General features: G+C 44.4%; 1 protein-coding gene across 1 annotated transcript; it reads right to left on the bottom strand.

Annotated features, from left to right (window-relative positions):
* Nucleotides 1-276: 276 nt before the first annotated feature.
* Nucleotides 277-55027, bottom strand: CEP170B (centrosomal protein 170B). The gene is given in 24 exon segments (XM_085225733.1): nt 277-4407; nt 5134-5185; nt 6188-6281; nt 6811-6899; nt 7791-7934; nt 8495-8533; nt 11645-11804; nt 14142-14391; nt 17567-17851; nt 17854-19273; nt 19275-19333; nt 20775-20883; nt 21067-21255; nt 23203-23966; nt 24797-24859; nt 27023-27499; nt 28004-28102; nt 35462-35600; nt 36914-36972; nt 39203-39281; nt 42181-42270; nt 53657-53792; nt 54419-54519; nt 54985-55027. Coding segments are annotated over 22 exon segments (5001 nt in total). The 5' UTR covers nt 53762-53792; nt 54419-54519; nt 54985-55027; the 3' UTR covers nt 277-4171.
* Between the last annotated feature and the right edge of the window lie 438 nt (nt 55028-55465).

The raw sequence follows: 55465 nt of genomic DNA, 5'->3' as shown, positions 1-55465 counted from the left end.
CTCAGCAGTAAGACCACCCTACAGCAATGGGACATGCAGACTTTGCTCTCGTACCTCTGGGGGCAGAGGTGAGGGGACCCTCCACGTACCATAGACCTCAATGTATCTGTGCCAGCCAGGTGTCAGCAGAAGGGATCCAGGTGCACTGCCAGCCCCCAGCTGCTCACAGTCCTTTCCCTAACCTGTACTTACTGACACCAATATAAACAGGTAGTTGAAAAATTTTGTATGAACATACACTGCCCTCCCGCAAATTAACCACACAAAAATCCAGAATTGTAGTGTCACATGATAAAAGAATGATTTATTAGAGCAACTTTATGATAAAATTATATAAAATAACAATTTATTATTTTTTTTCTTAAAGACGTCCACAATATCACCTTGGAACAAAATGTACAGATACTGCCTATAATCCAAACAAAAATAAATTACCATTCAAAAAAAGAAAGCAAAAAAAAAAAATCGGGGTAGGATAAACAAATCAAAATTGTACACAGCATTTCAAGAGGGTGTGGGAAAGAGAAAGTCATTAATCAGTTCAAGTTATACCGACGTGTTTCAGCTTTACTCTCAGACAGCTCAGCTTGCATTTGTGCTGCATGCAAATGGAATGATCCAGTGAACAGTTCAGAAGAGCAGAATCAGCAGCATAACGACAGCAGATAGTGAAATAGGCACGATTTAGCACGGGGCACATCGACGTGAACAGGTAGCTCTGTCTGGTCTTTGCAAAAGTTATACACATTTACCCATCTTCAAAAATAGCTACTGTGATCCGCAACACAAGAAAAACTAGTAGAATCTTGCACTTATTTACATTTTTTTTTTTCACCCTTTTTTTTTTTTTCTTCCCAGTAGTCTGGATGTAAACATTCCACTAGTTTTACCCTTACTGAAGTACTCGAAGATGATGCAGATTTCTTTTTCTCCTGGAGCACAACCACAACAGGACATGGCTGTAGTTAAGGTCCTCCCTAGCAAAGCTCCCACACATTCTTGCAGAAATTTACATTCATTCCATCAGAACAAAAGAACAGGTTTTTACATTTGAAAGCGTTGAACTGAGAACACGGTTTTCAAGTATAGCAGAACGGAGGATTGGGATTTTGAAAGGTGCTCATGACATCAGGCACCCGAAATCCCTTGGGAGCCCAAAAGGGTCTGAGCACTTGCTTCCCTGCGGCTTTGAAAAATCCCACCCTTTGTTACATTTCTTTAGTCAAATACAAAACATACGAAAGCAAAATGGTATGAGAACTGCCCATGGGTCAGGGTTGCTCCATCAGACTCCACACACAGCCTGCCAAAGCCATCAGGTTTCCTACACACTGAGCCTGGGCAGCAGGATACACCTGGAGAGTTACACTGCAGTCACACACAGGCGTGTTTTCATGGCCATGCACTGTGAGAATGACCAAAGGATAAAGGAGCTGGAGTTGTGTGGCTCACTCTTTGGCTTATCGGAGCAGACAAGTGCAAATGGAGTGTATGTAGTTCAGAAGCAGCGAATACAAGAAAAGATAGGTTGCATTCCATCACTAACAAGAGTGTTTTGAATGCAAAGATCCAAGCATGAACGCTGTGTCAGCACACAAGCATTGTGTATTTTGGCTGAGTCACAAATAAGTCAAGCTGTGCATCTCCCCCCAGCCCTACACAAACACGTCCAGATGTAAGACATGGACTGCTGCATCCTGTACTTGAAGAGGTCCCATGTTTGGTGGTTGATGGCAGGTGGCTGCAGGCTCTCTCTCAAATTCAGAGCAAAGCAATCAAGGATGAAAATCCATTCCTGATGTGTTCACCAAAGAAGAAAGAATCAAGTAATTTTCAAGTGAAAGTAAACAGAAGTCACATCAAGGACGTGTTGCAGAGAAACAAAAACCACCAGAGCGTAGCCAGGAAGATGCGGAAACATAGTGAACAATAAAAGTCAGATGTCTGAGTAATCCGTGTGTTTCTATAGCAAAACTGAAACAGCAACACCTTATCTGTGAAGGTCCTTCAACTCCTAATGAGTTGGGGTAGCACCTGGACATACTAAGCCCTAACAAAGAAGGGCCTGAACACACGTGTCATATGTCAGGAACAATACCACCACGTAGGATATTCATCACAGACACAGTCAGGCACCTCAAGGAAAGACAGATCAGAATAAACAACCAAGTGAACACAGTCAGTATATTACAGGCAGAAGAAGGTACAGTGCGTATATTACAGGCAGAAGAACATGAAGGGCAATTTTTTTTTTCTCTTTTCTTTTATTCTGCTTTCATTTATGTGAAATTCAGCAGATTTCTTCATGGAAGAGCATTTCCACACAAGCAGATGAGTCTTATAACCTGCTGGAGATCTTGGAAGGGTATCTGAACTTACTGTTTGCCAGCCAGCATCTTGCAGAGTCAAGAGAAGCTAATGGCCTGCTGGCATTCTCCCATCACAGGACTGGTCCTGTTTCTGCTGAAACTGGCTGAAGTTTCCCAGTGGCTTCACCAGGAAAGCCCTCATGCTCTTTGCTAGTAAGATTAAACTCTTTGTGAGCATCCCTACTTATTGAAATTATTTTAGCTGGCTCCCACTTTCACGACGTTCTAGCAGAAAAGCTCAGGTAACTACTGAAGCTAACTAAGGGATCCACTACCACCCCAAAATATAAAGTCAGCACACAAGAAGCAGCAGTCAAGCTTGGGGGTTCCATTTTCACTGGTTAAACTACACACTGTATGAGGGCAAAGTGGAACTCATCTGCTCACCTTTCCCAGCAAATGTTTCCTCCATGAATATGGAAGGATTTCTCTACCTGATTACTGCTTGTGGACCAGGAATTAATGACAAAGGAATTACTACAAGATGGAGAAAACTGGGAGCAAACGCATCTGGAAGAGGTTCCCTCAAAAACAAACCTTTTGCTCTTAAAGTAAGAAAAATTGCTTTGGGTTTTGTATGTAACCGAAAGGGTGAATACAAAACACAATGCTTTTTCAGCAGGAAACTGCTTAGTGCAACTGCACGTAATACTCATTAATGCCTAGGAGACAGACAAAAAAAAGACAAAATCCAGACAAAAATCCCAAATATACCAAGTGCTTGACACTGGCAGGTAGTTCCTAAGGAATAGCACAGCATGGTGGTTTTCAAGCACTTTTGCATTGAATAAGAAATTCATAGCAGAACCAACCATAAACGAGGAGCTACATTTCTGCCATTCTTTTCTGAGTGCCGTCAAGTGAACACTAGTTCACAGCAGCTATGCAATTAAGTTTATTACGTGAGCCACTGGAACAGATGTTTCTCTTAACAATTAGCTAAATCACAACCATCTCAGTCTTTGGCCCAGACTGGAGCATTTGTAGCCCACTGTGAAAGATTGTACAGCAAATCTTCTGAATCTGTAAAGACAGCCACTGTACCAAAAATTTGGCAAGGTAAACCATAATTTGAGTTTTTGTACCTACAAATAATTTTGGGACCGAAACATCAAAAACAGCAGCTGCATTAGTAGTCGTTACATTCACACAATTAACAACTCTTACACTTGACCAAGAGGGAAGAAAAAAAAAGAAACTGTTATATCTTGTTTTAGTTTTGGGGCTGAAAAAAGAACATAAAAACATACAACTTCAGTAGGGTTGCCTTTTTAAGACTGCTGAAAAGGACTTCTTAGAGAACTGTAGTGAGAGTTTCTCCTAGAAACCCACTATATTGCACCATCATTCTGTTGGATTTGCACTTGGATTCCAACAGAGCTGCAATGCTCGCTTACACAATTAAAACAAAACAGCAAAGCAAACAAAACCAAAACAAATCTGGTACCCAAAGAAGTGTTTCTTAAATTGCGCCTCGTTACAACCGAATCATTATGAACAGGCAGATGCAAGAGCACTGGGCAGTACTGAACAGAGGGTATGCAAAGCCTGTTTGCTTATGGCACACTGGAGGAGTGAGTAAATTGTTAAAAATCAGTTTGCCTCTATGCTGAACATGTGCTGATCCACAGTGCTAGTCTTGATTCGAAGGCATACGCAGACTTGCCATTCACCCTCACAGCATAGATTCCTTTCTTTTGTGCAATGTATTAGCAATCTAAACAACTGCTCCACACAAACTGTCCACAAACCACTCACACACAATACTACAGTAGATTACAATATGATAGCAATACAAAATATCAGATCACGTATTTCTCTCCATCTGGAATGAAATTTGAATCTTGCAAGCTAGAAGACCCACAGTTTGATTTCTGTGTGTAGTTTCTCATCTGTGCTGGGGACAAAGTCTCCAGTGTGGATCCAGAAGTGTTAGCAGTCCTGACTTTAGTGGCTGTTGACTGTTTAGCAGCAGAAGATGCTTTGTTACTGGCAACTACATCCAAGTTTCCAGTAGGGTCAATGATAGCATTTATCACTGGGGAAAAAAAGAGACAGACATATTAGCAGCACTCGGCAGTTCCCAAACAGAAATTTGCTTCCCTTCATTTTGAAGGCCATAGAACTGCTGGCAGTACCCGTGTTCATTTTAATTATGTTGTTTTCTTCCTCAGCCTAAGCAGCTTTAATAAACAAAACCTCTCCCAAACTGAAGTTACAAGGACACCCAACTTTCTGGTTGAATTGGAAAAGACAAACTACAGCAGTAAACTGCATATAGCAGGAGGCTGAAATGACTTCTCTGTGTTTTTGTACGTCTTTATTAAGCTTCCAGATGATGTAAGAGGCAGCTACTGAGATCACCTTGCCACCCCTATGTACAGAGCTCTACGTACAAGATTCAAGTCAGTGTGAATGCTTACACAGTCCAAAAGCAGAGCACAACTTACTGGTAGAAAGAGCTGCTAAATATTTCTTCCAGCAGAACAGACCTTTGCCAGTTCATCTCATGTGAATATCCTAATTACCACAAACAAAGCATTTCCACAGCAACAGTTTCCACATTCCAGAAGTCAACAATTTTTGAAAACTAAAAACTGGCAGCACAAAATAAATGTACTGTTTGTTCCATATCCACTCAAAGAGCACAGAGCAAACTATACTTGCAGCCCTTCCATGCTTTCACTGGCAAATCAAGGCACATTGTTTTATTCTGTAAAACTTACTAACATAGGAAAGAAAAAGTATATTTCAAATGACCAACCTTCAAGCTGTTTTTGAACTCTCCTGAGCTCCTTCAGGATAGAACTGATTTCCTAGAAACAAAAGCACGAGAAGAGAGTTAAGGAAGAAAAATTATTCAACTAATTTAAGAATCTAGTCCTACTCTTCCTGCCCTCTCCAATCAAGAATATTTAAAGTCAGTTCCAACACTGCTTATACAACAGAAAAGACAAATATAGCATTATGGTTGGACATGGTGATCTTGAAGGTTTTTTCTAGTCTAGATGATTCTGTGATCTGTATTTAGGTGTATTGAGTCAGTGCATGGGACCTCTGCTCTGCCTTATTTTCCCCAAGTGCTACTACACTCCCCAGTTCATAGCCTCAGTGGTTTATTAGATTTGAAATGTTAGCCAGATGAACTGTCCACGTAGCTGGACACTAACTGTGCTAAGGCTTGTTCACACTCCTTCACCACCACGTATACAAAGATGTTTGCAACCAAAGCAATTGGCCATGTGTATACTAGTGTAGCACTGAACCTTTAGACACAGGTCCTGCACACACTTATATGTACACCTGGCATTAGTCAGGCTTGCTGAGACCATTATTACACTGAAATCCATGCTGGCAGTCCCCATAAATAAGAGTAAGAAGTTATGAGAGCACAAACACCCTATGGATGAGGCACATTTTTATTGCCCTATTATAGAACTGTAACAGGTGGGGAAAAAAAAACACCAAAACACCAGCAGAAGCACCAATGTACAATTAAAGCTGTGGCAACCACATGGCAGGTGATGCTTTAGAAAATGTTTAAATGGAATCTAATGACCCAGAACATCTGCTAAGGGACTGGGTATCCAAAGATGAATTATGGCAGAAGGGAAGATTTTGGTGAAAGTGACTAGCAGAACAGCTGGAGGAACTCACCTTGTCATACTGAGAACACCACCAAGAAAAAGCAATTGAACACATGCAAATGTACTACCCATTTCAGAAATGGGTTTCAGAAGGGTCAGAACTTGTTCTTTTCATTTTTCACAAAGCTTTCGCGGACACAAGCCCTCAGCAGTGTACTTGTTCACATGTACCTTGTTTGATGTCTTCAGAATTGGCACTTCGTTTTCAGAGTTAATTTTGGCCTCCATCTCCTCCCAGGTCCTCTCTGAGTTTTGAAACAAAATCCTGCAGCACAAAAATGTGAAATGGGTCTTAAAATTGCCATCCAAAAGCTGATTGTTTAAAAGACTTAATTATCACAAGATGTGGCAACAAAGGAGATTAGTGGATTAGTGACAGGACAAAGCTCCTTTCAGCTGATTTAGGGAAGGACTTTGGATTGTTTGTAACTGATGGCTTCTGGAGCAACAAGAAGCTTTGTTGTTGCACAAGTCCTGGCTATCTGCAGGCTTTCTGAGAGCCTTGGGAGAAAAGAGGAGACAATCCACCAACAGGAATACATTTTTTTCCCCCTCTCTTTCCTCAGGCAACATTTCAAACTTAATGCAACAACAGGCATTACAAATTCAGCACTAGAATTCCAAAGATCACACGTCTGAAAAAAAGAGATGGCAAATAATCACACTACCTTTCCTTCACCACACACTCCATTTCCCACATAGACTCCCTGCACCTTGATAGTAAGTCTTTCAAAAATGACAATCTGTTATCTTCCACAAACAGCATTTCAGGCCAAGGACAAAAAGTTGCTTACTTCATTTTTTCAGCTAGGTTTTCTGTATTTTCACGGATTGTGTGTGATAACTGGGACACTGGGTTCAGCATCAGGTTGTCAAAGATGACCTAAAATAAAAGAAAAAAATCAAATAAAGCAATTTTAGCAGAACTCACACATTAAAAAACCTGGAAATTTTCAGAGTAAATGATCTTCAATGATGCATCTTTATCTACAGGGATGATATTCACGGCTCAAGAGAGATTAAATGATGTACAGCTTTGTTGCAGCACTTTGGCAGAAAGATTAACAGTTCAGACTTATCTAGAAGAACAGAGGAAGACAGAGCTGTTTGAAGACACAACTGCTTTCTATGAGACTTTAGAAGTGCCACAGAAAGATTCTCCCCCAAAAACAAGCAGGGAACCAAGTGTGCATACACACAAACACACACACAAAACAAAAAACAAACACTCACAAGCCAAGAACTCCCACAAGCAGTCTCAATAAAACCTTTGAAGTGATTTTATCAGATTTCAAGTCACTCTCATGGTCACATATCCTGGCATTCAGCCAGGCATATCCTGACTCTGGCACGGCTGTTTCAAGGGCAGCTCTGGCCAGCATGCCCTCTGCAGAAAAATAAGGTGCCATTACTGCTTATGGAAGAGTATTCATGACATGAAAACACTGACGTTGCACATTTCAGAGTGTAGACATTGCTGGTTTTCCTTTCTAAGAAAAAGTGAAAGAGCCAAAGGGGCACTGCCACAAACTGTCTCCTCATCAGTGATCCAGCCTCACATCTTAGTGGAGGAAAATTCCAGTTGATATCAGCTTTAAGGAGTGATTTTCTGTTCCTTTTATTCCGTTTTTAATATTATTTCTCAAGAACTCTCTTTTGTTGATATAGATGTGCATTTTTTTCAGTAGCTGCCTTTGGTAGCTTAGAAGAGCATATATGCATACTGCAAGTAATGTCTTAAGTAAGTTAGAAAGTAAAGAAAAAGTTGGCTTGCCTCCTCACGGTTTCGTGTCCTTGTTTTTTTGGATAGATCATCTTCTCTATTATCATTCATATTTTGGTCAAAATTCTTCAGTTCCACTGATCCCGGAGGCACTTTCTGGTAGTTCAGGCTTGCTTCTGGAATGTGCTGCACCAACTTGGAAATAATGAGTAACGAGTCATTAAAATTAGTAGGGAAGGAGGCACACAGCCACTCACTGCAGGTAACGCAGATTTTCAGGCAAGCCCCAGGGGAACACTGATTCATTCAAGTCTTGTTCAGACAGGTATGGGTTTCTAAGCACAATTCTAGACCCCAATCCTGCAAACTTCCAGCCACTGGAGTCGTTCTATGGAACTCAGTGAGGCTGTTCCACTTTATGCTTTTAAGACTTGAACAAGCAGTTGAAAAGAACACCTTTGCCTTTTAGGAATATAGGCTAAAATTGAAAAAGGCCCTGTTTTCCCACATCTTGTGTTTTAATATATCAATGCAACATTAAAGTGACACTAAACTTAATCAGAAACCATTCAGTAACACATGGTAGAGATGAAAAAGCAATACAAGACCACTGATAATACAGACAACACGAAGAACTGAAACAGCAAGACAGCTACCCATGTTTGGTTGACTGACGAACAAAAAACTCTGAAAGAAGATGAGAAAAACAAGAGCGACGAGACAGAAACACAAAAATAATGGGATGGAAAGTGCACCTGAGATGGATATGCCAGCCGAAAAGATCTACGAGCAATCTGTGTTAAAACAGAAACAAAGAGATCAATGCTACTGAATGACTATGACAGCAGGTATCATAGAACACGTCTTGTTATCTCGGGGTGACATTCCCAAAAGCGCATTCTGAAGAACCAGCACTCAATGCCCACCCCACCAGCATGCAATGAAGCCCACGGAGGTCCTGGGCACCAATCAGTTTTGCAGCTCCCACTTGTGGACAGTACTGAGAGAAATCTAACAGCCCTCTGAGCACCAAAAATGGGCTGGACACATAGCCCAGGAGGCTTTTTGGTTGACAACAGCACTCTGCTTATGAGGAAACCATCCAAGGCCCAGGTTCCACAAACCCTATGCAGTAGCACTGGAGTTATACTCAGGCAGAAAGCATAAGACATTATGCTATAGGTATACAGCAGCCAAAACGGTTAGCTAAATAAGCTTCCTTTAAGCATCTTTTTGTGAAGTGCAGCGAGTCAGGTTGGTTACAGCAGTGAAACAGCATCAGAAGGGAATGAGATACTCCAGTCTGGCAGGTCTCAGCACAAGCAGGTGAATACACTGTAGGAGCAGTACCAGCTCCACCACCACTAGGGGGTCTTTATTTGGGAGCTGGCCTGATCTCATGCTTTCTGTTCTGTCTCACATAATCTTAGAACTGTTTGGGCTGACAGGGACCTCAGAGTTTGTCTAGTTCTAATCTCTTTATCATGGGCAGTGCTGCCAACCACTAAATCAGGCATCAGCTCAGGCTGCCCAGGACCCCATCCAACCCGCCTTTGAACACTTCCAGGGATGGGGGCATCCACAACTGCAACTGCACATCTGCGAGCGTTTCCTCCCATCACAGCAACAGTCACACCGAGCAAGTTAAGCAACAGCTTATAACAAACATAAATGGGATCTTCAGTTTTCTGCTAAACCAATATCAACTTTGAAAAACACAATTGTGCAGGACTCTATCATGAAGAAGTGGTGGTGCTTTGGGCTGACCCACTTGACTACCCTTGCAGCAGCTAAGCTTTCAGCTTGGCTGCTCGGCTCTGCAGAAAGCTGGGTCTTGTGACACCTACTCACACACAGCCTAAGGCTTCAGAAGGCAGGAATAACAAAGGTTTCACTCTTGCTGAACACATTTTGGTTTGGGTTTGCTTAATTTATAGCAAGATTCAGCTCAATATTACTGGAATCTGGATTATTGTGTACTATACAGTTGACAGTTCTGAAAACAAAGCCACTGTAAACATGCAAGGGGGAACTGAAAACCTGTCTAACATCCAACTAAACACTGAACCTGACGGGACAGAATATGAAGAATAAGTTTTAAATCTAAAACTCTATCTTAAACTTTTAAGAGAATACACACAATTTAACTTTTAATCAAGCTCTGTAATAAAAGCAATTCTAAAAGCAATTTGTGTGAGGTTGAGAAATGTCACAGCACGCACAGGTCTAAAGTGAAGCTTCTGGTAAAGTACTAAACCCTCAGAAGTTATTCTAGTATCAGCACTTGTTTCTGAGTTTTCCCCCCAGCTTCTTAGAGCTGGTGCAAGAATTTAGTAGTAGAAAAATCAAGGGCTAGCAGAATGGCATACAACACTGCGAAAGCTGGAGCTACAAGAGGTGAGCACAACGTAAACACTGCATATTCACATATTTTCTGTTACCACATGTTTTGTACAATATTGCTATTATTACTAGAATAGCATAGTAACTTCTCATCACTGTGTCCTTCCCTAGAATATTCAATATGAAGTTGTTCACAGTGCTTAGTATCACACACTCCAATCTTCAGAGATTTCCTATTACCTTCCTTACATTAAGCTGAAGTAATTATTTGAGCACCAATTCGTCAGAACCTTTCAGAGGTAGATCTGGAAGGATGCCCACCGACTGTAGTCCAGTTCCAAAGATGTGATGCGTGTTTATTAAATTCCACATCAGTTTATATTACTCCCATTCATAATATGACCCTGAAAAGCACAGCCCAGGACCCCAAGCTATACAGCTCTTTGTCTCAGCATCAGCAGCAGAAAGTCGTGATGATTTAACCAGTTCCTGGCTATCACTAGCACTGGGCAGCTCCACCAGCGCACAGCAGCAGCTACTGAGCATTATCAACAGCACAGCACAGCTCTGCAAAGTCACATCACAGAGAAATCCTCAAGTAGCTTGCATCCCTTCAAACCTAGCAAGGCATTACTACCAGGGGCACTGAAGCCCAGCCATTTTGCACAGAGCAGAAGCACCCTCAGCCCGAGTTCTGCAGGTATCACCTGCTACCCAGCTGCAGGGAACCACCCTCTGTGTTATGTTGACTGAGGGCCGCACCCTTCAGTGGCACCTTGCAAAGATGTAGGCGAGCTGCTTTTGTGGAAGGAAGTGGGTGCTGGTCATTGCCAACCCACAGTAAAAGGTTTCATTTGCAAATCAGAAGTAAGGTAGATTTGTCACCTCGGCTGCTCAAAAAGAGCAACACAAAAGGCAGTTTTGCAGGTGTGGCATTTGCATGTAAACAAAGCAGTAAAACACTGTCTCAGAGCCTGAACTTACTGCAAAATGTTTGTGTATTCTGGCTCAAAGCTAAACAACACCTGGGGACAAAACCCTCCCTGGGAAGGCTGCAGCTGGCTGGGTTTAACAGGAGAACAGCCTTCCACAGATGATCCTGCAGGAATCTCCCCAGACTTCTGCTTTGCACCTTCAGCAGGGTCACGGGCCTCTAACTCCTCTCCTAGCAGGGTAACAAGTTTGGCCTCTGCTTTGAATCCTGTTTAGTCAGGCCTCTAATTCTCACAACAAAGACAACTGAGGACCAAGAGGCCCACCTGAATAGCAAGTAAAAAAAGACAAAGATTTTTAAACCCACACTGGTAATAGGCAGGAGGGAACTGGGGTTTATACAGCAGCAAAGGCAATCTTACTTTAGCAGCTGGAGCCTCCAGGACTTTACAGACGAATTTGAGCTGAATCCCTGAGCAGCTGCACTGATTGAGTCAAATTACGAAGTGGCCTCCATCCTCCCCCCCACATTAACCTCCTTCATCCTTGCTCACCCCACTGGCTGTTCACAGGTCCTGCACACTTGCTATGCATTCAGAAGCCAAGATTTCTGCCCTAGGGGATTTTACCTCTTCTCTTGCTGATATGGTGGAAGCAGGAGTGTTGGGCACAGAGCTGAGAGAGGTGCTTGGTCCTGTCCCCGACGAACTCTGCGAGTCCCCATCTCCAGCAACATCGTGAATCTCTCGAGCAAGGATGGCCACGTCCTTCACCAAGGTCTGGCTAAGCCTGAAGCACAGCATGCAGCACAGCAGTTAGGACCCATGATACAACAAGCCTCATATTCATAAAACGTCAGTAGAGCAGCCACAAAAGTCTTTTTTACTGGCAACCACAGAAAGTTTGCATGACTTGTAACCTCTGTAGAGCTTTGGGTGTCTTGGCACAGTACTGAGGAACATTGTCTGCATACATGAGTAACAAAATAAATCCTCTCCTGTATCCAAGTTTCAACACAGATTTGGAAAACAAACTCTAGTGACTACACATTAGCAAAAAGTGCTGGAGACGATCCATAAAGAAGTTCTACATTATTGTTTCCCACTCATTTCTTTTTTTAATAGAACAGGGTTACTACTTCTACTTGGGAGTTTGGTTCTCCCTTAAAAAGATCACAGAAGGAAAGCAGGAGCAACAAAGCCATTGGTGACCATTATATTAATGGCTTATTTCCATGCTTAAACTGTTAAAGCACTCAGTGACTGCAGCACTCTGCTCTAGACCTCAAAACCAGTTTTTAAGACTCTGGATTGCTACAAGCACAGACTGAAAAAAAAAAAAAAAAAAAAGATGCTCAGATGCAAAGTAGTCTGTAGTTATAAAACTAGTCTTCCAGCTAGCTAGCTTCAGCTGAGAGATGATTTCTCCTTTAATTGGAAAAAGAACAAGCAATGTCAGCCCATGGAAACATTTCCTTGGAATGAAAGTGTGTAATTGAAGTAAGAAAAAGCAGTCTGACCTCTGCCTGAAGTGCCCAGTCTGTGCTGGTTTCGGACAGAGCTGTCACTGATTGCATCCGCTCTGTGATTCGCTTTCTGTAAACAAGTGACATTTTCCCTTTTAACTCTCCCTGCCTCCTTTAAACCCCTCCCAGTTAATTTGGGAGCCGCAGCGGAAATCAGAACGGCAATTAGGAGGCAGACTGTGACCGAGTTCTGCAGTGTGCTGAGCCAGACGAGTCTGATGCAACTGCTTATTTATAGCTCCTGCAACCCGGAGCGCCCGCCCGCATCAGGAACGCTGCTACGAGGGAAGAACACATTTTGCACATGCACACTCCTACAGCACAGGTAGGGCAGCTTGTAACAGGCTGCCTGCAGCGTTCAGCAAAGGAAAAGCCTTCGGAGATCCATGCAGCATGCGCTACATCGAATGTGGAAAGGCTGACCCAAAGCAGACAGAAGACAGCTCCCTTCGTGCAAAGTATTTCAGCTATGGCAGCACAACGGAAGACGAGTATTTCTGGAAAGTTGGCACAACGCAGTCGCATATTAGAGATGTCAAACCTCAAACACCACTGTTTAAAAAAAGCATATATTTGCTTTGCTGCTCATGTCCTCCAGGCAACCACAGGACCACCAGGACACAATGGCTCCATATCCGCAGACATCAGGCTAAGCAACAACTCATTTAGATACAGACAGATTTTCTTGTCTGGATTCAATTGTGCCAACCAAAGAGGTCTCTGCCTTGCAGCGACTGCTTACTGCTCCCTCACTGGCTTCAGGCAAAGCAGCTTCAACAGTTTACATCCTCAGCCTCTGCTAATCCATCTGCAGAGAATTAGGGCAGTTCACATGAACTGGTCCATGCACACGGAAGCCTTCCAGCAGATAGCAGTGATAAGCAGATAACAGATAACGTGTTTTGACAGACTCAGAGCTAAAAGAGAATACCTGTCCACAGCTCAAATAAGCAATAAACTCAGAGACAACCCAGATTCCCTGCACCTTGGCATTTTCCAGGCAGAACACAAAGAACACTGCCAAGCACAGGCTGTAAAGCTCCATGAAAACGACCCAAGGGGTAGAACACCTCCCCTACAAGGGCAGGGCGAGAACCAGGGCTGTGCAGCCTGGAGAAGAGCAGGCTCTGGGGAGAGCTGAGAGCAGCCTTTCGGTATCTAAAGGGGGACTGCAAGAAAGAAGAGGACAGTCTCTGTAGTGGGGTCTGCTGTGACAGGACAAGAGGAAATGGTTTCAAACTAAAAGAGGAGAGATTTAGACCTGATATAAGGAAGAAGTTGTTTTACAATAAGGGTGGTGAGGCACTGGCACAGGCTGCCCAGAGAGGTGGTAGATGAGACACACAAGGTATGGCTGGACAGGGCTCTGAGCACCTGATTGAGCTGTAGGTGTCCCCTGTTCACTGCAGGGGATGTTGGACTAAATGGCCCTTACAGGTCCCTTTCTACTCCAGTGATTCTGTGATTTTATTCTGTGATAACATATCATCACCCAGATATAAAAAACAAACAGACTGAGTGTCTCTTCCTTACTCCTAGTTTGAACACTAATGCAAACCCAGACAACAGAAAGCATATGGCCTGACGTCCCACCTCCTCACCTGGCTATTTCTGCTATCTCTGCTGTCTGTGCCATGAAGTTGTAGGGGTCGGGATGGTCATCAAAGTCTTCGTCGTCATCTGTCTCTCTGCCGTTGTGTTTCTGCTTGCCCAGCCCAGAGCCACGTATCCTTGGTGTCTGTGTGGCTGTTGAAGTATGGGAGCGTTTGTGTTTAGGGGAGCTGTGATTTGAGCCATATTCTTCCTCCGAAGTAGAAGTGTAATCTGAACCCTGCGGTCTCCGCCTTGATGCTTATAAAAAATGAATTGGTTTCAGACCAAGGAAAGTGAAGAATCACTACAAAAGGGCACAAAGGTAACACAACACTAGCCCAGGGACACAAAGGGAGGAGAGCTTCTGTGCAGATTTTAAGCCAAACAGCACATTCTCAGAGCTTAATTCAAAGTCGAGCCCTTTGATGGCTCCCATCCACTATACAAATTTGGAGGGGGAAATTCGAGTGGATGTAGGATGTTAGCAGGATGACTGCTAACAGCTCAATGCATTTTATTAGTACCAAAGCCTTGGTTCTCCATGCACAGAAGCTCTCTACATAAGCAGCACACAGTTCAGACTCCTCACAATCCCACAGAAATCATCATCTGTAAGGAGCCCCATTTTCAAGCCTGTGGACACCTTACCAACACTGAGAACAAGCAAAAGGTGGTTTGCTTTTTTTTTTTTTTTTTTTTTTTTTTTTTTTTTTGAGTGAAGGAGAGATGCAACGTGTGGTTCTATTTGTCCGCACCCCACATTGGTCTCCTGCCTCGCCATCCCTGTTAATGACACCCTACAAAAAGCGCCCACATGGATGGGCAGGCAGGACTGGCTCCAAGCCCTGCAGCCAAGCAGAGCTCCCACTTGTCCCAGCCAGTTCTGAAATGATCTAGGTCCTCATTGCATGGTAAACATTGAGGTGCTCAGCAGTAAACTCCTTGCTTAAAAATGTGGCTCCCAGATTTTCCCCATCTCACTGCACTCCTCACAGATGGTGCTTCATTCCCTTCTGTCTTTCTCTGGAGAATGAAGACCCACCAGACACAAAGCCAGACAGGTTATTTAAAATTACAACACCTGAAAGCTTCACTGTGTTACAAAGATTATCGTAATGCTAAACCTTTGAAAGTGAATGAAGCCAGCATCATTAATCATGTAAACAAAGATAATGAATTTGGCATAAAAGATGGAGATAGAAACTGCAGACTGTTACCACACAGAGGAAAAAAAACAAAAACATGTTCTTAGACATTGTTATCTCAGCTATTTAAAGATCCTGGCTTGGGATTAAAAATACATGTACATACAAAAAAATAAATCAGCTCATATTCCACCAACAGAAAGATATTGTTTTTATATATATTAAAAAACAAGAATCAAGAGGTCACCTGTCACTGAACAGGGATTTCAAAAACTGAGGGCCTGATTTACCAACCCTATACACCAAGAGAAATCAGAATCAAGTCCCTTAGTACCATTCAAATTACCTTGAACAAACAAACCAGGTACACAGAGGAGCAGGGTGGGGAGGACCAATCCTTCTTCTCTTTCCAAATTGGTAACTTGGATTATTCTGTCATTATCTGTGCTTTTCACACAGTTACCTTGGACTGCTTGACAGCCTACTAACATCTCTTGTCCCCACAGCAGATACTTCATTCTGCTCCTCCGTTGGTGAGATTAATTTTCTCCCACTGGAACAGCTGCAAACCATAGTGGGTAGCTAAACGCTTTAAGAAACCCTTGAATCAATCAACCACATCTGCCTCCTCAATCCCAAGGCCAGAAATTTGGTATTTTCAAGGGTTATTGTGTCATGCTCAAAAACCTCTCGATAGAACAGTGCCACCTTTTGTTTTTGTCCCAGAAACGGGGCTCTGGGCATTCATTCACAGTGTCTGTAACATTAGTACAGGAACATGCACCACACACCCGCTACAGCACTACAAAGCACAAGGATGCCTATTTAGAGCTTGTGCAAGGTCCACAATCCTATCAAGGAATTAGGAGGTTAGTATTTTAAGAGCAACTAATTCAAAGAAAAGATTAGCGTCATCTGCTGCAACTATGCACAAGGTGTTAGGATGCTGCTACAAAGCTCCAGAAATCAAAAACCAATTCATTTAAAAAACAAAAACTGGCCAGCTCTTGTCATTTTTTCTCCAAATGATTTGAAGTATGTGGTCCAAAGGCAGGGAGATGTGAAGAGTACCTCCTGTTTGGAAAACTTGGACCACGTCATCTTGATTTGTTATTGATTAACACAAAGTCAACAGTAGAAACATTTCAGAAAAGGCAGGAGAGAGACTGTACGTACTCTTAGCTTACTCACGTTCTGATTTACATGCATATACAAATGTGTAAGAAAAAAATCATTAAAATAAAGGGAAGCTGGATGTGCTGAAACAATTCAAAATCAAAACAAGCAGCAAATAACATTTTTAGCATGCAATAAAAATGAGCAGTGCAAGAAGGATGCTTATTTCAAGTGTATGAAAGAAAATGAACAGAACACATCCTGTACTCTGAAGAAACTTTATAAAAACACAGATCTGCTCAAAATAGCAACCATTCAGCAGGCCTAAGAAACTCAACCAGTGGGATTCTTCCTGTCCCTGTAGCCATCCCTGTCATTCCTAAAAACCTGAGCACATCTGCTTCATCACCTCATGGTAGGTCAAGGAGTCTGGGCACAGAGCAGGGCTTAGACCAAAGGTGTAAGCAATATCTGGGTCAGTTACCAATTGCCAATTACCATGCCAGAGCTGTCTTTTGCCCTGCCCCTCCCACCCTTAATTAAAGGCTGATTTAAATATGACGAATGTTGATACTGTTCACAACACTGTGAGTGCACAGCTAGAGGGCAAGAGAGCCCCCCAAACATCATTCTTGTGGCTATCAACTGTGCATCTTTCTTACCTATGTCAAAGCTGCATGAAAGAACTCAGCAGAGGGAATCTCTTGGAGCAATCTAAGTGAAGTGCCCCGTTCCACATTAGCCTTTACAGGAAGAACATGGTAACAACCTTCAAAACCAATGGACGTTTATCTGTTTTGCTGTTTCAGATGCCCTTCAAACCTGCTACCTTGGACATTAACTGTCATCAACAACATTAGAAGCATTCTTGCAGCAAATTTCAAACATTAGAAGTCAAAGAAATGATTTGGAAAGGCATTAAACTCTATCTTTTTCAACAACAGCAAAAGGCTAATGTTCCTGCTAGATGGCAGCTGGTTGCTCAAGAAATGAAGTCAAGGGGAAAAAAAGCCAAACTACTGTTTGAAATATCCTCATGGACAACACCCCATTAACATCTCCCAGGGTACAAGAGCTGCTCTGTTGCCTCCAAAGCCCTTTGCCCAGGAAGCATTGCAAACACTGCACTGTCCAGCCTATACATCTGAAAGGCAATACAAAAAGGCACTTACTGGAGGTGGAGGAATACTTGACACTGCTTGAGCGGGTCCTACTGAACGGCTGCTTGGCAGAGGCAGCAGCTGCTGTTTTCCTTGCTGCAGCTCGGATCTCTGACACAGTCGCCTTCCGATAGGACTCCACACTCCGGCCAGAAAACCCTGTCCTTGACTGTGCTGTCTCAGAGTCACTGGGCACCGTAAATGAACCTGCCCGCTTCCTCGGCATGGCGAGGATGTCAAGCCGGGACAGCTTTTTTGTCTCTGTGGACTGCTTGGAGCCCGGAGCAACAGCTTCAGGTTAGAGGCTGTTTTCTCGGTATCAACACACTCGTTGTCCGAAGCATCTCCCAGCCGGGCACGACGCAGCTTTGAGGCCCTCGTGGGCCTTGGGGTGGATAAGCTGTTGGAGCGGGTGAGAACTTGCTGGATCTTCTGCACATTTGCCGTTGCTTTGCTGTGATCCTCCTTGGCAGCCTGAGTAAAAGGCTTCCTTCTGGGAGCAGGTCGGGGCACGGAGTGCTCGTGGTCAGACACCACAGCATCAGGGACTGGCAAATAGGGCAGACTCGAGCTCCTCTCATCATCTGTAAAGTCAAGTGACCCCCGAGTCCCAGCACTCCGCTTCATTTGAAAGCGCTTGGTGGCCTCCACAGACCTCGGAGCCTCCGGCACATTGGCCTTCCGCTTCTCCGTCAGCCTGTCCCGTGCACTGGGCTGCCCACACTGGTCCTGGATGGATGGTGAGGAGGAAGATTTCTCCTTCTGCAAGCTCGCCACTGCTTTGCGTTTTGGGGCGCTCGTGGGGACATTTTTGCCGCTCACCAGACTGACCGTGCTGGCTGTGTCCACGTCTGAGTCACCGGACAGGGAGTCCTCCAGCTGACCAGCAGTTTCTGAGGGCTCCAGCTTTTGGCTTTGACCAAGTAATTTGGCTTCCAGTGCCGCCAAGGCAGTTTCAGTGTCCTTAAGAAGAAGATGAGTGTCCTGTCCAAAGTCCATACGGTTTGACCGAACAGCCTCTAAATCTTTAAGCAGAGGGTGACTTGCAATATGAGGAAGCTTGTTTTGAGGAACAGCACTGCTTGATTTATCTTTGGTAAAACTTTCCTGCCTAACAAAAGATATTTCCTTTCCTGCTATGTTTTCCTGATCTTGAGGACTCTGATGAACGGAAATAACCATTTTTCCTGCTGCATTAATGTAAGCGCTGACATCTTTGCCCAAGGGCTTTCCAGGAACGGGTGTGCCTGTAGACTTGAAGGAAAATTCCTGATCCTTTCCCTCTTTGTCAGCTCGAGCATGGGCCACGCTCAGAGAGAGCTTGGAAGGAATCCCCACATCACTGCTGTCATCACCAATGTAGAACGAAGTAGAAACCGTCTCACTCACAGCTCTCACATTTGCAACCCGGGGGGCTCCTGGCTGCCGGCTCTCTGATTTTGTGTCTTCCCCCATCTGCTCTAGCATTTTATTGTTCTCTTTATACTTCCTGCCTTTTTCTGAGCTGAAGCCATCATCAGATCTGCTGGCATCGCTGAGGCTATCTGGATCTAAGTCCTCCTGAATGAGGAGGCGGTTGCTGTGATCGCTGTAGGCTTCCACACAGTGATCCTTCACAATGGTTCTCTTCGTTACCTCGGAATAGGACTCCTGGCAGACCAGAACTGTGGGTGTGGGGCTCTCTGATTTATCGCTCGGCGGAAGCTGGGGAAGAAGACGTCCTTGTTCTCAAGGGCACAGCATTTTCGGGTTCCCCAGATTTTGGGGCTACACCACTTTCTGAAGAGAGTTAAATGGACACAAGTCAACTGTTGTACAACTTTTTTTTTTTTTTCTTTAATTAAGAGGTTGATCCTACAAAGGCCACAAAAGCACTCACAAGTTGTGCTCAGAACTAAGGCTGTACAAAATGAACACCAATAGGGCCAGGCTTCTGCTCAGTCCCTGCAAGTTTATCAATAAAAAATACTCAAGGTAAAGGTATACTTCTTTGCTTGATCAGACTACCCAATACCTTCCCTCTCAGTCTGAAATCCTGTCTGGATATTTTCCCATCATCTACCTCTCAGTACAGCCACAAATGCTTAAAGTTCATCCTATGAGCATGCTGGCACTGATCTACCATAAGATCAGGCCACAGGAAGGACACGAAACACTATCAGCCAAAACACTGCAGTAGTGCTTTAAGTGCCATTTCACACAATGTAGCCCATAAGACTAAATAGGTGGTGTTTCTCTTATGATCTATCTCACAGCAAAGTCTCAGGAGAAAGATGCTAATAATGAAGAAATTCTGAATAAAAGCTTACTGCTCCAGCATAGGCGCTCCTGTCAGCAAAAAAGAACTTCATAGAAAGAGGACTCTTATTTTTCCCATGCTAGTCAGGACTTCCTATCTTAACCTGCTTTTAAATACCTGGATAACTGGTTAGATGGCTCTGGTAATATTGCAAATGCTCTGGTTCACACATAGGGTGAAAACAGTGACAGTAACCTTCAAAACAAAGGTCCCTTCTAAACTTTACTCAGTCTGTCTGTAGCTGTTGATGACATAAAGGTAAAACAAATATTTCTAACAACAACGAAAAAAAAGGTGAAAGCATTTACAGAAGCCAACAAAGCTCTGTTCTCATTTTCTCACACATCAACAGGACCTAGGGGTTTGTAGGCTGCCTTCCTACCTGCAATGAGAACCTGACCTCCTCTCATTTACCTTTCTCTCTCCATTCTGAGTTTTCTATGCTTATCTCCACATTTCAAACCTGCCACTTGACAAACCCCAGAACAACCTAAAATTCTCAGCATAGCCAGACATGGGAGAAACACACCCAAAAAAGAACCAGTCAGCAATTATGCTCCAGGACAACTTGCAAAGGTTTGTTTTTTTTTTTCCTGGCATCATAAGGCAGTCTAAAGAATTACCCAGGGCTAGTTAACACACCAAGGCCCTTACAACCTTTCTGTTTCCCATGTGCCTTTTAGCCATGCCAAATATAACACCTAAGAACTTACTGGATGACTCTGAAATGCAAACAAAAAGCACTTTCGATCTTCAGTCCACAGGGAACTATTCACTCTGTCCTTCCCACCCTCAAAAAGCGTAACATAAAACAGAAAATAAACCACAGCCAGACACACGGAAGGCCATAATTCCTGTTTTTCTTATCATCCTGATTTAGATTCAGCCACCTCCAAAATGTAACATCAGGATGAGACTTACCTGGAGCTCCGTCAGCTTGTCCTGAGACAGATCCAGAGTCAGAGTAGCTGTCAGCAAGACTTGCCCACCTTGACACCCACTTCTGACTTCCTTGAGATGCTGCAGACATCTACAACAAGGTGGGGATGTGGCATCAGAAAGACTGTCTGCAAAACACAGCCACCCAATCTCTCCTCTCGTACACACACCACCCAGTCTGCTCAAAATGGAAACCGATTCATGCATCACCTTTCCATCCATCCAGAAAAATCAATATTCACCAAGCCACCAGATCCATCTAGACTGCCCGTACCTGCATGTCAGCCTGAGACCCACTCACAGCTTTTGAGGCAAATGCCTGCAGCAAGGGTGACTTCTGACAAGTGCCGTTTTCACTGACTAAATGCTGATGAGAACCAGAGTCGTCTTTTTCACCTTTTATTACTGGTCTAAAAGCTGATGATATTCTGGAAAATTCAGGCGACTCAAGAACACCAAAAACCTGAAAAGATGAAAAGATGTTTACATAGGAAAGATTAAAAAGATAAAGAAATCTTAGCCCAAATTCCAATCCACAAAGCATTATTCACACACAAACCATGATCCCAAAAGGCCAGAAACACTTGCCAATCCTTCCATACAAATTGAGAAAACTACTCTCTACTCTGCAGCTTTAAATACATTTATTCATAGAATCCCACTCACACCTGCCGCATTATTTTGGTGCACTGCATTTAGTAGTAGTAGCTTTCACTGACAGCCCTGAGAAATTTAGGATGAGGGTTAGGAAAGCTATTTACCATCTAATTCATGGAGAATCAGGGAAAAATCCTGGAAAGCTCTATCTCTGGGGTCTTTCACAGATTGCAATGAAGATTGGGGTGAGAAAAAGTAGCCTTACACAGCCATGAAGGGACATGGGAATGAATGTATTGCTAGACAGGTAGTTAAGCTAGGTGGCCAGACTCTCTGGAGATAAACAGCTTTCCTACATGGGCAAACAAGATCTATGCCTCAGAAAGACTCCTTTCTCTCTTCTGACTATAGATTCAGAGGAAGATGCCACCATTGAGGGTATCCAGGTTTGGGCAGACTAAAATTCTCCTCTCAGTTCCATTTAAAAAATAAAAAAGCATGTGTGTGGGTCACCCCAGAATCTCAGCAAATCCAAAATCCTGATCATCTTTCTTCCTGGACAGAAATACAGAGGTCTGGCATGAGATATTTCACAAACAGCATATTAAGTCTATAGCAGTCACGAGCAGATTTTGGCCAGCTCACCTGCCCAAGGAGCAAGCTTGCCAAGCTACTACCCAGAAATAATTCTATTTTTGTGGTATTTTCTTTGTATTTCCTTTTTAAAGCAATTAACCATCGTGTCAGGACTAGAGCCTTCCTGCGGCTGAAATAACCTGCCCCAAAAACTTTCAATCACATTTCAAACAAGACGTAAGGAAGAAGCATAACAAACAAATGAGGGAGGCCAGATCTAGGCTCACAGAACACTATACAAAGACTCTAAACCTAGGTTCAAGGCTCCCTTTAAACCTCACTCCATCCTTCTGCCCACGCTTCACTAACTCTTCACAGCAACTTGCCAGTTTTGTTTTCATAATAGACCGCAGATGAAAGTTAAATCTGAAGCCAAACTTTGGCTTGCCCTGGGGTTGCTCAGTTGGGTGGGTTTCATTAAGCCTCACCCTCATTTATTTTCTGTAAGACTATCATTCACCTTGCACAATCTAAACAAGTATAGATCCATGTAGAGTTGCCTCTACCCTAGACCACACCCTTTGCTACCTCAACTAGCTGCCACTTGCCCTGCCAGCAAGCACCGTTTTCCTAACAAAGCCACACTAAATGCAGAATCACTTACCACCAAGGCTTGCAAATGATGAAGACAATCAGCCCATGCCTGCCTGCCTTTCCTCTGGCCTACAGACTGCAGTGGCAGCAATGGGCTGCAACTCCCGTAATCGTAACAGTGCTGATATAAGGCCAAGAAAGAAGCTTGTGAGAGTCCTCGAGAGCAGAGCTACTCCCTGCCAAGCACTCAGCAGGATCAGTCTGATCTCAATACTGCTGGTGCCTTTCCCTCTAAACATATGGCAAGCCCACTTGCAGTTTAGCATTCAAATCTCACTTTGGAAGCACGACAGCTCTGTGCTGATGGCTTACTTTGCTTTCTTGTATCTGGTGAGTTTTGGCAGTAACTTATTTTTTTTCTTTAAAGACTAGCCTCACAGTTCATTGACATCAATCCTTAACACGGGTCAGCTAAGATGATTTCCCACCCTCTTATAAAGTCCCTCTGCGCCCAAACAATAAAGGGAGCAGCCCTTCATGGCAACTGCTGCATCCAGTAAAGCTGGATCCATCAGCAACAGCTGCATAAGCCCAAACCTTCAGCCCTCAGCTCACAAACCAAGCACAGAAAAGCAATATTTACCTGATCAATCATTTTTCGTGCTTCCTCCACCTCTTTATCCTGTGACTCTGTCTCAATGGTGTACGTGCCAGTCTCACTCACACTGTCTTCCTCATCATTCCTCCTGCCCTGGGCAGCCTTTAGCTCTGGAGATGGAGCAGAGGCAGGCTCTGGCTCTGAAGATATGACCACACGTGGGGCCGCCGGCACAGGCTGAGGTGCTGGTTTCTCAGAGCCTGCCTTCCCAGATTGAGCTGTCTCCCTCAGGTACTCAGCCATAAAATCCTGAGCCATTTTAGACTTCCTCCCAACGCTCCCATAGGCTCTGCCTGATGCTCTGGAGGCAGAGGAGGATGAAGAGTTGATTCGCTCTTCTGTCTTCTCCCTCTTGAAGGAGCTAGCTCTTTGGGTCCCAGAGGAGCTGTTGGTGGCTTTGCCCCCTTGTGTCCCAACGTGGGACGGTGGCACCGCGCTGCCCTGCTTCTCCGTTGGCACCACGTTCTTGCGTTTCTCAACCTTGGTCTTGAGCCCAGGATCGGTGTCGCTCTGAGAGGAGTGAGCACTGTGTGTGAAGGACTGTGAGCGCTTCTTCCTTGGCGTGTCCTCAAAGAACTCAATGACAAACGCCTGCTTGTTGTGCAGCATCTCGTGGGGATCGCGCCTCATCTGGCGCTGCAGCTTGGCTTGCTCTGTCACCCGCTCACCACCCGTCGTCGGCTCCTTTTCAGCCTTGGGTGCCACAGGGTCTTCTGAGTCGCTCTGCGTCCCGTCCTCGTGCCGATTGCCTGGGAACAAGTGGTGCGTATTTGACTTTCATGCTCTCAGACTCTGGGACCCTGTCATTACCTTCCGATTGCAGTCAAAAGGAAAGAAATCCTATAGAAATAAACAACTCCAAAAGACACCACCTACTATGCTACAGGCTTTGTATTCTTCAGGGGGGGGGGGAAAAAAAAAAAAAAAAAAAAAAAAAAAAAGAGAGAGAAAGAAGGGTGCTGTCTCCCAATCAACTTTTCACTGGTTCGCTGTCAAACTTGCAAAATACTGCAAAAAATCATTGTAACAAGGGATTTGGATTTTGTAAAGCAGATCATTTTAGAAACATGTGTTGTTTCTTTTCTTTTTGCCATTTAAATAAAAGCAACGACGTTATTTTACAATTCCACCCATTACTGCAAAACAAAATGAGGTGATCTTGAACTCTTATGTTACAGAGCAGAAATCTCTACAGAATCAGTAAAGAAACCCTGTGCATTGCATCTCACAGAACCAAATCCCAATGATGACAAAGTCACCAGGTCAGCATGTTATGAGTGCATGCGCCTCTGAGCACCCATGTTATCCCATGTTACAAGGAGAAATAAAACAGCTAATAGAAAAGGGATCACACCATGACACCCCAGAAATCACCACATCCAATCACCAGCCACGCAAACGTTAAATCATTCTAAGCTTAAAGTAAGCTTATCCTTCTTTTTACATATGTTACTGACCAGCATCTTTACAATCTTCCTTTTGTATCAGTGATGCTTTGTACCTCAGCACCTTAGTTCAGGACCCTCACAGAGTATGTTAAAACAAAACAAACCAAAAAAAAAAAAGACCAAACACAAACCTTTTTTTGGAGAAGGAAACGGGTGTGAAGACACACAACTTGATTCAGTCAACGACCGGGAACCTGTCATCGGGAGAACGGGGAAAGAGGTCTCTGCGCTCTCGATTGTAACATGCAGCAAGATATACTGGCTAAAATACCACGTGTTTGAAAGGAAAACTGCTCAAACCTACTTTGCAAGTTCTCCAGGCACAGGATGAAGACCATTTATTATCTCAAGCTAACTGTGAAAGATTAAAATTTAATACAAGAACCATGCAACCCAGGAGTCAGTCCTCTGAGGATAGTTTCCTAACACCTTCCTGAAGAAACCCAGCAGACTTTGCATTGTGCCTTGAGGTTGATAAGCCTTGCCTTTGCAAGGGAAAGCTCCTAAATTAAAGGGTCTTGGCTAATACCCTGCTGAATGCAAAACTGTGAGGATGCAAGTAAAAACATCCAGTGTCTATAGACCCCTCAGCAGAACACCACACACATCCCCTCAAACCTGAACTCCCTACTCTCAGTACTAGGCTTTACATACATCACGTTGATAATAAATGGAACAAATGTTATTAAAGAACACCAAACAGAGTCTGTCTCTGATTCAAAAGGCGCAAACCTGGTAGGCAGCCAGCTGTAGCCTCCAAGACATCTTCAAAATTAGCCCCACAAGAAGAACATGCTACACAACTATCGCAGATAAATGACAGGCTGTCCTCTGCCAAAGCAGAGGTAGATAAACTCCTGAGGCCACCAACACTGTATTTTTTAATCAAATGTCCAAATAGTTGATTTTTTGAAATGCAAATTATGCATTAGGTTACCTCAGCTTCTTTCCACGCCTTATGGACTGTAAAGCATGGCCAGCCTGGTACCCTCTCATGTACTGCCCAGGACAATCATAAGAAGAGCTGCCTAACTCTCTAGTTTCTCCCAAGAGAGAAAGTAGAGTGACGGAAGCACATTTGAATCCCTGACAGACTATGTTCTTCAGCAAGTTAAGAAACAAACAGAACCCATACTTTCCTCAAACAGTCAAGACAACACTGAAAGCTCAGACACGCCACTTCAATATTGTCCTACATTAGAAAATAATGATAGCAAAACAATGCAATTCCCATGTCATGCCAAATCACATCTGGATAGTTGAGACCTTCCTAACCACATGAGCTTCTAAAAAAGCCATACACAAGAGCAATAAGTTGGAAGCACAATAGATGAAACTCTTCATATTAAAAGAGAGCATTTCTCCAACACTAAACAAATATTCCTTTCAGGGAAAACATGACTGTTCTCTATAAAACGACCTCAAGCACAGGTAGGTCTGGTAACTTTCAACATGGCTTCAACAGTCCAAGTCTGCAGATTGTAGTAATGCATTTGGCAAGGCTGGAAAAGTTGAGTACAGAGGCAGTGTGAATGCAGTAAACCATGGTCTTTTCTTCACTGCTCTATGCACAACTCAAGAGAAGCATCCAAGCAAACTCAGATCTCAACAAATACATTCACAGTCACCCGAGAATCATTTAACTCCCATCATCTGCACTAAGAACTACAAAGTTCAAAACTACATTTGAAAATCTCCAAAGAATTCCTCACAATACTACAATTAACAGGACCTAGGTCCACAAAACTTGGCATTTTTGAACAGAGTAGGGTTTCAGAGAAGTTCTAGTTTAAGAGAAGAAACCTTCTTTCACAAACACAATTTCTTCCACTGGTGATCACACATATCTCAGGTCTATTACCAATCTCTATGTCAAGACCTCTGCTCATCAGACCAGGTGGTTCTGGTAACTGCATGATAATTGCAGAATACATCACACTCAGAATCTTCAGCTAAAAAGAAAAGTCAGTCTTTCAGATAAGAGAAGCCAAAAAAAGAAAACTGACTGAATACCTGTGTTCACTAGCCTGCCGGACCACATGGAAATGACTACGAACAATTAAAAACAAAATCATTTTCTCAATCACTGCTACTGCCAAGATGGAGATATACAAGTGGAGGAACCAGATTAGAGAGCCCCCAGGCCAGCATCACACATTACTTCAGGACTGGGTGAAGAGCCCACTAACTGGGTTCAAAACCATTAGCGGTCATTAAAGAAATATTCTCCATTGTTTATAATTGGTGCAGAGATAAACAAGTGCAGTGCTCAACAGGCAGAGGATTTACCCCCTTTAGTATGTTGCATTTGCACAGTCAACAGAGAACACTGTCCACATAGCAAGACATTCACTCACCTTTAAGTGTCTTCACATGAACTGGCAGGTCACTCTTGGTGCTGTACACATCTTCCCCTGGAGACTGCCGTCTAATCAAACTTGGGTCATTCTGGACAAGCCAGTCAGCCACCTTGCTCTCCGCTGACATCATTTCTGTGTGAGCTGGTTCCTTACTATAAGGTCTTCTCTGCCTGAGCGAAAATTTAGTTACGTGATCTTTGATCTTTATTTTGCCAGGGGTTCCATCGTCAAATTCAATGGTGAAAGAGGCATGGCTTTGCACAACTGGGGTTACTATGGCATCAATATCCTTTGTTGGGATCTCATGAACCTGTGTTTCTGGAGATTTTGATGGCTGCTGAAATTCTTTAGTTGGGATCTCAAAGTAACTTGGCTCCCTCCGGAAGGCAAACACAGACTGTTCTTGGGAATCTCTATAGGTAGAAATATTACCATTCAGTTCCTCTTCATGCTGGGTCATCTCTTTTGATCTTTCTACAAGAGGAAAAAAAAAGTAAATTAACAAACATTATCTGAAGTACCTAAACGAACTAAAGAAAAAATAGCAGTTCTGTACTCTGGCCTCTTCACTGAAACGTATGATTTCCAATGACCAGTATTTCTCATATTCACTTTACCCTTACTCCCACTGTTCTCCAAAGAGTTAAATACAACTGTGTACATACACACATACATGTTGGCAGAATCTATGTGACTGGTGGCATTTCAAGATTTTCTGCATACCTTTCTCATACATACTAAATAACTCCACAATTGTTTTTAACCTTGACTTACTTTAGTGGAAACATCTTAATTTTCCCTTACCCTGGTTTCATCGGCAGCAATCTACACATAGCAACATGCAAATACAGCAAGTACAAGAAAAGTGGTAATTAAAGCCCTAAAGCAGGATGACTTCATACAAGAAAGATAAGAAATACGCAGAAATTTTGTCACCTTTCACCCCCATTCTTTTCCCCACAAAATCACCTTAATTACCTGAGTAATGCTCTTCTTGCCTTCTGTCCTCATTGTTTGCATCATCCTCCCCCCACCAGGAGGGCTGCCCATAAAGAGGGGTGCGATAACTACTGGTCTCTAGGAAGAAGATATTCACAGAAATCAAGCACATGCCAAGAGGGGAAAAATAACAGGATCAGATAAGATCATGTACCTGTTACACTGCAGTTATAACAACAGCAAATTATACATAATAATGGGAGTGTTCAGCTTTTTTCCTTTCCTTTTTCACTTTCAGCCGGAAGAGGCTGACTTCATCTCTCTTCACTCTTTAATAGCTGTGATCCCCAAATACTGGCTTTTCTCCCTTTCCAGACTCATTCACAGGAAGTAGAAGATTTTCAGCAGGACAGACTACAAAATGCCAACCACAAACTCATTTGCAATTCAGGTGAAAATCAGACTTTTATCCTGATCTTAATTAGGAAGACTTTAGCTACGCTCTTTTTTCCTCCACCACAGACTGGGATGCTGTCAGGCCAGGGATTTTCTCCAGCTATTCACTCCTCCCACTCTAACTGATACACATCCCACAACAGGAAATTCTTGAAGAGTTACAAATTTAGGGAAAACAGTAAAACCATCTCCTTACACATACATAAAGCAGAAGTAAACTCTTGCTCTCAAAAGCATAAAAGTAAGTCAAGTGGATCACAGTCACTGCAAGACAGAGATTTTTTTTTTTCTCACGGAATCATTTCTTCCAGAAGAGCCAGACTTCAATCACTGTCTCTACTCAAATAGCACTCACTGAAGATCAGCAGTTCTTTGCACCAACAGGTACTGAAAGAACTGATTCACCTCATCTTCCTTTGTCTACCATGAAACTCTGCATTTTGGCACTGCCTTAGGCTGCCCCGTTCATGTTTCAAGTAAAAAAACAATACAGCTCAATTTACCTGTGGTAATAGTCATTGTTATTTATAATAGTTTCAGAGAGGCAAATGAAGTAGCTTTTCTTCTTTCAACTAGAGGTGATAGAGACGCAAGTACAGGTTGGGGACTGAGGTTAACACCCCAGTTTCGCACACTCTCTCCATCAGCACACACTTTACTGAACACATCAAAGCCCAGCCAGCAGCCCAAGCGACAGTTGGGCTCTTACCACCAGCTGCTGCTCAGCTCCTGGCTTTATAATCACACTGCCTGTGCCAAGCAGCCCTCACACACAACCCTGCCACTCTGCATTCCCTGCTTTAATAGGGCCAGCACAGATAGCAGTTGGTGGCATGAAGGAAATGAGGAGGGGAGGGGGGGAATTAAGAGTCAAAGCAAAAAAGAAGCCCGACTTTATGTTGCTGTTTATAAAGCTACCCAAACCCAGTGGCCACTGCCTAACATTTGTTTTTCTAGGACAGTTCCAGAAATGCATAAGCTTATACTTTATCAGACCACAGGCAAAAGTTTTGCTGTACAGACCCAGCCCACAGGACCTTTTCAAGAGATTTTCATATTTCAAAACTAAACGCACTGCTTCCCTTCACACCGAGGATCAAAAGAGTTGAAGTATTACTCTCTGTTCTGCCTAGAATGTGCAGAAGATAAACTGTGTTCCCATTATGTAGGCAGTCCTTGAAAGTTCAAAGGAGGAAACATTTCTCACCATGAATAAATTGCAACTGCCAAGCAACGTGTGTCATAGCTGAAAATGGGTAAACTACTCCAGGAAGAGGGGGAAAAAAGCAACCAACCTATTCAGAAACCTGTCAAAGGGAGAGGAACCCAAAGACAGTTTGGGGCACTGCTAGGTTGAGACCTGTCCTGAAAGCTGAAGAGAGCTCTCAGCCACCCTTCAGACTCGTGGAGCAGACCCACATCCCACACCCAAGTGGGATCTGTTGTGCCCACTGCTTTCAGGCACACTCTTCAATGGATCATCACCACCTCCATCAGGGGCTTAACCCCCAAGAAACAAAGGACACTTGTCTCAGATTTGCATGATCAAATCTGACCAGTTCAATACTGATTTCTTTCCAGTTGCTGGTGGAAATGCTTAGTTTTCACAGAGGCAGAAGCTAAAACAGCTCAATTATACTCCAGGACAAACCTTCCCAGTTGCTGCTCCATACATCTGCAGGACACAGGAGTTACTAATGCCTTTTTACTGCAGGGGAGAAGGCAGCTAGGAAATAAGGTCAACCCTGGTCAGACCCTCCTGCTGAGGGAATTTTGGGATTGCATGTAAAGCAAAAAAGAAGGATTAAAAAAAAAAAAAAAAAAAAAAAAAAGAAAAGAATTTACAGAGTAATGAGCCACTTTTTCTACCTTCTCAAATTTCCTCCACTAGCCTAAAAAGCCCTAATAGGTGCTTGGAAATTCCCCAAATTCCCTCTCTGACGAAAGCCAGCACAAAGCCAAACCCAGCATGCTTGTGGTTGGGCAGAGCACGCAGGGTTCCAGCAGGGCAGGAGCCACTGAGAACACATCCTGCACACACTGCACTGAGGGCCATGACATGAGGCCCCGAGCCCCACCAGCAACAGTCTGTAGCAGTGCATGCCCAGTGCAAACCATCAGATCAGTTATTTTTCCCTTCCTCCCCTCTCCCAGCCACCACTACAAACTGAAACTTCATTTTGAAGACTGCAAAAAGCACAGTTGGGAAACCAGGGAGTCAGTATCTTGCTAGTGGAGGACAGTTTCAATATTTTAAGAGCAATTAATGTTTCCACGGAGCTTTCACGTTAATGTGCTTTTTGATTAACATTATTAAGCGATGCAGACACCCTCTTTTTCAACTTCTGCTACACGTGGAGATTCTGAGCCAGAAGAAAATATCCATAACTAGAGAAGAGCTCCATGAATTTGCTGCCTTGCTCATGTCAGAAACCACAGCCCCTTCTTATCCTCCAGCAGAAGTGCCCTGATGCCTTCCTCCTGCTCCAACCCCATGGAGCTGTACAGAAGGGGTAGGAGGCACAGAAAGGCAGCTAAACAGATGGCAGTGACAGGTGCAGGCCAGGTAGCAGCCACATATGCAGTGGTGCTGCAGGCTACCCATTGCCAGCTGGGATGCGTTTTGTGTAGCAGCCTTAACCTGGACCAGCAGCACCCAGAGCAGCACACCTGCCTGTGTCCTGAGCCACACGTACTGCTACATGGCCTCAGCTTGCCCGATGGATCTTGATGTGAGCTGGGAGCTCTTAGATGCACAGAGGCTCAGGGCTTGTTCGAGTTAGCAGTGAAGCAAGGAAGGCCAGTGAGAACTAACAGTCATGTTAATGATATGAGACTTCCTCCAATTGATGGCAGCTCGTTACCACCTCTTCTCGATTCTGTGCCAGGCTGGCCAGATGGTGCCAATTCATTTAGACATATTCCTTGGCTCATCAATTCAGGCAGACAGCCTGAAAACCATCCTTTTAGATAACTGAATTGAGGTCAGCATGAGCGTTCAGCCAGACACACACAGAGCTACGGGTGACAGTGTAATACAGGGAAAGCACTGACATGCACATGTTCTGCTCCTGGATTTCAGTCTTAGAAGCAGCCACTCAGAAGGCAAAATGAAGTCTGTGTTAGTACAAAACAAGGGATGCCCACGTGTTTTTACAAGTCTAAACTAATACAGAACTATTGATCATCTGAAGAGGCACCACAATAACAGAGAATGAGTTGCTTCAGTGCAAAGGATGTACTTAGAAGAGAATCACAGAGAACAACACAAGGGCAGGACCAAAAACACAGTCCAGGTGATGAAAGGGAAAGCAGAAAGTCTGCATTAGTGCTGCTCTCCATCAGCAAATGGGCAGAAGAGCTTTCACGATGAGCACAGCTTCCACAGCACCAGTCTGATGGCCTTTGAAAGTGGCTGCCAGGCTGGGACAGGAATAAGGGCTCACTCTGCCTGGGTCCACGCAAAGCTTCAAACAGTCTCTAGAGGGACACAGACAGCAACAGCAAATTTCTGTGCTGACAGAAGCACACGCAGCTTTGAAGCTGTCTGCAGCAAGTCAGAACACCAGCACGAGAAATCCAGCTTGCTCTAAGTCAAGCTGTTTTTGATTCATTATTAATAAAGTAAACGTCCATCTTAGGAAGATGCAGAGTGGGCTTCTCAAGGTAAGGGCCTTGGGGAGAAAAAAAGAGAAAAAAAATATGATGATCTAGCTTTAAAAAATTTTTAAAACTAATTTCTGACATCTCTGCTTTTTTCCTCCTCTTCAAAATACAGAATTGAAACATAACAGGAACAAACACAAAACAGCTCTTTGGCTCTTCACTGCAGTGCTTATTTCGTGCATGCAGCAAACCTAAATTCAGGACTTTTGTACCTACTGTGAGTGCACAAAAATCCTGGAGGCTTTCAAATCAGGCTGATAATCATAAATTTATTTGTACCAATTACACAATGAAGCCTTCAGCATGCTGCAGATACCGCCAAACTAGCACAGATGAAAAGCAGATACACCACTGCTCTCCTACATTAGAGGCCAGGGTGAAGCTGTGTGCCCAAGTAGCTATTACCATGATCTCATGGGGAAAGCAGCCAAGGACCATGGAAACACTGCACAACCGGGCACAACTCCCACTGCTCCTTGCAGACTTCAGCATGGACACAGACAGGATTGGCAAAGGGGCCACTAACCCAGCAAAGAAGACTGTTCCATGGATCTCAGGAGAAGCCCAAGTCCCGCTCCTGCAGTTGGCAATGCCCATCTCAGTCACAAGCTGTGGGCAGCCTCCATGCCTGGAAACTCAGGCCTGCAGCAGTTATTCAGAGGTTAGGCATCAGCCTCAGCGTTATCTAGTGCCATCAGCCTGTGAGGGCTTAAAAAATTACAGTAAGTTTAGATCAGCCTGTGCTGACAGCAGACCACAAAGTAGCTTATCTCATCCCCCACCTCGGCTCAGGTAGCAACAGATGGGGAATGCAAGTGTTAGGTACAACTGAAGGCTGTACCTGGTCTCCTCATCACCTCAGGCTTTAAGCACCAGAGCTGATGGCCTTTTTTAGTATTAACTCACAGCAATATCCAACCACAGGCCCTATCAAACTTCTTGCCTTAAAAACATCTCACAAAGACTGATGGTTTCCTGCTCACAGGCAACACACACTAAGAAGCTGCATGCCCAACAGCATAAAGAATAAATGTCTGAGCTGTTTCCAATTCCCTCTGCTGGATCTCTTTATCCTCACCCCCTCACCTCCTCCCCTTTCTAAGCAGCTCTAATTGTTCACATTGTTTTATTAAACCTCTTCCCTGAAAGCCTGCATGGCCTCTACCTCTTTTCCAGCCAGGCCCTGAGAAGAGATCCTTCTAAAGGCTTTTGTCACCCAGACCTTACTTTAATTAGTCAATGCAAATTCCTAAATACCTACGGGCTTAGCAAAACAGCTCTCTCCCCAAAGCCTCTTTCTGCTGCCATAAGCAAGCCCTCTCCCCGTAAGAACACAACGTTCCTCTTTCCACTAATCATTTAACTTGCAGCCACTCCTCCAAGCACCACAGAAAAGCTGTGTATGTGTACAGCAGTAGACAAGGTGAATTAGTCACACTGCAGATGAAAAAGGAACCCACTGATCATTCTGCTCACGTGACAGAGATGCTCATGGGAGAGCAAGGAGCTGATTTAATGCTCAGGCTCCTTCCCCTGCTTCACAGGCTTCAGTCCAACCAGCAAAATAATACCAGCAAAATAATTCCAACAAAACATCCTGAATTCCCCCACCTTTCAGCAGGTTAGCAGCACCTCAGACTTCTCACAGTTGCCCATCAGCCCCATTGCATGTGGCATCCTTCATCACTAGCCCTCAGAAAGTGCTCACAGCCCCCCCCCCTTTTTTTTTTTTTGGCCTTGGACCTACAGTCTACACTCACTACCAATGACAAATACACAATACATACCCATGAGCCACACGATGAGAAATGGGTCACCCTGATGAACTGTCACTCCATGCCTGACTTTGAAGATTTTCCAAAATATCAACCACTTACGCTATGTAGGTTAAAACCAGCCAGTGTGTATTTTGGAAGGTGGCAGGAATAAAAATGAGAATATTCATGCAACAGAGCAGCAAACACAAACTGGTTCTACCTAGACCTCACAGACCAGTGACAAGCAACACCTTCCAGAACACAGCATCCTTCACAGCACAGCTGGAGAGCTCTCCACCAGCGAGGTTCACCTCTTTTCACCCTCCACAGTGTCACAGCTAATCACCGACTTCATCCCTTTCAGCCCCATGCTTGTGAGGCAAAGTCATAAACACTCCCCCCTCGGGGGGCAGGGCGACCCACAAACACATCTAAATCAACATACAGTGTGAGAACAGCAGTCAACACATAGGTGTGTGTGCATTTCCCTGCACAGCTGGAGGGAACAAAAACACAGGCAAATATACGAGAGAGAAATATTACTCTGTTTTAGTATATTATGTCAGCTTAGAGGGACTTTCACAGAGACAATACATAGGAGATTAAGGTCAGCCAACCCACTCCAATTAGGTATCAAAAAAGACCTTAACGGATTTATCCAAAGTTGTACACATTTCTAGAAAGCTGTTCTATCTATGTATAGATCATCTTTCCCAAGATCCTGTCTTTGCCCATCACCTTCCTCTCCCTACCCCTTCCTCAAACAGATCCATTTTGCACATGGACAGCTCCCAGTCACTCTGCCATTCTGGTAAGCAAGACTCCACTCTGTCAGTCATTAGTCATCAGGATGCTTTAGAGCCATAATTCTTCTTTTCATGTATCATCAAGATCTAGAAAACCACCAACTAACAACTGAGCCAAACAGGGAGAAGACATACCAGGGTAGTACATAAAAAGGAGGTAGGAAGCTCAGAAGCAAGGAAAAAGTGCTGGGAATGTCTTGGCCCACCATGGGAGGGAACAGGGAGATGGAGGTATGAAAAAGGGTCTTCAAAGGAAGCTAGCAGTGAGTAGAGAAATGTGCAACAGAACAAATTTTTTCCAGTGGACATGATGCAGCCAGGTAACAATGAATCTAAAGCAAACACCTCCCAGGTTCAGCAGTCAGTTTCGATCTCACATAACGAGGTGTTAGGAAATACAGTAATTTAAGGCTGTTTAATACAAGACTCTTTGCAACAAATCCCTTGCTGCCACTTCGCTCGCCTTCCAGTACCATGCATCTTCCACTCTGAGTCACCACCTCCGTTCAAACACCAGTTCATGATTAAGAACATAAAAATAGACCAGACAGGTGCCAAGGAACTCACCAAACCTGCTCAGCCCACAGGCTCTCCAGCATTCACAGCAACAAGACATGTGTGAACCACCATGCCAATTATATTTTTTCTCCTAAAACTGAGAATGTGAAATACTTAGAGGTTTAGAAAGATGATCCTTTAGTATCAGCTTCTACACCGTGTAACTCACACCACACTTGATTCTGACCCAGTGCAGTGATCAAGCAGCACTTTGACTGTTGTGAATCTTGACTAACTGGTTCCTGAGCAATTACCTGTAATTGGCTTCCTCTCTCCTTTCTCCAGCTTTGCCTGTGGGGACTCAGCGTAGACACTGTGCTCCATGGGCTGCTCCACCCTCTTCATTGTCGTGCTTTTAAAATTCATCTGAAGCTGGCTGGTGTACTTCTCATGCTGCAGAGACATAAGGACAGCTGCAGAGTGCCCATGCAATCTGCATGGCAGCCTGTGGCAACGATAACCTCCCTTGCCCACAAAGTGCACTCCCTTGTGGCAATGCAAAGGCAAATGTTGTGGCTAAACTCTGTGACAAATGGGAAACACACCTACGTAGAGGCTAGAGAACACAAGTGTCATCAGAGAGGCTTTCAGATACCTCATCTGGAAGACAATAAATGACAGTTACAGTCCATGAGGTCACATAGCCCTGCAAAATAGCTAATTAGAAAACCCTTTAAAAAGTAAACTAAGAACAATCAGAACTTATGCCATTTTCCATTCAGAATTCAAATTCTGAAATCCCCTTTGTTCTTAAAGTTATTAGTTCTTCCCATGCCCCAACTGCATTATCTCAATTTTTCAGCAAAGGCAATTAAGATGTATTTTAATTATTTCTTTGTAAACTCTCTCACCAGTGAGGAAAACAATGAGCCTGCCTTAGAGCAGACTCCATATTAACTTGCGGCTTAGTAAATGGGCTAATTAAAAGTGGGTTTATTACAAGCAAATTAATAAAAGGGTGTACCCATCCAGATTACCCCTGAGTAAAGTCAGTGATTCATTTACTCAGTTCTGGCTGTTACACTTCTGATCCTCTCCAAGTCCTAAATCTGAAACCAGGGCTAAGACAACAGCATCTGCTAGCCAACAGGTGATGCCTGGCGCTGGGGGCTGAACTCAGCTCAAAGGCAGCCTTCCTGCCTCTGAGGGTTGCTTTTCTGTCTTACATCAGGAGATGCTTGTATATTTTATTCCTGATACTGAAATTTTTGTTTAAAGAACACTTTACTCTTAAGAGGACTGCTCAGTAAGGAAGACTGTGGAGCTTGAAGGCACAAATGAGATAATGGGAATAAATTAAGCAAAGTTCAATCTGCTGGAGGAAGCATTACAGAGCTGGTCAATGTCACCATGCTCAAGGAAAGGCAACTGCTCTCCACTCCTGGGGCAGAACTAATTCTGCTCTGCTTCACCCCAAAGTTAATGCACTGACTGCTCTTTAACACATTATGGCTTTAGTAGCCTTTTTGTTGGCTGCCACAAGATCATAAATAAATTGATCTAGATGTTAGCAGCAGAGTAAGAGAGATCAGAGATGAGATAACTGGGAAACGCATCTGCTTTGGCAAGCTTCAATCCAAGGACAGCATAACAATGTGGATCATTTTTCTGCTGTATTTTAAAACTTGAGACAGCGTGATCATTACTAGAGCACCAAAAGAAATGACACCTGCACCCACACACCCTTTGTACCCACACACCCTTACCTTTAACGCTTCTTCTGGGACCTTGTGTTGAATTTGCTCCAGGACATACATGTTTGAATGTACAGACCTTGTTAAGGAAACACCAAAGGAATCGGATGCAGAGAGAAATCTAGTGTTTAGTCATAAAGAAAACAGCATAAAATAACAAGAGGTGCTGAAAGCTGCCTCAGTTGCATAGCAAGACAGTCTTTGATGTGTGTATTTTGGTATAGAGGGTGCAACTATATTTTCTTTCTGGACCCAATTGGAGAGTAGCATGCAATAGGAGCAGTGAAGGAACTCAGCAGCTCAGTACAGGATGAGGGAGCAAACAGAGCCCTGGCTCAGCTTGCAGCCTGCTCCCAGCTCCCCACAGCATCCTGGCCAAGGCAGAGCAGACTTGCATAGTCAGAACAAGGCAAGGCCTTTCATCCAGGAAACAGCAGTGACTGAAAAGTAAATCAGGTCATGAGCTGCTGTGACCTCTATGGAAGGGAAGCATTCAACATGTCTGAACCTAGGCAAAAATCCCCAGCTATGCTGTGAAAAGAAAAAAGAAAAAAAAAAAGAAAAAAAAAAAAGCAGAAAGGAAGCATCTGACCATGGCATCACAAACAACTCAATCAGGACAGCACAGCACAAAAAGGATGAAAGCGGAAAGATGGAAAATGTTAAACTAAAAATAAACCAAGAGATACTGGCAGAGCATGGAGACTCCATGCAGTCTGTGAGTAAAGCTGTAAATGGAAGAAGAAACAGCTCTTATGCAATAGAGTGCAGCTGACTTGGAGGCCATGGGAGATGCTGCCATCGCCACTGAGCTGAACACGGTCAACACAGAAAGCACTGCTAAGAAGCACAGCACCACAGCAGCAAAGGAGAGGAAGAGACTTTAACAGCTGTAGCAATCATGCTGAAAAAGAGCCAAGTCTAAAACCTACATCCTCAAAAGCTTTCCAGTTGAGGGCAATAAATTCTACAATTCATAAATGCAATCATTCATTTCACGTGAATAGCCATGTAAGGGCTGCAGGACTAAGCACTTAACTCAGCTGCTTAATGCTCAGAATTACTTTCTATAAAAAGTTTAAACCTGTATCACAGCCACTAAAATATGACCTCAAGGTCTTAAAAAAAAAAAAAAAATCTTCGTTTCCACCAGATCCAGGATTGCACATAAATCTGTTTAAGCATCCCTGTCGCAAGTGTTGCAGCTGAGAACTGAGGTACCTGTAGCCTGGCAAGAGCACAAAGGAGGCTTAGCCTTCCCTTGCAGGTTCTGCTGGGCTCTAGCAAGGTCTGGAGTATTTCAAGGCTAAAGCACAGCCAGGCACACATACTTTATCATGGATACAACTACAGACACAAGAATGTGGCCTTGGGGTCAAGGATGCACAAGAGTTTTCCAATCAAACCTTTTCCCTCCCCCTCCCCCCCACCTCTATTCTCAGAAATGCCTGGGCTGTTTTAACCAAAGTTTTCTCGCAAAAGCAAGCAAGAAACCTGGAGAAGATGCTGCTTCATAATCCATCTTGAGTAAGTTACATTTGGCAGTTAGAAGGAACTGAAAAAGAACGTATTCTAAAAAAAATGATTTGATAACACCAAGAAAAGGCAGCAATAGGGGTGTCTATTTCTGTTGATCTACAGCAGTCAAACAACCACATCAGGATAAAAAGGAAAGGGATGAAGGCATTTTAAGCAGACACCATGAGAACTTATGCGTCTGTAAACAAAGCAGTACCAGCAGCCTGGCCTTCCCCAATAGGGGTGACATTTGTTATTGCTAAAGAGAGTTTCATTCTTGCATTTCGTGGCACAGCAATTTGCAGAGGCAACCTTCAACTGATAGAGCCAAGGGTCTGTCTGCAGGCTCCCAGAGCTAAATGCACCAAAAACCTGCAAACTGTCCGCAAGCAAGCAGTTGGGAGCAAAGAATGATGACTTTAAAATGTTAGTTTTTTTTTTTACAAAAGCATATGAAGCATACCTGCTCCCACACTTTTATCAGCTACAGATGCCACTCACAGATCTCAAATGAAAAAGAAAAAAAACAAACAACTCTTCCTTTGACAGAGACCTCCTCAGACACTACTGTCAGCGCAGTGCCTGCTTCAAAGTCCAATGAAGGCAGCAGGCATCCTGATAAATATGTTCTGAATCAGGTCCACTGTGGAGAAACAAAAGCTGATGAGCCATCCAAAGGCTGCAGGAGGCAAAACAAACACCCTTAGTCATTAGCCACAATTAGTGCTTTTAACTCTCCATGCAATGAACAGCACGAAATGCATCTTCAGAGAGGAAGGATATCATAGCCAAAGCGAATGACATCATTCAGCTTCAGGGTGATGTACTTCTGGTCGGGAATCCTCACGTCATTGACGAATGTCTGCAGAGAGGAAGCACAGGTGTGGTTTTTGACCCATGGTACATGCTAATCTGCTGAGGGCACTGCAAGTGCTCAGGGTGCACCTCAATCCATTGAGGAGCTCAGCTCCCTGCAGAGCACCAGCAGGGAGCTGCCATGGGCAGGTCTGAGCACCCCAAATGTGCTTCAAAGCCAGGTACTCTTCTCACCAATTGCAAATGAAGCTTTAGTTCCTGACCTAAAGATGTAAATGAGGTGTCTGAAGTCAGGAACCTTGGGTGCTCTTGGGTCTTCTCTTTCCTTCCAAACCAGCAAGGGCAGCAAATATAGGAGAGAAGCTGCTATAGCTTTTCCAACTAACTACTGAGCTGAGAATGAGCTCTCCATCAAATACCAAACAAGACTCGTGCCAACCCCAAGGCCTGATCATTTATCAAAGCCTATCACATAGGAAAGGGAAACGGAAACACACAGAGAAGCAGGTATTTCAGTGAAATCACTGTGGTATCTAAGGCCATGCTGTCCAAGACATCATTTATCAGTACAAAAGGCCTCTCACCCAAGAGATGCACTTGCTCATTTTTTTCTACGCTACAGACAGTTAGCTTAGGCCTCAAGAAACTGAATTATCCTTGTAAGGTGCAAAAAACGTGCTTCACAGCTGAGAACAAGCACCTCAGATGTCTCAGCTGCCTGCACTCTGAGGGGAACCCATAAAGAATAATTCTTACAGAACAGCAGATCAAGCACTCACATGTCTTCCACAGATGAGCCCGTGTGCTTTTGCAATAACCCAAGCCAAATAAAAATAACTCAGGAACTCAAGTGAAACAGCACCAGCATGCTGGTGGGGCTCAGGCACTCAGCAGCTGCAGACCCCAGAAGTTACCTGATCTTGCAGCAGGGCAGTGACCCGGTCTCACAGACCTGATGTTTACTGCCAGGTCTCTGCAGCCTCACTACAACATCAGTTAAGCTGTGAAGAGTCAAAATTACGCTAGAAAATGAACTGAAAAAACTTTCATCACCAAGGCACAGCTTTCTCCTTTTACTTTCTCACCTTGGCCAACTCAAACACACACTGTAAAACCAAGTGATAACCAGAGGGAAAAATAAATTCTAGAGCAGGAAGCTGGAACACAGGAGGTAATGGCAATTTGCTTCCTGGCAATTGCCAGAAAAGCTGGGGAAGAGGTCTGTAATTTCAGCATAGAAGCAGTGAAGCTGGTTAAAAGACAGGCAATTCCTACTTGCGTGGAAGAAAATTCCACAGTAGACAGATCCAGAACAAAAATAACTATTTGCTGGATTTTCTGCAAAAGAAGAGTCTGCCAGGAAATCCATTTTGATTGTTACCTGGGCACTTAAACAACCCCACTAAACTGCTTACTGCAGACAGAAATGCTATCTTCAAAAATCAAAAGGCACAAAGACTGCAGAATCAGCTGCCTGAACATTATAATAAAACAACATTTTAAAAGACCTGATAATATTATAACTATATTGCCTGAAGTCTTATAATGCATTGTCGAAAAAGAGGAAAATAAATACAAAATAAAAGCAAATGCTGAAAATTGAATTAAAATCAAAGTCCCCCGGAAGAAATTTGACTTTCCCCCTGAAAGTAACATTCACATAAAAATTACCAACTAAGGACCTATTTACTTCACACAAAATAAACAGAGTTGGCCACAGCAGCCTTTTCCAATGAAGCCTGTTGGACCAGCTGCAGAAGGCAGGCATTACTCTCACTTCTTTCAATCCACCTCTGTAAGTCTATTATCAAAATGCTGTAAATTATTATTCATGAGCCTATGAAGAAAGAAGAGAAGCAGCGACAGGAACCTCCCCTTTCTGCAAGCAGTATTTTTGAGCTATTCTTTAATCAGAGGTTGTGAAGCAAGGATCCAGGCAGAGCCCACAGCACTTAGCAGAAATACTGACATTTCAGCAGGGCTCTCTGCCTTCAGCTATTAGGCTGAGAAGGATTATCACTCACTCTAGCTGCAGCCAGATACCAGAGAAGGCAAAAAGGTTGATGTCTGCTTCACCCACAGTTTCCATACGAGTTTCTGGGTTTGTCTCATGTTTTTGTGGCAGCGATGGTGGAGAGCTCCTTTTCTAAGCTGAAAACAGTGACTGCAGTAAAAGTTCTACTGCAAACACAGGCCTGTGAATCTAGTTGAGGCTTGCTCCACAAGAGGAATAACTCCACTGGTATGTAGCAACAGCCGAAGAGAGGCATGCATGATATGAGGACAGTTTTAACTCTCCCAATGTATTAAATAATCACAGAATTTGGGGGCAAAGCCTCACCAAGCTGCCTAACAAGACTGAGTCAGGGTCACAACAAGGATTAAAACTGAGGCAGGCTCTGCTCCTGTTCTGGGTTCACATTTTTCCTCAGTCTTAACACAAATCAAAACAGGTGAAATACCAATCTTCATTACCAAAAAGAGCTGGTTTTAAATAGTTTCTCCCTAAAGAAATTAAATGGCTCATCATCCCATAAATCACTCCACACACTGACAACAGAACTGCTAAAGGTCACCCTGCTCATGCTGAACAGCTGCTCCAGCTTCACCAGTTCAATGTTAACATGCCCAAAATGAGATAGAAAAGAGCAGGAAATAAATTCAAAGAGACTCTATGGTTTTGTGAATGCTGGAGAGTTCTGCAAGGGCACCAACAAGGGAAGAAGAAAAAAAAGAAAAAAAAGATTAATTTATCAAAGCTTTCCTCTTCTAAGATGAGATGCTGCATGACCTCTGTCTCAGGCCTTGCAAATAATTATATACATTTAGATTAATTTATGCCAACGGCTAGAGTAACTCAAGGGGGTCTAGCAGTAGAGGGACAAAATGCTTACAGACTCAGCATTGTGTGCTGGCCTCCCTTATCCCAGAGGTTTGCTACTTACCCCATTTAGGCTCCCAAGATCCTTCACCCAGTGCTCATCTTTCTCCTTGTCATAGTTGATTACAGCATGCTGCTTATCGACACTGCGGGACTGGCAATGAAAGCACAATGAATGTGAGAGCAATCAGCCATAAGAGACACTGTTACTCACAACAACATTTATACATTAAACTAACCTGATATGGGATGAGGGGAGAGAAAACAGCAAACATTAAATATTACCGTTACTATGAATAACCAAAGAATACAGTTAAAGCTTCCATGGTTGTTCTAAACAGTCCGCTGAAGACAATACAATATTTAGATGAAAAAAATATTATGGAAAGCTCTGTTGGCATTTCAATAAGCTGTATCAATACATGCTGAAAACAAAACCAGTCAAATTAAAGGCCTGGGGGGCAGGATCTGATCCACTGCAAACTGGAAAAGCTCATTTCCATAATCTGGTGCTGATGGCCTCACCACTTAGGGACTTTCTATTTGGAAGGATTTCTTCCTAATTTTGAAAGGGAAGAAGTATTTTCTTGAGTTCAAGCCAAACTCATTTACAATGCATACTGTTCCCAGAATTACATGCTGAAATTGATTTAAACTCTAGGATGTTTTCCAGCTTAGAGGAAGGTTAGGTAACTGAGGATGAAAAAGCAGCTCTAGAAAATTTAAATGTTAAGCCTGCTTTGAGGACACTGATGAGGACAGCAATTTTGTCCCAGCGGCTCTATCTGAATGCACATTACCAAACGTCTTATCCTCAAAACAGAGCATGATACTTCAGGAGAAATTCTGTCAGACCGTTTCAAGGCAGAATCATTAAAGAAAAGCCTCTGAAGAGTTTTAAAATATGCCATAGGTGTTGTAGCTATGAGCCAGTCACTGGAGCCACTCAATCCGTCAGGAGGTGCACCCACTGCTGAAACCTCCCTGAATCTCAGAACAGGGGAAGGCATGCTGCCCCAGCAGGGAGCCCAGCCAGACTGAACACACCTTCCTCCTGGGCACCAACCAACAAGCCTCTTGTCGAAAAATAAGTCCTTCCCTTTTCCCAAGCATGAACAGGCTGGTTTCCACAGCACCGCTCTCACTAAGCCATTTCCTTGTGGGCAAGCAGAGGCAGAGACTATTTCAGGGGAATTCCTTGATGAAAACATAGAGGCTTTATCCTTACAAACTAAACTATCTGCAGGACTTTGTTCTTCCCAAGGACTACCACACACAAGTATCCCACCTGCACAGCACAGATCCATGCATGAGGTATCCCCATGTCCCTCAGCAACCCAGTACTGTGGGTGGCTACCACTGTCCCCAGTGGGACGGGAAGGAGAGCTGAGTAACTGGTGTAGCAGTGTTTGCTTTAGCTTTTTACAGCATTCATTTAAAGATTAACAGAATTTAAAGGCGGAACCAACCCTTTAGCCTCCCTCTGAGGGCTGAATGTCTTCTGCCTCAAGAATTCAGTCCAGACAAAAAAGTTTAGGCAGATTTTATCTCGCACCGAATCACAAGCCATTTAATAAATATACAGGGTTTACTTCAGGGAAGCAGCTGTCTCTAAAAATTTGGTCTGCCCCGGACCTGACCCTGCTGTAAGTTAACTCAGCCTTTGGACTGCTGTATTTTACAACAGCTGACTACAGCCACTCCCGGTCCCAAAACAGACAAGGATCAACCCAGAGGGCAGAGATGTATTCTAGCACCATGATATTCCCCTACATAAAAGCAGAAGTCACCGATGGGACCTATTTATGCCAGAATTTCCCATCCTCCACATAAGTTTTAGTTGTGTTCAAGACAGCCCTTTGCAAAAGCAGTCGCAGCGATATACTGTATCTGACCCACAGTCTTGGAATTTCTCAGCATCCCTTTCAAGAGCGTATTAGGAGCATGGCAAATTGTTGTGCAGCTCATAGTTCTGTGAAATTTCATGAGGTTTTTTTTTTTTTTTTTTTGAGAAGAATTTTCTCAGTTTTGTTTATGTTAGAGCAACAAACATCACAAGAACTGGCAGCAGAAGTTCCTAAGAGCCTGTCTCCAAGGAAACTCAAGCTAAAATAACTAAAATCGCACACCTTGTTTATTTTGAGGCAATTTGCCAAAGGTCATTCTTGAGAACCAAGGTGTGGTTTATTTCAACATCAGTCACACTTAACATGAGCTTTTCTTTCTTGCAGTGACAGCAGCTGCCTGGAGGCTGATAGTGCTTTTGTTCTAGGAGAAGAGCAGAATCATCTCTGATGATGATTAACGCCTCAATCCCACTTCCAAGCAAAGCCTAGCCACATTCCACACTGGCAACAGATGAGAGTACCAGAACAGACCTGCTGAAGTCACTTCAGCTCAGCAAGCCAGCAGTTTCCAATGAAAGAACCTTTGAATCACAGAAGGTGAGTTAGGAAACCAGAGTCTATAAACTGAAAAAACTGCAATTGACTGAATACCAAGCACAGGAAGCCTTAGTTTAAGAGCACATATTTACAAGACAGTAAAGCTATCAAAATCTCAGTTCAGACTGAGGGGGGGAAAAGAAAGCAGAGAAGGAAGGTCTGCTGCCAGGCACAAGTGATCTGGAGGCAAGAAGTAAGGCTACACTCAGAGAGAGGGCATGAAGAAGGGCCACAGCCTTCTCACCATGTCCCAGCACTAGTCTTATTAGCAAATAAGAACAACTCTTGGGAAAACGCAGAACATGCTTTTCTGGTCAACAACATGTAACTTCTCTGAAGGGAAACAGACACTGATTTCTTACCATACTGAACTCGTGCAGTGTTTGTACTTCCAGACATTCAAATCACTTCCTAATGTAAGGCTCTCTTGCTTCTCCCACGTAATGCCTACAATGCACCGTGTTTTAAATATCTCATAGATGAAATGCACATGCTGCACCTATCCAAAGACAAAGGTATTTTACAATTGCCCTTCCTTCCAAGAATGACATTAAAGAGGAGTTATCTCCAATACCAGATAGAAACAGCATCTCCTGGTCTTGCCAGTCTCAAATCTGGACCAAAACCTTGCATCAGTCCCCATCAGGCATGCAGCCAGCAGCCTGCTTGTGATTCTCATAACTGCACACATCAGGTCAACAAAGGCCCCTGCTTAGCATAGAAGCAGCAAAAACTGCTTTCCAAATATGCAGGGGTCTCCACAGAATCAAACATCACATCATTTATGTGTGCTGCAAACAGCAGATGATCAACAGTACTGTTTGAGGAAGGGTCTGATGTATGGAGCACAACATGCAGGGCAAAGCAAGAACCTGCAGAGACACCAAGCAAAACGCACACAAAAATGAGGCCTGCTAAAGTAGGCAGGAGTCAAAAATAGAGTCAGACAGCCTGCATTTCCCCACGGGGTCGGGGAACAGATGCAGCTCAACTGTCTATGCAGATACAGATGCTGCTTATTTCCCCAGCAGAATTACCATGGGCAAAAGCCTACTGCCCAGGGTTGAGATTTGGACCTCAGCCCTGCCAGTGCTGCGAGGCATTGTGGTGTTGGAGATAAAATAAACAAACAAGAGCAGTTTCCCTGTTCCTAACCACAGTCTGTTGTGCACGTCTGGCAAAGGATAACTGCAGCAATCTGGTGGCAGCATGCAATAAACACTTGCTTGAATACTTTCCACAGTGAACAGGTTACAGTTCTGCACAAGCGTCCCAGTAAGGAAATACAAACCTCTCCCAGTGCCCCACTTTAGAAAGAAGAGAGGTACAGTCGACATCAAACAAACAGCAACAAGATAACCTGGCACACTGGCCTGAAACAAGGCTTTTGCCTTAAAAGTAAAATCCTGGTAACTTTTAATGATAGCTGTAAACACTGAGTCTCCCTCTTTCATCGCTATGTGTTTCGTGGAGTTCTGCATACTGGCCACTTCAGTACTTTTCCAGGATATATATCAGTGATTTGTGAATGCTCCATCCTGCCTCATGCTGGCTGCAGACAAGATGGCCCTCCAGAAGGCAGACTGATTGCTTCCAGGGACACAGGCTGGCTTCTGCATGACTCCACACAAGTAGACAGACCTCTCTTCACCATGAGCAGCCTCATTCTGGAGCTCAACACATTACAGCTTCTGAGCTGCAGGTTCCTGCTGCTAGTTTTGCTGCAGCTAAGGTTGTGGATCTGTCTAGTGGATCCGCTGCAGGGCCAGGGCCTGAGTATTCATGCAAAAATAAGGCACTGAACAAAAGAAAGAAATCCCTCAGGAAAATGAAACCATAATCCCCACAGCTTGGCAAAGGGATTTGGAGGCTGGCACAGTTTCCATTACAATTTAACCCGTTATTCAGGGCTAGAATTGGGTTTTGCTTGCTAGTTCCTTTCTAGAGCGGAGCACAGGTTCAAGAGATCCAAGGGCTGGTCCTCACCTGAGGCAGGGAGTGTGCAGCCCACAGATAGGTTGCCTTCCCTCCATTTTGCAGGGCCGCACAGGAGGCATGGGCAAGCAACACCTCTGGTGTGAGAGAGAAGCCTTTACATTTTCAGTACAGCTGCATAACACAGTCTGGATCAAGACCGTGGTCAGCTGCAGACATGGGCAGGGTCCCCTGGAAGGACAAATCCTCCTTCCAGTCCCATGTAGCCCTCCTGTCTTTTATGTCACAGGGAAGCAATGACCTCCCCTCACGATTTGCTGGTCCTGCCCGTGCTGACTGCCCTACACCGCATCCCCTCACTGGGCACAGCCCTCCCATTAATTCCACATTAAGAGGAAACAACGGGAGAACCAAACAGCAACAGGTCTGGAATTGCCACAGCTGTTGCCCAGAACTGCTGAGCAGAAATCTGAGGCTTCCCAAGGCCACATCCTTTCCCTTCTGCCTTCAAGACACCTCCTTTCCTTTGTGGCACCTCAGGGATGAACGTCGCAGAACCACTGCAATTCCTAACACCCAGGGACAGACAGGTGCTGGCTGACACCCTCCAGTTAACTGCACAGCCCTGTCCTGTCTGCAGCTTCCTCCTCCACCCCGGGCCTCCAGGACGGAGGTTGGGACATCAGGCCTGAGGTCCCCTATCACTCCCAGAGAGAGCTTCCAGTGCAAAAAATACCCCTGTGATGGAAGGATCTGGCTTCTGTACAGCAGTGCATTCACCCAGAAGCATCAGAAAAACACCTACTGAGTTCACACCACCTGCTTCCTCACAGCACAGACAAGCTATGCTGAGTCTATTCACACTTGTTTATGTAAATGATTATCAAGCTACATCAGAGAGACATTGTGTTATCAAATACAGCCTGGGGAAGGCAGGACACGTCAGGTCAATGAAGCCTTCATTCAACTACTAGTCACACACACACAGAGCTCATAACTACACTGTGCTATTTGCAGAGCGCACCATGCACTTTGTGTGTTGAGCACGGGACAGGTCTTGTACAGGTAAAACTACTGGATAATGGCACAGGAACAGATTGTACCTTCATGCCTATGCACATGGGACAGAAGCAGAAGCATGCAGACAGTCTTCACACTGGACATCCTAACTGCTCTGCAGTTATAAACACTTGACACAGCAGCCATAGGAATGCTCTTTCAATGCCTAGGATGCTTGTAATTGCATCGCTTTTTACCAAAACAAGCTAAAAAAAGGAAAATGTCTATTCAAGCAGTATTAAGTTAGAGTTTATGCCATTTGCCAGAAGAACAACCCTGTGGTAGGGGCCCCTGAGCTGAACTGGCTGATAGCACAAGCATCACATGATCCTCCATATGGACCAGTGACAGATACTTGGCTGGTAGCTTCCACAGCTATTTGCTGACACCAGAGCAACAGCAAGCCTCAAGCCCACCTCAGGCCTGAGGGAGATGCTGCTCCCCACTGCATAGAGCAGTGCCACCTTTCTCACACTGAGCTGCTTGTGCCCTATGTTCACCATGTTCTAAGCCCTACAGCTTCCCCTCTCCGTGCTTCCTCTCTATGCATGCACACACAAACCTTCCTGTCGTACCTGCTCAGCCCAGCCTTAATTTGTTGGCTAGCTGCTGTGAAATTGAAACCCACTGACCAAAATGAGCAAAAAGCCAGCAATTAGCTCTCTGAAACATAAACTGTAGGAAGTTGAGCAAGTACTGTATCAGCTTTCTTGAGAGCTGCTTTGACCACAGCCCAAGTCAGGACACTGGGCTAGATGCACCTTGATCTAATCTAATCTAGGGCAGCTACTCACACACAGAAGAATTACTTAGGCTGAAAGGAACCTTAAAGCCATCCAGCTCCAACCCCCTGCTGTGGGCTATCGCCCTCCATCAGCTCAGGCTGACCAGGGTCCCATCTAGCCCAGCCTTGGGCACCTCCAGGGATGGGGCATCCACAGTTCTCTGAGCAGCAGTGCCAGGGCCTCATCGCCTTCTGAGTAAAGAATTTCTTCATGATACCTAATCTAAATCTCCCCTCTTTAAGTTTAAAGCAATTCCCCCTTGTCCTATCACTATTAGGCCATATAAAAAATTAATTCCGCTCCTCATAAGCTCCCTTCAAAAACTGGAAGGCTGAAATGAGGTGTCCCCAGAGCTTTCTATTTTCCAGGATTAATAAGCCCAGCTCTCTCAACCTTTCTTCATAGGAAAGGTGTTCCAGACCTCTGGTTATTTTTGTGGCCCTCCAGACTGGCTCTAAAAGTTCCACACCCTTCTTCTCCAAGTCCCAGGCCTGGATACAGTACTCAAGATGGGCCCAAACAAGGGCAGAGCAGAGGGGAACAAGCCCTCCCTCATCTTGCTGCTACCCCTCTTTTAATACAGCCCAGGATGCAGTTGACCTCGCAGGTAGCAAGAGCAAACATTGCCTCAGATTCAGCATTTTGTCCATCAGGACCCCTCAAGTCCTTCTTTGCAGGCTGCTCACAATGAGTTCTTCCCCCAGTCTGTACAACTATCTGGGATTGCCCTGACCCAAGTGTAACACACCTTGCGCCTGTTCTTATTGAACCTCATTTGGTTCATGTGGGGCCACTTTTCAAGCCTGTCCAGGGCTCTCTGGATAGCATTCCTTTCTTCTGTTGTGTCAACTGCACCACTCAGCTTGGAGTCACCAGTGAAGCTGCTGAGAGTACACTTGATACATACCACTGCCTGTGTCATTTACAAAGATGCTGAAGATCACTGGTCCCAACATGGATCCCTGGGGGACACTACTCATGACTGGCCTCTGCCTGGACACAGAGCTGCTGACCACATAAATATCAGCCTTGTACATCCCTGCACCCAGCCCAACCTGTCTTCCAACCCATAACCTCACCAACCTCACTCCCAGATGAAACATCACTAAAAACAATAGTCTCTAAGCTGTCCCCACTGACTGCACGTGAACTTCAACCTTGTTCAAAGCTCTGCACCTCAGCCAAATACATTCCAGTTATCAGTGAGAAAACCCATCACCTGGGGATTCCCTCTTGATAAACATCACCTCCAGCTCTCTGCAGCACAAGAACTTCAAAGTACAAGTTAAATATACTTCTAAATAGTTTACGTGAAGAAAGCAGCATTTTCCTCAGACCTGTTCTCTAAGAAGACCGAAGAAGGGAGGTGATCTATTCCAGATTACTCTGCTTGAAGCAGATGCCTGGAACATAAACTTGCACCTTAGACAGCTAGAAAGTTCAGCAAAGTTGTAAGCAACTGAAAGCAGACGCTCATAATAGGAAGTGCCAAGCTGTCCTAACTGACAGGCAGAACAAAGGCCACACCTGAAACAGAAGCATCACACCATCTGCACCTAACTCCTGCTGGAGTACAAACTGATACTGTGTAGGAAAGGAGTGTGCCCAAATGCTGCTCTATAGGGAGGGAAAAACACAACAGAACACTGCTTAAATATTTTCCTTTCTCATTTTTTCCAATAAACGTCTCTCTTTTAAACAACAACAGGGAAACCATGATGCTGCTCTCCTTTTCATTAAATATTTACATTTAGCAAAAATGACAAATATGCTTTGTTTAGGAGTGGAGGGGAAGGTTTCAGTGGTTAAACAAAAACTTTGCACTACATAAACATTTTGCTAATGCAAGTAAATATCCATCACATTAAGCAAATGATCACAGCTGATAAAGCTGGCAATTATATTTCACATGAAAAATGCAGTGGGGGAGGGAGTTACTTCACTCTACATTGTCAAAAAAAAACCAACACCGTAACAAGCCACCAATACAACTTTTTCTTTTAGGAGAAAAAAAAAAATGGAAAAAGAAAACATTAAACATTTTCAGAAAATTACTTCCCATTTTCACTAAGCTTTATGAAAAACCTGCTAGAGCAAATTAGCAAAGGTTTAAATTTCCACACTCTTGCTGTTGGTTGACTTATCCAAGGAGAGCAAATGGGGTTCTAAAAAGAATCAAATGATGATCATCAGAAAGAGAGCAGAAGGGAGCCCTTGACTATGCATAACAACACTGCATGCCAAAGCACACTACGTGGCATTGTCTTCATGCATTAACATTCAAACCCAATGTAAATCTCACATTTACTTGTACAAGGATCCTTACAGTGCTGAGAAAACCTTTACAATATTTCTAATCCTCTTAGTACGTATAGAGGATTTCAAGGCAGATTGTTTCCCCACTATCAAATCTCCTTAATTTTAAGCTTGAAGACCATGGCTTTCTTTATCTCTTTGTTAACTAGAAAGCAAGTATAGTACCTGTAAACTCAGGTGAAACTAAGGCTTGATTGTTTGGTGACAAAGACATCATTTTTTGCTGTTTAGGGATCTGATACCTTAAAGTAACTTTGCCAAGAAACTTCAAAAGACAAGACGTTCCTGAAACAATAAGATGAGAAAGGCAAGTCTGCTAGATCTTCAGGACTAGGACTCTCGTGTTGCATGTTGGAGCCCTGTTGAAAGCACAAGGTCTCAGCAGGGGACCACAGACCATATCACAATGAAATCACTAAGCAGAAATAATCTTAGAGATGAAAAACAGTGCCCAGATCATCCAGCCCCCCTCCTAGACAATGCCAGTCTGTTCTCAACTGTGCACTTGGGAGAAGTGAGTGCCTATAACTTGAAGTCTATATCCAAAATAACCATTCAGTGAACACAATTTCAGTGTCATTACCAGAGGGATATGATAGTTATACTGCCACAAGAGCTCTGTCCACCTGCTCCAATAACCTCCCAGTTCCTTAAGCTTTCCCCAGGACAACCAATTGTGCCAACCTGCACAACGATTCTGTGACACGGACAATCGCAGTAGGGAAAAAGCCTATTTTTAGACCTCATCCTCCATCTGCTCACACGCAACTTTGCTTGGATATCAAGAGTGCACTTGAGTCTCTCTCCTGCCCTACATCTTACAACAGTCATGTCAGCTGGAGCCCAAGAAAGCTCTTGGGAAAACATCTTTATAAGCAAATGGCTAGGAAAATTATGTGCTATTCAAAATAAGACCATTCATGTGATCTGAGAAAAAGCTGTATTACTCAAGACAGTAAACTAATATGTTTATAAAGCGTCAGATATAATTCAGCCCATGAACATAAACAGCTGGCTTTTACTAACAACCCAGAGCCTTCATTCCAGCAAAATAACAGAAAGGTCTCTTATGAAAATCTCCTCTACGACCCTCCCACCACCTGCCAGCCTCCAAATGCAACTGCATCCTTCTTCTCACTGATACTGCTGGCTCCTCCAAGAATCCCAGTTCATTTACCTTGTAGAGAAGAGCATGACAAATTTATAGCATCACAAGGTTGCCAGTCCACATGCAACATTAACAAGCCAGTTTAGAGTTTTAAAGCAGCATTAAATACTCCATGAAGTATGGGGAATTTCACAGTCCATGCTGTCCAGTTAACCCCATAAACAACCAGTGAAATAAGCAGCACATTTTCACAATTAGTGATATTTGGGTACAATTAGTGATATTCCAACTTTTATGTTGGACTGCACAGCTTGAGAACTGTGATTCTCCATGTGTGAAGCCCTGGCTGTAAAGAAAACTTGAATACCTTCACAGAGTACTTAATTAAGGTGCACTCAGAATCTCAGGCCGTTTTTGAATAGTAAGGCCATAGTAAGGCCATTGTATACATTGTTTCCCTTTAAGTCACAAGAAAATACAGCCATCAGGTTTTTGAGCAAATGCAGACTTACAGAAAACATTAAGACATTTTAAGTGTCTCACCATTACACATCTCACCTGTCTGACATGGAAAAATGAAATAAAAGATAGTGTGAGTCATCAGAAAACCCAAACAAACGATCTGCTGTCAAACCAGAGTATGCTTCAAACTGACACACCGAATGGCAAAGTCATTTCCTTCACTGCCAACTAACAGAGCAGCACAAATACTGCAACCTCTCCTTTTGTGGACGCTATCATTTTATTAGAGCCAGACAACACCTTAACAAACAATTGCCTTCCAAATACAGCTCATAAGTAAGAACTTCTGTCCCCTCAGCAGACCTCCTGCTAACATATCATACAAAATCTCTGCACAGTAGCTACAGTCTGCCTGGAAGATGTCAGCAAAGCATTTAGGAAATAGCTATTACTGGGTTATCAGTGGAAGAAACGAGGAGGGAGGCCCCGTTGTTCAGGAAGCTCGTTTATAGTGACATCAGCAGCCACAAAGGCTTTACAGATGATCCACAAAATCTTCTGCCACTTCTGTAAAGGGGCAAAAGGGGGACAGACAGGTGCAACCAAACTTCTTTCGCACTTCAAGTATTCACACACAAGTCTAACAGAAATACCAATTTAATTGTGAGCTTCTACAAAGTCCTGAGCTAAGCTGCTCCTGTCAAAAGCTCTTCGCAAGATTCCAGCTCCATTTATTTGGAGTGACGTCCATTATATTGCGCTGTCAAACATCAGACCACAGCCAACACTTCAGGCATGTTGTACTCAGTCCAGCAAAAAGATATGCTTGCATGGAAAGCACTAATGCAAGCTGCAAGCTTGCCTGAGTAACACAATTACTTCGGGAGCAGCAGGACAATGCCTTAGTCACCCCACCAAAATAGCCAGCATTTCTCTGCTAGAGATCGGTATTTCCTACCATGATAAAAATTAATAAACAAGTCAACCAACCAACCAAGACATACAAGCTCTGAAATTTCAAACTTCCAGTAATGGGGAAAACAGGCAAAAACACCCTGCTCCCCTCCAAATCACATGCCACAAAACCCAGTAATTTAATCATTTGCAGATCAGGACAGAGTGGTATGTCTTTGCTTACTACTTCTGTTGCATCAAGATAGTTAGTCTGTTCAACGTGATTAATCTCCTACCAGTACAGCTCCTATCTGTATGATACTGGATGCTCCTATCTGTCATCCATCTGATGACAAAGCTGTTTGAAAGAAGCTTTATTTGCACTTTCATTAATATACGAGCTCTTTGTGGGAACTACACACTCAACATAAAAGCATGTTTTAAAAGATGTCTCTTTAAGAAAGCACATAATATCTCTATAGACCCCCAGCATTACACCTTCTGCATCTTTTAAAGAGAGTAGGAAAGCCACATTACCTGGAGCATCAATTCACAGTCATCTCTGCCAACAAATATCATCTCTCTTGGGAGCCGATGGCGAATGCCAGCGCTGCTCACCAAGAACCACGAAGTCACACTCATTTTGGCACTTGGCACTTAATCTTCACACATCCTAAACACACAAAAAAAGAGGAACACATAGTGAGCTGCTACTAAAGTATGGAAGAACATCAGTGCTCAGCTGTAGATCCCAAACTTTCCTGAGCCATGGGAGCCAATGTGGCAGCCTGCAACATGCGCCACTGGTAGGAGCCACTGCTCCACAGCCCTGGACATATTCCCACAGCAAAGTAAGGCTGACCAAGGGATTTCAAAGATGAAATATGCAGCTGAATCCAACCACTGAAATACCAAAATATGGTTAAAAGAAAAAAACAAAAACTTTTCCAAAACATTTTCTGGTAGTTAGCAACTCACTGCACACAAAGCACAGCTCATGTTTCTCCATCCTCCAAGACCTGGGCCAAAACATCAGGATGATGACATAACCAGGCTCCACAGCAGACTCCCAGGAGCAACGACAGCAGTGCTGAGAGCAGAACAGCCCTTGATCGCTCATCCCACTTCCAGACAGATAAGCTGGGAACCCACAATCGCTTCCTCCCTTCTCACAGGAGCTGATAAAAGTGCTACCACCGGAGGAACGCAGCATCCCCTTTCCAGAAGGGATGGCAAAGAGGCAGCTCTCACCCGAAGGGGGGGGTTAAAGCAGCACTTCTCGGGAGCGCAAAGCCACACCTGTTTGTTGTCGCAGCTACAGGCCGGCAGCACAGAGCACAGCCCTGCTGCCTCTCCTCCTCGCTCTCCCGCAATATCGCATTTTCCTCTCTTCTCTCCGCCTGAAGGAAGAAGGAAAAAAGCAGCGCACGTCAGGGCATCTTCTCCTCTTCTTTCCCGAGACCGAAGCTGCGTTTCCCGGTGCATTTAGGAGCAGGGCCGGGTCTCCCCCACCCCGCAGCGTGCGGCAGGGCTGCCCCTCGGCGCAGAGCAGACGCATAGATGCTGCCGGGCGGTTCCGCGACGCCGCATCCGTACGCGGCTCCCGGCGGTGTGGATCCGGCCGCTTCGCCCCCGCGGCCCGGCCACGCACCCGGGACGAACAGCCTCGCTCTCTCCCCGCGGCCCCGGCCGGGCCCGAGCGTTCGGGGAGGAACCGCGCGGGCCGTCAGCAACAGCGGAGCGCGGAGCTCGGCCCCAGGTGCAACGCGGAGCCCCCCGCGGGCCGGGCCCGGCCCTTTGTCTGCGCGGCGCGACCTCCCCCCGGCCCCGCGCCCTCCCTCCGGAGGAGCCGCCCGCCGCCCTACCTGCTCCGGCCCTGGGCGCGGGGACAGGCCGGGCGCCGCGCCCCGCAGCCGGCTCTGCCCGCCTGCTCCCGGCACCCGCCCCGCCCCGCGCACGGCAGGTTCCCGACGTCAGGAGGCGGCCCCAGCGGCCGGGCCGCGCCCGCCTTCCCCCCCCGCTGCGGCTCCGCAGCTCCGGGCCACGCGGCCTCCGCCTCAGCGAGGCTCGGGAGCCGTGGAGCCGTGGCCGTTCCGTCCCGGAGCCCTCCGGTATGCGCCAGTCTGCCCGCCCAGCCGCCCGCCCTTCTTCCCTCGTTCTGCACCGTGTTCCCTTGCGGGCCAGGTGACCAGGAAATCAGTGAAGAGCTCCACGTGTGAAGAACGATAACCACTTTTTTTTTTTTTTTTTTTTTTTTTTTTCCCCGGCTCAAAGGAAAGCTGAGTATTGCGATAATGGATGTGGCTGCTTCCTGGTGCAAATTTTTTGTGCCCTTAGCTCCAGCAG

The sequence above is a fragment of the Meleagris gallopavo genome, chromosome 5, assembly GCF_905368555.1.
Source record: "Meleagris gallopavo chromosome 5, MGAL_WU_HG_1.1, whole genome shotgun sequence".
Taxonomy (NCBI): Eukaryota; Metazoa; Chordata; class Aves; order Galliformes; family Phasianidae; genus Meleagris; species Meleagris gallopavo.
Note: the sequence above shows the minus strand (reverse complement) of the source record. Positions and strands in the feature narration are given on the sequence as shown.